The sequence below is a fragment of the Ictidomys tridecemlineatus genome, chromosome 2 (assembly GCF_052094955.1).
Source record: "Ictidomys tridecemlineatus isolate mIctTri1 chromosome 2, mIctTri1.hap1, whole genome shotgun sequence".
NCBI lineage: Eukaryota > Metazoa > Chordata > Mammalia > Rodentia > Sciuridae > Ictidomys > Ictidomys tridecemlineatus.
In genome coordinates this window covers 68,278,806-68,350,894 of record NC_135478.1, presented here as the reverse complement: position 1 = coordinate 68,350,894, position 72,089 = coordinate 68,278,806, and the positions used below count along the sequence as shown (strand labels likewise).

The following is a 72,089-nucleotide window of genomic DNA, read 5'->3' as shown; positions in this document are numbered from 1 at the left end:
AATCAAGCTAATATACACAAGTTAAACAAATCAATTTCAAGCAAGTAAATAGAAGACACCATCAAAAGCCTACATACAAAGAAGAGCTCAACCAGTCAGGGTGGGTGGGGGGTCATCTGAGGAATGAAGGAACTTTGGATAGGGCAAGGGAAATGGAGGGGAGATGGGTGTAGGATTGATGGTGAAATAAGATTGACATCATTACCCTAGGAACATGTATGATGACACAAATGGTGTGAATCTACTTCATCTACAAGTACAGAAGTGAAAAGTTGTGCTCCCTTTGTGTTTTATGTAGTGGAATGCATTCTGCTGTCATCTATAATTCATTAGAACAAATAAATAAATATTTTTTTAAATAAAGTACTCACACATGCTTCAGGATGGAAGAATTTGAAAGTACAATGATAAATGAAAGAAGTCAGACATACAAAGCCACATATTGTAGGATTCATTAATACAAAATTCACAGGGGCTGGGGATGTGGCTCAAGCGGTAATGTGCTCACCTGGCATGCACAGGGTGCTGGATTTGATCCTCAGTACCACATAAAATAAAGATGTTGTCCACTGAAAATTAAAACATAAATATTTAAAAATTCTCTCTCTCTCTCCTCTCTCTCTCTCTCTCTCTCTCTCTCTCTCTCTCTCTCTCTCTATCTATCTATCTATCTCTATCTCTTGAAAAAAAAGAAAATTAAATTAACAGTATCAGCAAATCTTTAGTCAGAAAATAGATCCATGGTTGCTTAGGCTTAGGGAATAGAGATTTGATAATGAAATGGTAGCCTGCTTCTGAGTTGACAAATGGTCACTAGTGATGAATGAGTATATCTTTGTACTAAAAACAATTTAATTGTATAATTAAGTGGGGTAATTAAAAGATTATTAATTATGTATCAATTATGATCTTATTTAAGTAAAGAAAGGGAACAAATAACATGGTATTCCACATACTTATTGAGAAGCAAAGGGTCAAAGAAATTAAATTTTAAGAGCTTCTTGACTTTCTTTACAAAGGGATCTTGTGGGTTGTTGAGGGAATCGATGTTCACTCCAAATGATGTAGCAGTGCTCACATTCAAGCTGTAGGCCCCAAAAATGCTGAATAGAGAAAGATATAATATGAAAAGATAAAACCAGTGCCTCTTCCCAATCTTTCCACTACACATGCAGCAAGAATTAGGAGTAAGTTCACATACCCAGGCAAGACAAGCAGAGAGCCACACACTCACAGTTATCTGCTAAACTATCAGATGACTCCATGATCCCTTCACACATACTATGAGGCCTTTATGAATTTCAAATTAGGTATTGCCCTTGTTCCAGGAGTGATGGGTACAGTGAGGTGAGTTAGACTCACCTCTGAACTCAAGAAGCTTACCCACACTGGAATAAGATCCATAATCAGACACACTACAGTAGCACAAATAGAATGTGAATAATGATAGTTGTATACAAACTGAGCTTCATCAGGACAAGGGAGGAATAACTAAGTCTTCCTAGAGGACTCACGAAAGGTGATCTTGACCTTGTCTTCTAGTATATCCAAAGTCACAAATATTTGCAGCCAAACAAACCTTGGCAAATACAGGAGAGATCCTTTCTCCCCCAGCTGCCCTGTCTCCTTCTGGGAGCAGCATCTTCTTGGATGAACAGTTGGAGTTGTGACTCCAAACTCTTGCTTTGTCTGCTCATTGCACTAGCTCAACATTTGAAATTCAGTTCTGTGGCAGGCAGTTGGAGGGGCTCCTGCTGGAGCTTGGAATGCCAGAGCTGCCCTTTTACTTCCTCTTTCAAATTGATAAACTTTCCCTTCTCTGATTACAGTCTTATGTTTTTCACCAACACATCTCCATACTGGTTAATGATGGGGAACATCTACACACAAAACACAAGATCACCCATAGTTAAGTAAGGAGACTCAGTCCCCGACGCTATAGCTTTCCCAGGATGAAGAAGTATAAGGCATTTATAATGAATCTCACTATATCTCTTCTAAAACATAATGACAGAAGAATATTTTTAGGAAGTTCAAATTCAGAGGACTATCCGTTTGAAAGGGACTACTATCTCTCTCACTTTCTACCCATACCCAGATTAAGCCTTTAAGTTTCCTATGAAAAGCCTTCCTATTTTATTACCTCCTTGAGTTTTCCACTGGTGAAGATTGGAGACAGCAGTGTTCTTATTCTCTTCTATTCTTCATCCTCAGATACAGTGATGGTTTTTTTTCATTAATCCCACTGGAACAAAATTCTAAGTCCAAAGAAAAAGAGATTTTGTCTACATAAATGTGGAGGTCTCTACAGTTGCAAAAGTTTGTTAAACAAGTTCTATTTATTTAAAAAAAAATGTTTAGTGTGTGATAGTAGAAAGAAAACACCTGGAATTAAGCCAAATGATGTGCAAGATTGACATAAAACCTACTAAAACCAGTGGGGAATGTGATAATAGGAGCAAATGTGACTCCATTTTGATTTACGACTTCATCTTGTAAAACAACCATGCCAAGTAGAAGAGTCATGACTGGGGCAAGATGTTCTTTTCCTTTTGCTATAGAAACTTTTAAGAACATGGAACCACCTAATGGGGTATTGTTTCTGTAACTAGGGTAACAGGGCTCTGTTTCTGTAACTGGGGTGACTGGGCTAACTGTGATTGGTTAGGCTTCCCTCTACGTGACTGCACTATCCTGCTTCTGTAACCTGGCTTGCTTGCATTGGCTATACTCCCTGAACATCCCTTTTGCAGTTTTCAGACTTATAAGGAGTGCCCTTGCAATTGTTTGGGGCTGATTAGGGGAACAGCTTTATGTTCTGGTCAGCCACCACTAGTTTGCCTCAATAAAGGCTTGATTCAATTATATGTGAGTGGTCTGGAAGTCAGTTTATGAAACCCTGGGATGAAGCTTTAAGTATAACATTTGGGGGTTCGCCCTGGATTTATTTCTTCCTGACCGTCACGGTTAATTTGCATCCAACGATGGGCCATTAGACCTCAGCAGCAGAGTAGAGGGGAGCTCCTGAGAGACACTCCACAGCCTCACTCCAATCCATCCTAGGATGCTCTGAAAAGCCTCCTGCTGGCTGTAAGTTCTGGTGAGTCCAATCTTCTCTGAGGGAAAAGGTCATATTGGATGCAGCTGCTTACACCTTCCCTGGGACAGGACGAGATGTTATCACTGTCTCCCTGGAGGTCTTCCTGTGTGACCTAATCTGTCTGTATCTGGGGCCCACTGGAGGTCTCCCTGGGAGGTCTAATCTGTCTGGGGGCAGGAGGAGACATAGTCTCTGTCCCACTGGAGGCCTCCCTGCAGGGCCTCATCTGTCTGGGGGCAGGATGAAACATGGTCTCTGCCCCATTAGAGGTCTCCCTGTGTGACCTCAGAGATTGTTGCTTGTCCTGTGTCTGTTCTGCTGTTTGTCATTTCTCCAGTGTCTTCTGCTGTTGGTCATTTGTCCATTGTCAGTTCACTGGCCATTTGTTCTGTTTGCATGGTCTCTGCCCCATTAGAGGTCTCTCTGGGTGACCTCAGCTATTGTTGCTGTCCTGTGTCTGTTTGGCTGTTCGTCATTTCTCCAGCGTCTTCTTGCTGTTTGTCATTTGTCCCGTGTCTGTTCACTGGCAGTTTGTCCTGTTTGTCTATCTGAGTGTTGTGCATGGGCCCTTTTCTTGTTCTCGTAACCGCTCTTCTTTCAACAGGACTCCTTCGCTCCACCGATATCAGAGACAAGGAAACACTACAGAGATCTCTACCTGGACCACTTTAACTTGTGTTCTTAACATTTTTTAGGACTTTATCTGTTGGTTGGTTTTTGTTTGCTCCCTTTGTGTCCTGTGTTAATTTCTACCTCAGGTGGTTTCTAATGGGAATAAAATGATTAAAATGATTTATCTGTGCTCACTACAGCTTGTATTAAAATGTAAAGTGCTGCCAACAGGACTAAAAGAATTGTCAAAAGTAAAAGCTAAGGTAAAAAAAAAAATTTAGAGATTGTCTTCATTTAGGAACTAGGCCAGGTGGCCAACTGAGTAAATCATGTCAGTTCTTATAGAGGACACATTAAAACTAAAGTGCTTTATAAAACTATTATTCCTAAATTATGTAATAAAAAGCATTATTTTGTCTAGAAATTTGGCTTTTGTCTCTCAGTATTTGCAAGCATGAATAACTTCCAACTCTTAAAAAATTGTCTAAATATTTTTCAATGTCAGGCTAAAAGTTGGTGGCCACTATCCAAGAAACCAAAAAAATCAGTTTAAAATGAGACCCAAACCTGGGGGACTCTCCCAAGGAGATCAATGGAGATGCATCTTTGGGAAGGTCCTCCAAAAAAAAAAAAAATAAGCCCCCTTCATTGGTCTATGTTCCTTCAACTCTTTTCAGTTTTCATGAACAGAACCACCTCAGGAAAAGGTTAGAAAACTTTTAAAATTCTGTATTTGTTAAATTCATAATTTTGATCAAATATGCTTAGGTTAATGTTTTTCTGATTAAACTCTGCTTTATTCTAAGGCCAATTTACAAGAGTTAACTCTCAATCTAATAGGTTTATTAAAAATAAGCTACAAAGTTTTTGTTTTTGTTTTGTGTAGGTGCACTGGTGTACTGTCTGTCTACATGTATTTCCATGTCTACATATACTTGGTACAAAAACTTGACATATGAGCTCATAAATTAAAATTTTTAAAAAATGAATCCAAATACTTTTGGTTTATATAATTTAAAAGGTTCAATTTAAATTGGAAAAAATAAATAAATGTACAAATGTCTTCAAAGTTACTAATGCACATTTTTGTTTTTAGATGGTTAAACAGCTGTTAAAATGTAAATGTCTATAAAGTGTCTGATATCCATTGTCTCTAGGATTTTTATTCGACAGAGAAAAAAATGAAAATTAATTACTAGTACTATTCAATGCACTTGTCAGATACCTTGTTTTTTTAAAAAAAGATATGTAAATTTCATCTAAACGTATATAAAATTAATCATGGATGTGTTTGTTAGAGACATCTAATTGGTACAAAGTTAGAATGCTAACTGTTAAATATAATATCAAGTACTCTTAACTCCTTAAATTCCATAAGGTAAAATATTTAAGCAATGTTGGTGTTTTCATAAATTGGTAAAGTAAAAAAGAAATTTGAAACTATTTTGTGTTATTATAAAAACAAGGTAACTATGAGTTACAATGTCCCAACAGGTATAATTCTGCATTCAAAGAATCAAGATGTTTCAACTGTATTTCAATTATAGTACTGTAAGTAACAAGTATTTCATCTTATTAAAAGTAATTAATTTATCTAAATTCAAAAATTTATAAGGGTTATTTCAAGTTACAAACAAAAAAAATCAATGGGCTAAAAATTATTAAAAAGTTCTAAATATAATAATATATTTAATAAAAAACATTTCCAGGTAAAAAGTCTTTATGTGGTAAAGTATAATTATAATACATTTAAGTAAACAAAAGGGTCTAATTAAGTAATATAAAGGTCTATAAATTAAAGAAAAATATTAAAAAGTTTATATGTAACTAAGTTGGTTACATATGTAACACAAATAGTCAAAACTATTCAAGGTTGTTCCCTAATGACAAATAATAATGTACTGATCTATTTATATGTTAAATTGATAAAAACTTCTAAAAATATTAATTACATTATGTCTATTAAGGTTTAATCCTCTAGAACAAGTAATCTTAGAGAAATTAAGGTTTGTACATTTATGGCTAAACAACAACTGTTATTTTAAAATATTGTCCTATGGAATTCAAGCTTCCGTTCGCCTGCATCTCCCAGGCAAACAACTGTGACTCAGCACTAAACGATCTCGCTGAAATAACTGGTCGGCCCTTTGGAACCTGTGGAGGTTAACACCAACCGAGCCTTCATAGGCAGTGGCCACAGGATTGAGACAGGGCTTGCGAGAGCAAGTCAAGACCCACACTTGCATTGGTCACCTGGCAAAGAAAACAAACTGTAGCCATTTGCATGGGATACCACCATGGCAGAGAACTGACATCACCGGAATGCTGCGGAAGAGATCACTTCATTGAAACTGTCGGCGACAGGTGTGTAACCCCCTAGCCCTTCTTCTCCACACAGCAGGGAAACCTTAAGGGCCCCTCCCAGCTCTCCTGTGAGCACAATCGTCAGACCAAGGGAATCAGGAGTGGCGAGGGACCCGAGGCGCGAAACCCTTGGCTACTGTTCCCACCAGTGCTGACAACTGAGGGCTCTTGCACCAGCTACCAGGGGGGCATGGCTACTGGAGGGCAAGTAAAATTTTCTGAGGGTTCTCAGCCCCAAGCTCCACAAACTTAGGGTCTGAGGGAATGGCAAATAGAAAGAGTGTGCCCAGTCTTTCAAGAAAATAGGACTCCTGGGAACAGCAGACCTGGCGTGCAGCCAGTATTGTGGTAAGCATCACCGGTGAGTGGGGCCTCGCTTGAGGAAAAGTGGGGAAGTGACTAGACACAAGAGAAGGCCCTTGGCACTCAGGATTGGAGACCTGCCCAGTCTGGGAAGAAGAGGTTCTGCACAGTGATTGGTTCCCGCCTATTGAGAGGAAAAACTTGGCGTGGTGGGCACAGCTCCACCTACTAAAAGAGAAGTTAATAAAAATATAAGATTGCATTTATTAAAATTTTTTTATTTGAGTTTATTTTTCATTTTCATTTTTTTAATTTTTTTAAAATTTTAAATTATCTTTTTAAATTTTTTTCTTATTTTCTTTTCTATTTTTTTCTTTTGTCTTTTCATTTCTTTTCAACTTCCTTATTCACCCTTCCTTGAATTCTACCTGCTTACTCTCATTCTCTTTAGTGACTTCTTTCCTTCCCTTCTAATACATTTCCTCCCAAGCATCAAATAAATTTATAGGAGTAAACAGTAACTCAGCAGTCAAACAGAACAAGAAGTAACATGAGCAGCATGAAAAAGAAAAAAGAAAAGGAGTACACACAATGCAGGATAGCCTAAATATTCAGGAGGACCTAGAGGCATCAGAAAAATGGACAAATAAAGAAATCAAATAATACCTTAGACAGATGGAATGGAATCTGAAAGAGGATATGAGACAGCAAATTCAAACAGTGAAAGAACACATTGAAAATGAATTACATAAACAGATAAAAAAGAAATAAGCATCTTTATCAGGAGATAGAGATTATAAAAAAATAAAACAATAATTCTAGAAATGAAGGAAACTATAAACCAAAACAAAAACTCAAATGAGAGTATCACTAACAGAGTGGAGCAAATAGAAAGCAGAACATCAGATAATGAAGAAAAAATGTATCATCTTGAAAAGAGACTAGCCAACTCAGAAAGGCCGGTAAAAAAATCACGAGAAAAACATCCAAGAGATATGGGATAACATAAAATAACAAACTTAAGAGTCATCAGGATAGAGGAAGGTATAGAGGTTCAAACCAAGGGAGTGAGAAACTCGCTGAATGAAATAATTATAGAAAACTTTCCAGAAATAATAAAGAAAACGAATATACAAATTGTTGATGCATACAGGACACCGAACATACAAAATCAGAGTAGACCAACGCCAAGACACATTGTTATGAAGATATCCAATATACAGAACAAAGAGAAAATATTAAAAGCTACAAGAGAAAGGAGGCAGATTACATTCAGGGTTAGACCAATAAGGTTAACAACGCATTTTTCATCACAGACGCTGAAAGCAAGAAGATCCTGGAACAACTTATTTCAAACACTAAAAGCCAATGGATGCCAACCAAGAATTCTGTATCAAGCAATATTAAGCTTCAGGTATGACAATAAAATAAAAATCTTTCATGATAAACAAAAGTTAAAAGAATTTGCAGCCAGAAAACGAGCACTGCAAAGCATCTTGAGCAAAACACTACATGAGAAAGAAATAAAAAACAATAAACAAAACCAACAGTGGGAAGGACCTCAGTAAAGACAGAGGGTGGGGGGAAAGCTAATCATGGAGAAACAAACTAAATTTTTTAAAAAAGATAAATAATCAAACATGGATGGAAGTACAAAGCATATATCAATAGTAACTCTAAATGTTAATGGCTTAAACTCTCCAATAGAGCCTCATAGGCTGGTATCATGGATTAAAAAAACAAATCCAACAATATGCTGCCTCCAGGAGACACATCTGATTGGAAAAGACATACACAGGCTGAAGGTGAAAGGATGGGAAAAAATATACCATGCACACGGTGCTTGTAAGCCAGCAGAGGTGGCCATCCTCATATCGAATAAAATCGACTTCAAGACTAAGTTAATCAAAGGGATAAGGAAGGAGATTATATACTGTTAAAAGGAACCATTCACCTACAAGACATAACAATTATCAATATTTATGCACCAAATAAAGGTGCTGCGATGTTCATAAAACAACTTTCCTCAAGTTCAAGAATCAAATAGATCACAACACGAAAATTATGGGTGACGACAACACACCTCTCTCACCATTGGACAGATCTTCCAAACAAAAGTTGAATAAAGAAACTATAGAACTCAATATCACAATCAAAAACCTAGACTTAACTGACATATATAGAATATATCAATATATATCATATATACTTTTTTCTCAGCAGCACATAGATCCTTCTCAAAAATAGACCATATATTATACCATAGGGCAACCCTCCGTAAATATAAAGGGGTAGAGATAATACCATGCATTTTATCTGATCATAATGGAATAAAACTGGAAATCAATGATAAAAGAAGGAAGGAAAAATTCTACATCACATGGAAAATGAACAATATGTTACTGAATGATCAATGAGTTACAGAAGACATAAAGGAGAACATAAAAAATTCTTAGAAATAAATGAAAATACAGACACAACATATTGGAATCTATGGGACACAATGAAAGCAGTTTTAAGAGGGAAATTCGTCACCTGGAGGTCATTCCTCAAAAAAAGAAAAAACCAACAAATAAATGAGCTCACACTTCATCTCAAAGCCCTAGAAAACGAAGAGCAAAACAACAGCAAATTTAGCAGAAGGCAAGAAATAATTAAAATCAGAGCAGAAAACAAAGAAATTGAAACAAAAGAAACTATTGAAAAAACTGACAAAACTAAAAGTTGGTTCTTCAAAAAAATAAATAAGATCGACAGACCCTTAGCCATGCTAACGAAGAGAAGAAGAGAGAGAACTCAAATTACTAACATACGGCATGAAAAAGGCAATATCACAACAGATGCTACAGAAATATAGAAGACAATTAGAAATCATTTTGAAAACCTATATTTCAATAAAAAAGAAGATAGTGAAGACATCGATAAATTTCTTAAGTCATATGATTTGCCCAGACTGAGTCAGGAGGATACACACAATTTGAACAGACCAATATCAATGGATGAAATTGAAGAAGCTATCAAAAGACTACCAACTAAGAAAAGCCAGGACTGGATGGGTATACAGTGGAGTTTTACAAACCTTTAAAGAAGAATTTATACCAATACTTTTCAAGTTATTTCAGGAAATAAAAAAAGAGAGAGCTCTTCCTAATTCATTCTATGAGGCCAACATCACCCTGATTCCTAAACCAGACAAAGATGCCTCAAAGAAAGAAAACTACAGATCAATATCTCTAATGAACCTAGATGCAAAAATCCTCAATAAAATTCTGGTGAATTGGATACAAAAACACATCAAAAAAATTGTGCACCATGATCAACTAGGATTCATCCCTTGGAGGCAAGGATGGTTCAATATACGGAAATCAGTAAATGTTATTCACCACATCAATAGACTCAAAGATAAGACCATATGATCATCTCGAAAGATGCAGAAAAAACATTCAACAAAGTACAGCATCCCTTTATGTTCAAAACATTAGAAAAACTAGGGATAACAGGAACTTACCTCAACATTGTAAAAGCTATCTATGCTAAGCCTCAGGATAGCATCATTCTGAATGGAGAAAAATTGAAGGCATGCCCTCTAAAATCTGGAACAAGACAGGGATGCCCTCTGTCATCACTTCTATTCAATATAGTTCTCAAAACACTGGCCAGAGCAATTAGACAGATGAAAGAAATGAAAGGCATAAAAATAGGAAAAGAAGAACTTAAATTATCACTATTTTAATATGACATGATTCTATACCTAGAAGACCCAAAAGGGTCTACAAAGAAACTACTAGAACTAATAAATGAATTCAGCAAAGTGGCAGGATATTAAATCAACACGCATAAATCAAAGGCATTTCTATATATCTGCCGCAGTCTGGCTGGGCACAATTCAGGAGCCACTTGTCAAAAGAAACTAACTTTATTTTTAGAACTACAAATGCCAAACAAAACAGCTCCTTTGGAAAAAACCCTCAGAGCCCAACTGCCACCACCGGCTTCCCACAAGCCTCTCACCCCCACACCAGCCTCTCCACCTCCCACAATCCTCCTGCTCTTGAGGCCAATTGGCTGGGTTGCATGGGCGGAGCCAAAGAAGTCCCCCAGTGGGCAGCTCTGCAGAGGAGCCAATCAGCTAGATGTTTCTGGGGCCGCTGTGAGCCAATCATCAGCTGGCAGTCTGAAGGGCAGGGAAACAGCCCTATGAACATCACCGCAGAGGAGCCAATCAGCTAGATGTTGCTGGGGCCGCTGTGAGCCAATCATCAGCTGGCAGCTGGAAGTTTGCTGGCAGCTGGAAGTTTTCTGGGGCCCCTTTGGCTGTGGCTCTCAACATATATCATCGACAAAACTTGTGAAACAGAAATGAAAAAGAAACATCCCATTCACAATATCCTTGAAAACAATAAAATACTTGGAATCAACCTAACAAAAGAAGTGAAAGACTTAAACAATGAAAATTCCAGAACCCTAAAGAGAGAAATAGAAGAAGATCTTAGAAATGGAAAAATATACCCTGTTGATAGATAGGCAGAACTAACATCATCAAAATTGCAATATTACCAAAAGTTCACTATAGGTTTAATGCAATCCCAATCAAAATCCCAATGGCATTTCTTGTAGAAATAGATAAAGCAATCATGAAATTCATATGGAAAAATAAAAGACCCAGAATATCAAAAGCAACTCTAAGCAGGAAGTGTGAATCAGGCTGCACAGCAATACCGGATTTCAAACTATGCTACAGAGCAATAGTAACAAAAACAGCATGGTAGTAGTACCAAAACAGGCGGGTGGACCAATGGTACAGAATAGAGGACACAGAGACTAATCCACAAAGTTACAACTATCTTATATTTAATAAAGGGGCTAAAGGCATGCAATGGAGGAAGAAGAGCATCTTAACAAATGGTGCTTGGAAAACTGGAAATCCATATGCAACAAAATGAAACTGAATCCCCTTCTCTCATGATGCACAAAAGTTAACTCAAAATGTATCAGGAAGTTTGATATCAAATCAGAGACTCTGTGTCTGATAAAAGAAAAAGTTGGCTCCGATCTACATATTGTGGGGTCAGGCTCCAAATTCCTTAATAGGACACCCATAGCAGAAGAGTTAATAACAAGAATCAACAAATGGGACTTACTTAAACTAAAAAGTTTTTTCTCAGCAAAAGAAACAATAAGAGAGGTAAATAGGAAGCCTACATCCTGGGAACAAATTTTTACTCCTCACACTTCAGATAGAGCCCTAATATCCAGAGTATACAAAGAACTCAAAAATTAAACAATAATAAAAAAAATTGAACAATAAGATAACAAATAACCCAATCAACAAATGGGCCAAGGACCTGAACAGACACGTCTCAGAGGAGGCCATACAATCTATCAACAAGTACATGAAAACATGCTCACCATCTCTAGCGTCAGAGAAATGCAAATCAAAACCACCCTAAGATACCATCTCACTCCAGTAAGATTGGCAGCCATTATGAAGTCAAACAACAACAAGTGCTGGTGAGGATGTGGGAAAAAGAGTACATTGTACATTGCTGGTGGGACTACAAATTTGTGCGGCCAATTTGGAAAGCAGTATGGAGATTCCTTGGAAAGCTGAGAATGGAACCACCATTTGACCCAGCTATTCCCTTTCTTGGACTGTTCCCTAAAGACCTTAAAAGAGCATACTATAGGGACACTGCTACTACAATGTTCATAGCAGCACAATTCACAATAGCTAGACTGTGGAACCAACCTAGATGCCCTTCAATAGATTAATGGATAAAAATATGTGGCATTTATACACAACGGAGTATTAATCTGCACTAAAAAAATGACAAAATCATAAAATTTGCAGGGAAATGGATGGTACTAGAGCAGATTATGCTAAGAGAAGCTAGCCAATCCCTTAAAAATAAATGCCAAATGTCTTTTTTGATATAAGAAGAGCAACCAAGAGCAGAATAGAGAGGAAGAGCATGAGAAGAAGATCACCACTAAACAGACATGAGTGTCGGGAGGGAAAGAGAGATAGAAGGGAAATTGCATGGTAAAGGAAAGAGACCCTCATTGTTATACAAAATTAGATATCAGAGGAAGTGAGGGGGGAAAGTGGAAAAAACAAGAGAGAGAAATGAATTACAGTAGATGGGGTAGGGAGAGAAGAAGGAAAGGGAGGGGAGGGGAGGGGAGGGAAGGAGAGGGGAGGAGGAATAGTAGAGGATAGTAAAGTCAGCAGAATACAACATACACTAGTATGGCAGTAGGTAGAAAAGTGGATGTGTAACTGATGTGAATCTGCAATATGTATCTAGGGTAAAAATGGGAGTTCATAATCTGCTTGAATAAAATGTATGAAATATGATATGTCAAGAACTTTGTAATATTTTGAACAACTAATAAAAAAATGAAAAAAAAAACAAAGAAAAGAAAAAAATATCACACATACCCTTTTTAGACTGAAAATACTACATTAAGGAAAGGGTCAACATACCAAAGAGACATGCAAATGAAATGCTCTGGAAGAATGCCAGGCTGGACCTTGCAGGAGCACTCAAGTCTGGGAATGTGTATCGAGTATGAACCCAAGAATTGGGGCATGAAGTCTCAACTTATCTTAGCTCATCATTGTGCCTTTGGTGTGACTGGGGTCTCTCTAAATGGAGTTGGGAAGGAGCGAATGTGCTGTTGGAATTTTTGTTGTTATATATCACCTACATGTTACCTCCCTCATTGTTTGGTCCAGTTTCTGAGTCATAGACTTGTCAGGCCCTTATTTATAGAATGACAATCATGGTGTCCTGGCTTTCTCTCTCATTTTATAGATATAGAACCTATCCACATGTGCTATGTGAGAAGCTGGGAATTCCTGTGCCAACACCTCTGCATTTTGTTGGAATGCTTTTGTAAGGTGAGTATGGTTGAGTTTCTTCCTATTCTTTGGCAAAGAAAATGCCAGTTTAATGTCATTGATAAAAATGCACTTCTTTGGTAGAAAGTTCCCGACTCTCATCCTTTTTGAAACAGTATGCAAGCTCCACCCTGAGCATGGCCAGGTTTTCCTTGGGGCTCTGTTGTCAACTCTTCAAGAGCCTCAGTGGAAATACTCAGATCCCTAATTCACCTGAATTTGATGCTCATGATGTTGTTCAGACTTGTACATATCATAAAGAGATGTTTAATTTGCCTTTGCACATTTGAGCAAAAATCTGTGAAAGAGAAGATGTCAAGCACATTCAAACATTCCTATTCATAACTCAATCTCATGAGTAGCTTTATTTAAAAAAGTGATCATGGATACATTTTAAACTACAATTTCTTGAACAATGCAAGTATTCATAGTTTGATAATTTGCACATAGATAATTTCTTAATGTCTAAATCTATGGTCATTTCCATGGCACTGCCCAAGTTTTACTACTAAAGGTACATATAGAGGATTTGAGAGACAAAACAAAAGCATTCTGCATTTTTAAATTATCCTTCAAAGATAACACCCTGTCTGTAAGTCTTAGAAGGGAGAAAATACAAAAGAGATAAGACAGCTCTTATCTATGGACTTCACATAATTAACCACAAGGTGAGTATTGTTTTTCCACAAGGTCAAATTTAGTGATGTAAAATGAACAGTAATTGGATGATTTAAAAAATTATTAAAATTTAAGTCAATTGAATGGAGTGTTCCAAAAGAAATGTGAATTTGTGGCTTGCATTTGTGATTAACCTGGTTAGGTATTTGCCTCAGGGACTGAATACTAAATAGAAATCCATGAGCTCTAATCCAGATGGTAAGAGGATATGCTGCTTTCTGCTTAGATTATCTTTCCCAAAGTCTGAGGCTTCTTTTTTTTAAAGAGAGAGAGAGAGAGAGAGAGAGAGAGAGAGAGAGAGAGAGAGAGAGAGAGAGAGAGAGAGAGAGAATTTTTTAATATTTATTTTTATATTTTTTATTTTTTGGTGGACACAACATCTTTTTATTTTATTTTTATGTGGTGCTGAGGATCAAACCCAGTGCCCCATGCATGCCAGGTGAGCACATTACTGCTAGAGCCACATACCCAGCCCCTGAGGCTACTTAATTAGATTCTATTTCTACAATTCTGAGACCTAATGACTACCTGAGAATTCCATATAGATGTTAAAGATTGGCATTCTGCCAGAGCATTTGTTCCTCAATTAGAAGCAGGGATCAATATTTTCAAAATAACAATATAAATTCTCTTGTTTCTCCTCCCAGGGTTTTTGGCAAAATGACCCCCAATGTAATGAAAATATGGGAAAATGTGGGGGTGATTATTTTTGAAACTTCCCTTTGGTCGACTTGTTGGATTAGGCACTCCAGGGCAAGAGGACAATGCCAGCCCAGAGCTATTACTGGGAATTAATTATCATGAAGCTTTTAGAGGCTCCTCCTCCTGCCAAGAGTCCCATATTTCACAAGGTGTCAAGGTTCATGGCCAAGAATGTCATACTTCTGACTTTTCTCAGTCTCCGATGACACAAACACTCTTGGACTCACCTTCTCTCCAGTGCCCAGCCTCTACCCCCTTTTCATTTTTTTTCTTTATTAGGAGCCTTTAACACTGCACAGGAGGCATTAAGTCAGACATTCCTAAAATGTGCACAATGCATGGCTTAATCTCGTTTCAAGATTGTCACTTTAGTAAAAGTGACCTTTATATACATTTGGGGGTTATTATGTACATTTGAAAGAAAAGAGGAGACAGAGATGAACAGATTGGGAAATGATTTGACCTCTGCTTTCTTTTATTTTAACTTTCTCTGCAAGTGTAAAGTCTTGGGGATTTCATTTGTTTTTTCCTGTCAATTAGGAGTTTTCAATAGTAGTGTACACAGGGATTTCTCTGCCTACCTGATTCTACTGACTTTGAAAAATGGACTTCCAGTATATTTTAAACCACTGTGTTCCCATGACCTTGTGTACCTCATAATCTTCTAGGGTGAAGTCAGCTAATTTCAGCAGCCATTTTCTTAATAATGGTTGGTGAAAGCAGCTCCAGAGGTATTATTGTAGTTCTTGTGTGCTATAAACAAGTGAGAGAAGGCTTTGCCTCTTCCTCCCTCTTCATCTTCTCTCATTAAGTCCTCAAAACTGCAGAGCTGACCAAATTATTCTGCCTAACTGGTGTGGCCCATAAAGGCCATGTTGTTGATTGGAAAGAGCACACAGGGCTGAGTCCCCACTGATACTGTCTCTTGCATCTTAAGCACTCGTAAGAACTTAATAATTTAATTTAATAGACAACAATAATTTAATTGTTGTCTATTTTTCTCTAATCTAATATTCTTTCACATCAGAAGAAACAATTGAGAGCATGAAGAGAGAACTTTCAGAAGTGGATAAAATCTTTGCCCCCTGGGCTTCATTTATGGTATTAATATTCACAATATACAAAGAACTCAATGGGCTTAACACCAAAGAAATCAAATAACCAAATCAATAAATGGGCAAAAGAACTGAGCAGACCCTTCTCAAAAAAAGAAATACAAATGATCAATGAATATATGAAAAAATGTTCAACATGTAAAGCAACTAGAGAAGTGCAAAATTATTTTCCATGATTTTATAATTATGTCAAAATAAAACTTATTGTTATAGATAAATAAAAAGAACTAATAAAAAATTTCAAATGACATTTGTCTTTATATCTTAGAAGAGATATTATTTGATTCATTATAAATGTTTCTTACTTTATAATCCCGGGAAAACCAGAGCCTCGGGGACCCAATTCTCCTCTAACTGTGGGTGGAGTTGTGTTTGTGCTTAGATGATCGCCATCATTAACCAATATGAAGACGCATTGGTGAAGTACCTGAGCCAAGAAGTGAAGAAAGGTGACCCTGTCACTGTGAAAGAGTAAGTAGCAAACAGCTCTGGGGTTCTGAGCTGTTTTAAGACCTTCCAGCAGCCTGCCAGGGAGCTGAAATTACCACTGTTGAGCTACTCCCTGACCAGACAAAAGCAAGTGTGTGGTGTCACAACCACAATGGGCCAACCAAGAAAGAGAGGCTCCCAGGAGAAGGCAGGATAGCTGGGACATCTGTGTACAGAAAACAGAATTAGTTTATCTGCTTCATCATCAATGTGGATATTCTGTAAGTCAAAACACATGTCTTACAATAAAGAATGTGATCACTCAGAAGTTGAGGGTAGAGCCTAGGGAATGTTGGTTGGGGGGAAGTTTCTGATACCTATTGAGGAGGAATAGAAAGATACAATGCAGGTTATGCAACAACAAATCTCTTCATGGTTGCACTGATATTATCAGCAAAATGCAAAAATGTGGATATGTAACAGATGTGATTCTGCAATCTGTATTTGGGGTAAAAATGGGAGTTCATAACCAACTTGAATCTAATGTATGAAACATGATATGTCAATAGCTTTGTAATGTTTTGAACAACCAATAAAAAAAAACTTTAAAAAACAAACAAACAAAAAAAAGCAAAATGCAAAATATGAAATATTCCTACAACTTCTTCTTCCAATCTCAACAGAGATAAGGTCCCGAAAGGATACGGATTACAACTACCATGTCATTTGTTGTATAAAATGGGTAATTTTGACCCATGCACAACCTCTGATACTGTCTTGGAAAATCTGAGAGAATATGTTCACCAAGTTGTAAGCTCATCCAAGTACATTTTGAGGAGATTTTCAATGTTTTAAGTAAGGATATTCTTACTCATTCCCTTTTGCGAGATTCTGCCATTGGGGCCACCTTGGGTCCTGGAGTGCAGGACCTCTCAGGAGCTGTAGAGAAGGGGGGACAATGTTTCTGCCTCTCAGAACAGTGTGTTGCTTTTATGTGATGTGCTAGAGAGGAATCAGCTCTGGGCACAGACTGTGCTTAGGCAGGACCTAGGTCAAGGTCACCTATCTTGGATCCCCTAGCAGGAGTCAATTATAACACCCTGGTCCTGCTGAAGCTCCATACTTAATCATTTTTTATCATCTACACTCCACTCACTGATGTAATTTGTCTGATTATGGGTGTCTGTCTCTCTGTTACTGAACTCTTTGAGCTCACTGAGTGCACCCTAGTGTCCCTAACTCCTTTGGCACAGGGGCAGATGCCTCATGGCATTTGATAGGAGCATGAACTAGTCATTGAATCAACAGTTATATCTGACAGTGTGTGAATGTGCTCATATCACTTCTTCCAGCATGTGTAGAAGGAGAGTAAAGCAATACAGATTAAAAGTTTACATTTCTTTCTCTACTCAGAATATTCGGGAGCTACAGCATGGATGTGATCATTAGCACATCCTTTTGAGTTAATGTCAATTCTCTCAACAATCCATTTGTAAAAAAAAGCCAAGAGCATCTTTGATTCAGATGTCTTCCATCCATTTTTTATTATAATTAGTATGTGGACTACCATTTCTTTTTACTTTTAAAATAACAACTTCATTAAGATATTTTTTACATACTATATGATTCCTTAAAATTTAAAATTTCATATTTTTAGCATGTTAAATGATACATGCAGCCCTCACCATTGTCAAAACTCAGAAAACTCATTATCTTTTAACTGTCAGCTTCCAAAATTACTTACCTGAAACAAAATCACTCTATTTTCTGTTTCTGTAGCTTTGCATATAATGTATACATTATAAAAAATGGAGACATGTAATATGTGGTATTTTGTGATTCAAAATGTATCACTTAGTATTTTGTTTTCAAGTGAAATATATATCAATACTTCATGTTTATGGCCAAATAATATTACATTGTATAGACATAGCACAATTTAGTTATCCTTTCATCAGTTGATGGACATATGTATTATTTACACCTTTTGGCGATTGTGAATGATGATGTTATGAACATTAGTATGAAACTTGTTTGTGAACTCTAATTTTCAATTTCATCTGAGTGTATACTCAGGAGTGAAATTGCTGCCTTACAAAGTACTTCTGTCAGTGTTTTTTATAATAGCTGTACCATTTAATAATGTTACCAAAAATGTATGAGTGTTTCAATTACTTCACTTATTTTCTAAAACTTCCTGTTTCCATCTCTAATTTTAGACATTATAGTGGATTTGAGATGGCATCTTTTGTGGTTTTGATTTGCATTTTCCTTTTGTTTTCTGATAACAAGCAATGTTAATCACTTTTTTATTTGTTCTTATTAGATATGAATGACGTATTTATAAAAGCATAAAGTATACCTTATTCTAATTAGGATGCCAGGCTTGTGGAGGTATATGATGTGGAGATTTACTATGATGTATTCATCTATACATATAAAAGATAAGTCAGATTCACTATTTTAAAGAATGTCTATCAATATCTTTTGCCCACAATTACCTGAAGCATTTGTTTTTTGTTTTGAGGCTTAAGAATTTTACTGGTGTGAGTCAGTACCATGTACCAGAGGAAAAAAAAATCGTGTGCTTCATTTGTGTACAATGTGTCAAAATGCATTCTACTGTCATGTATAAATAATTGTAACAAATTAAAAATAAAATAAAAAATAATTTTTAAATAATTCAATTGAAAAAAATACTTCTTCATATATTCTTTACACAGTCTCTTACCAGATTATGATTTGTAACATGTTTGTCCTGTTCTATAGATATCTTTTTACTTTTTTTATAGTGTCCTTTGAAGCACAAAGTTTTTAGTTTTTTTGCAGTTTATTCCTGTCATGAATGAATGAGCAGAATTTTTAAATCTTAAATGTATTAATCTCAAAGCTGTAGTGATCTCAAAAGAGAGCAATTTACAGTAGATGCATGAAATTTGATGCCATTTATATAAACGTTAAAAACTCAACAGGTTTTGGAAACTTACATTCAAATGATGTGTGATTTATGTCATTTCCTTTTATTATTTGTCTAAGTATCAAATCTAAGAATCGATTGAGACCATATGGACTTAGACACTTTTTATGGTCTACTACTAAAAATTGTAGTTTAGCTCTGATATTAAGGTTGCCCAACCATTTTAATTTAAGTTTACATTCAGGGACAGGTGAGGACAACATGTTATTCTTTTGCATATGTCTATGTAGTTGTCCCAGCACCATTTTTTGAAGAGTGTCTGCCACATTCAATGGCCATGGCATCTTTCTCAAACTTCCATGAGCCATAGACATGTGGGTTAATTTCTGGACTCTAAATCCTATTCCATTTATATATATGTTTACCCATCTTCCAGGACCACATTTTATTTTTGCTTTGGAGTAGGTTTTGAAATCAAGAAATGTGAGTCCTACAACTTTAATCTCATCTTTCAACATCATTTTAGCTATTCTGTGTCCCTTTGAATTCTATGTGAATTTTAAATAAACTTGCCAATTCCTCAAAGAAGCCAGCTAAGATTCTGTTTCAAATTCATTAGGATCTGCAAATCAATTTCAATACTATTGCCATTTGGACAATATTAAGTTTTCTGATCCAAAAACCTGAGATGTTTTTTTCTAGTCATGTAGATCCTCTTTCTTGTATTTCAAGAGTATTTTGTAGTTATTAGTGTGCTTGTTTTGCACTTTTGTTAAATTGATTCCTAAGTATTTTATTCTTTTTAATGACATTATAAAAATTATTTTTTCAATTCTTAGTTTTTCTTTTGGGTTGTTTGTTACAATGTATAGAAATACAGTTTATTTTAGTTTACTGATTGTACATCATGAAATGCTGGTGAACTTGTTATTACTTACAGTACTCCCAGAGAAGTGATGAGAGAGGGATTCTTGTCACGTTCTTGATTTGGGGTGAAAATATTAAATTATTAAGCTATAAGTTTTCATAAATATCTTTTATCAGGTTTACAAAATTTTATCTTAGTCCAATGTGCTGAGTGTTTTATCAAGAAAGAATGGTTTTGAGGATTATTTTTCCAGGGGAAGGGTTGGATTTGGTTTTTATCAAATGTTTTTTTTCTGCATCAATTGAAATAATCCTCTTATGTTGACTTTTTATTTTATGGATTTGGTGTATTACACAACCTCTTCCTGTGTTGTCTTTGCTTGGTTTTAGTATTAGGGTAATACTGGCCTTTTAGAATATATTTTATTCTAAAATATATTTATTTCATTTTAGAAATGCTCTTTTAATTTTGGAAGTGTTTGTGAATAATTGATATTAGTTCTTTATTTCATAGAATCTACTATGAATAATTTCTACTACTAACACAATCATGTTACATTTTTCAAGTTTATTCAGGTTGCATATTTAATTCTCAATCAATTTCTATAGCTTATGTCTTTAAGGATTTTGTGCATTAAAATATGTGAACAATCAAATTGTAAGAATTCTCTCATAATCCTTCTCCACTGTTAGTAATAATTTCTCCTTTTATTTCTCATGCTATTAATTTTATTCATTTCTTTCTTAATATTTATTTTATTTTTTAATTAACATGTATGTGTTATGGAAATAAATGGGGTTTCATATGATGTCTCAACACATATACACAGCATACACAAATGAAATACAGACTTTCTTTATATACCTTCTGCCATAAACCTTCCCAACCTATAATAATCACTATTATATATTCAGGTCAAATATTTTACCTTTCACATATGAGAAAGAACATGTGGTACTTGTATTGATGTATCTAGTTTAGTTCATAAGCTGAATGTTCTCTAATTCTATCTACTTTTTGCAACAAAATACAAGATTTTATTCTTCTTTATGAATGAATGATCTATTGGGCACATATGTATATGTGTGTATATATATTTTATTATATTATAAATACATAAATTTATATTATAATATATAATAAATATATATGTATATATATATATATTTATATACATATTATATATCACTTTCTTTATCCATTCATTAATGGAGTCCTAGATTTAATTCACATCTCAGATTTTCAGAATAATATAGGAATAAATATGGATGTACAGATGTTCCAATCATATAGATAAAAATAGATTAATATAAAATAGGTTTTATATATCTATTGAGTATTTCATTTATAAATAATACATAATATAACTAATTTTTAAAAACCTAACAATCAAAATCTCCAAGTAATTCAGTTTAAAAATAGGCAAACACTCTAAATAGTTATTTCTCAAAAGAAAAAACACAAATGACATAAAAATACATGAAAAACTATTCAAAATAATTTGGTGTCATAGAAATGCAAATCAAAACTACAATAAGACATCATCTCACCCTGGTTAGAATGACCATTATCAAAAAAAGAAAGAATGAATGAAAAAATAACAAATGCTGGCCAGATTAGGAGAAACAGTTCTCTTATATATTGTAGGTGGAAATGTACACTATTCTGGAAAAAAATGTGAAGATAACCAAAATAAACAAAAATACATATATGCCGGGGACCAGCCCCGGCGGGGTCCAGGGAGTCCTGAAGGAGGAGTGGTGTCGGCGAAATGATGAGACAGGAGTCGTTCCGTTTGAGCAATCTTCAGAGAGAGAGAGAGAGAGAGCTAAAGCTGCTTTTTTTGGGTCCCCTTTTTATTACAATTTTTCTCATCATTATAGATTCACAATACGTCATTGATTATATAATTTAAAACTTTTCCAAGACATGACATTTTCTTAACCATGATTGAGAGCACACTGATCTACATTCTTCCAGGATATGACCCCCAGCCATATAATCATCAAAGTACAGAATCATAAATAAAACATGTCACCAATTTACTTCCTTCAGATTTTCCCAAGATTTACTATTTTTACCAAGATATTTTTTTTTTTATTAACTAATGCCAAACTACCTAACCAGACTCTAATTCTCCTAACTAATCATTACCCTAAAGTACACTTGTACTTTATTTTTAATCTAAAATTCCCATCTAAAAAAGTCCCTTTAAATCTTATATTTAAAATATCTTAAAGTTTATGAGTCATCCTTAAAGCATATCAGAAACCTATACAACTAAAGACTTAAGAATTTCTAAACTTAAAAATCTAAATAAAATAATATTTATAACATTATTCTAAAACTGTGTCTTATAAAGCTATTTTAATTGATTCCTAAATTTATTCTCATAAAACTGGTTGAGCTGCTTTCTCAAAGAGTTTCTTTGTTTCTCAGTCAAGGTACACTAGTTCTCAAAGAATTTGTAACTCAGTCAAGGTACACTAGTTCTCAAAGTGTTTGTTTTTCAGTTAATGTGCACTAGTTCTCAAAGAGTTTGTTTTTCAGAGGATGATTGTTGTCTGATATTAGGTTTGTCCACAATGTACTAAGATAGAAGAATAGCCTTCTACTTTGTCCTTGATATGCTGAGGGGTGGGTAGCAGAACAGCTTCCAAGGCATGAACTACCTGTTCTGTTCTAGCCATCTGAAATTTAATTTGTTTGGCATTTAACATACTCATACCTCCTGTGAGAAACATAAGCATGATAATGCAAAGTCCCAATTACATAAAAAAGGTCTCATGGTTTTGGTTACCCACCAACCAGCATGGCTTTGCCAGCATTCATCCTCATTGTGACCCTGTCAAGGAAGTGGGAGAGTGGCTTTGCCAAAACTTTTTCTCACTGTGGCCCTGTCAAGACAGTGAGTGGGGGATCACCTTCACCAGATATACATTCTGATCCAGATGCCCACTTCTAGTACATACTGAGAGGAAATATCATCATATGAAACTGTTATCTCTTTGTATTTCTTGGTCAATCTGGCTAATGGTTTGGCGATTTTTATGATATTTTCAAAGCAGTAAGGTGACTTATAGACACGTTTTGTTTTCATCAATTTTATTTCTTTTCTATTTCATTTGTTTCAACTTGGGTTTTTATGATTTTCTTCCTTATGCTTGCTTTTTGTTTAATTTCCCCCTTTCACCATTTTATGATTTAATTTTATTTTTTAATAAAATTTATACATCTGTAGCTATATGTTTATGAGCACTGCTTTTGCAACTTCTCCTAAGTGTGATATAACATGTCTTCACCTTAATTAACCAAAAAACAACTTCTAGTTGCCTCAAGATACCATCATTGATGCTTGACAGCTGTATCTGGAAGTTTTATGGTTAATTCCCACTTTGGTATGAGTTTCCTGATTTTCCATCTGTTATTGATTTCTGGTTTCATTTCTTGACAGCTGAGGAACATAGGCCAAATTGTACCTATCATGCCAACTTTTCCTAGAATGCATAATTAAATATAGCACAGATTATGAACTGGTTTACCCAGAGACCCTATTCCAATATACAAAAGGGTAAGGGGCCAGGGAATGTAATCCTCTTCCTTTGCTCAGTCCTGTGGCATTGAAGGGGCCACTGATCCCCTGCTATGGTGGCTGCAACCCCATGTATGAAGTGCCCTTGCTCAGCCATGAACCAGACACCAGGTACTGGCCACAGAGGAAATAGCTTCTGGTGGAGAAAACTGATGATTTTTCTCTTCTGTATTTTTTAGAAAATGATCAATGCTCCTGGGATGTTGCCTTTTTATCAAGGTTTCTCTTTATTTTTTCTTTCACTTTCTTTCTAGTGATATTTCCATTCTTTAGACCAGTGTTTCAAGCATAAAGTGTCTACAGGTTTTCAAAAATTGTTCTGGATTTTTAAAAAAAATGCTGTAATAAGGATGAAACAAAAACGCCTAGAAAATAAAGAAAAGGTAAAACCTGGTGGTGGTGACATGACAATGTTCACTTTCTGATCATTTATTTGCTGTGTACATCTGAATTGTGCATATACAAATGTACATGTAATTTTGTAAGTGGTGCTGGGGATTGAATTCAAGGCCCCATATATGCTAGGCAAATACTGAATCACTGAGCTTCATTCCTTAGTCCCTCTCTGTGCATTTTTTAAAGTTGATGGAATACTTTAAGATTTGCACTGGAGAATTTTTACATTTTGGTTAGAATGAAGAGCAAATTTTAAAAAGGCAAACTGATAATGAGTAAGATTGACAATGTTTAATACAATAATAGACATGATGTTATATCTTGAAAAAATATCATTCAAATAAAAACCTTATCATTTCCCTCCCATTCAGTAAACTGTCAAAATAAAAATCCTATTTCAAAATGATTTTACTGTTAAAAAGTATTCCCCAAATCTTAAACTGGTGAACAATCATTACAATTCCAAGCCCTTTACATCTTAGTTGGCACATTCTTCAAAGGAAGGTCCTATTGGATACCTGGTGAAGTATGTGTATGTTAAATCTGACTCTTTTCCTGTCCACAATCAGGCTGTGCTCTTCATGACCATCAACGTGATATGCTAACCAGCTTTGCTTTCTGCTTTGCCTGGAGGTCAGCACAAGAATGTCTCCAGGTCAGGGAGGCAGGACAGCCATACCCAAGTGTGACTGAAGATCGAATCATGTGCCTAATGGGTGGAGAATTTGATGATACACAAACAAAAGCTACTAATCATCTTTGAAACTACCAAGTGTATTCAGTGTGGCCATTGAATAAGAATGAAGGCAAACTAAAAGAATTTAAGTCCAGGACCACTTTCTGGGCAAGCAGGTGTAACAGGAAAAGGAGACAAACCCAGCATTAGGGAGAGCAAAGACCACAGATATTGGACACCATAGCTGGATTTCTCTCAGAAAAATATCTTGTTTTCCATGGTTTATACATGCATGTTTTGTTCACTGGTGGTTTGTGCAACCCTAGCCAGACTTCTGGACTTAAAGGACCCACATTCTAAGAAGGGAGGTGAAATGCTACATTCCAGATGTACTTCTGACTTTATGACTGATTTTGTCATTTCCATTTTCATTTCTGCTTCCAGAACTGCATTGATTTTCTCCAGTTAATGATTAATTCCCAGAATTCCCAAGACAAGGAGCCCTACCAAGGTAACCAAGAATGTTTCATGGTCCATTGACAGGGAAATTCAAATAAGCAAGTTATCCTGAAAATATACATGTTTTCTAGAGAAAATAAATTTTCACCAAATTGCAGGAAGATACACATTTTGATTTTGCAAATGGTGCCCACATGTACTGTCTAGAATCATACAGGTATAACAAGGCTCAAAAATTGAAGGGAAACTAGGAGAAAGCATTTCAGTCATGAAGTTAGTCTGTTGTCTTTTTTCCATTGACATCAGAACAAATGCTGATTCGAAGCTTCATTTAGATGCACTGAATCAGAACCTCTGCCTGGATATTTGCATTTGTACATACAATCAGGAGGTTCACTGTCCCAGTAGTGGTGAGGGTCAATGGCAGTACTGGGTGAAAATGTGTTCACTAGCTTCACCTGATATTAAGATTAACTTTTTCCCATGTAATTCATAAGAATGTTGTAAGGGAAACCTCTTATACTGTGTAAACTTCCTATTCCTCAGCATACTTTCACCAACTAGTTTTATCATACATGAATGATTTTTGATATAAAGCATTTGAATTATGATGTTTACAAACTGCTATTTTTATCATTCTATCATCTACCTACATTTATGAGTTGGTATTAGATTGTAAGAGAGTTCCATTCTTATTTATGTCAGTATGATGTTATATACTATGAATTTATTCTCTTGCTATCATTTTTTATTTTTATGGTCAAATTCTCTTGGACTTAAGTCTTTTAACAACTTCTCCCTTCTCCTTCTGTTCCTTCTCCCTTCCCTCTTCCTCATCTTATATTTTGATTGTTAAAATTGACTATATTTTATAGCAGTTTTAGTTTCATAACAAAACTGAGAAGAAGGTGTAGAGATTGCCCTTATCCATTTTTTTCTCTAAATTCATATGTTTTCCTAATTACAAATATCCTTCACCAAAATGAATTATTTTCCATAATCAATGAACCATCACAGATAAGTCACCTTACCCCTAAGTTCATAGGTTAACATAAGGGTTTTGGACACATTAACATAAGGGTTCTTGCACTGGACACGTGGCTATGGAGCTTTTGGCATGTAGGTAATGTTACTGAAGAAGTGTACTTTCTATTGTTATTTAGATTTAATTCATTAAAATTTAAATTTAGATAGACACATATGGTTAGTGGCTACCAGATTGTACTGAACAGTTGTAACTTAAGTTTATAATCCAATTTCATTTCAGTATCATTGGGTTTATACCAGTAGTGGGGAAAACTCGATTTGAGATTTCCCACAATAGCATCATAGAAAGCTTCTGTAAGCTAGAATTCCATGTAGATGTTTCTCACACTTATTTTGCATTATTTTTTGTTATGAATTACATGGTTGGAATGTATTCCATGTTTATTTCAGGTATTCGAGTATCAACAAATTCTAATCATTTCTCTAATCAATGAGATGAATACTTGAATGTGACTTTTCAGGAGAAAAGTCAAGAGAAACAACACCTTCTATCACAAAGGCCATTTGATGATTATGAAGTTCAGCAAATAGAGAGGATGTGTACTAGGAAAGATGACATTCAGCTCAAGATTGATAAGCAATGTTAATTCCACTCACTTAACCTCATCGTCCTATGGCTTCTGCCTAATACCCTGTATCAACATATTCTTTCTTGTGTGATTTTAATACCACTCATTAGACTCTGGTTAATCACTACTCTTCTGAGTTTTTTTTTCTCTGTATAGTTTCTACACACCCTGAGGTCATCAAATTTTAAGACTGGTGCCCCAGGACTTCTATTACCTGATGATTCTTAGGCTAATTTGTGCACAGGGTTGACCACATCTCATGAAAGTTCAGATTTAAATTTTGTAGCTCTAGAGCGAAGCTTGAGACTCTGTGTTTCTAATAAGCTCCTTGAAGATGTCCATGCTGCTGGTCCATGGACCACAGTTTGTGCAGAAAAATTTCTCTGTGGCTTAGTATAGTTCTGTCAATCATGGCCTTTATTTTTCCTGCAAAGATGCCAGTATTGCAAATGCTTTTAAAGTTCTTCAACCTACATTCTAGATAGAGTAAGTTTATTTTTTTTCCCCAGGGGAATAGTGCTACCCACTATTTATAGCTAAACAACTTTCATGATATGCAAGGCACAGTTGAAAAATACTGTTTGTTTGACATCCATACTGTCCCTTGAAATCACCCAGTTGTGTTCATGGTGGGGTGGTGGCAGAATGAGGAACATTATGAATTGCTCTTTCAGTTTTTCCTCATGGGATTTTGGATCATTATTCTGATTTATCTTCATGTAAACTGTAAAGTGTGCATGAACCTGCTTAGACCAAATTGTCTTTCCTCTCCTTTTAGGTCTATCTGATCTGGAGATTGCAGCCCAGTCTATTATCTTTATCTTGGCTGGCTATGAAACCACTAGCACCACTCTTTCATTTATTATGTATCTACTGGCCACCCACCCTGATGTCCAGAAGAAGCTTCAGCAGGAGATTGATGAGACTTTTCCCAATAAGGTGAGTGAATGGCACCTGGAGGGGAGAAGAGAGTTAAAATCTCTGGGCATATCAGTTTGCCATTGGGCAGTTCTAAAATCATGATGGTTATTAAATGCTTTGTAAATGCTATGGTATTTTACCAATATGAGTTATTTGAGGAGCTCTGAAAACATCAGTGTACTGTGTCAACAGAGTTTTAAGTCATTTCCAAATCTTAATTTACAAAAATTTCTTTCTTCCAGGCACCTGTTACATAAGATGTACTATTTGAGATGAAGTATCTGGACATGGTGGTGAATGAAACTCTCAGATTATATCCAATTATTGAGATAATTTTGAGAGTCTGTAAAAAAGATGTTGAACTCAATGGGGTGCACATTCCCAAAGGAACTAACGTGGCTATACCAATATATAGTCTTCATCAAAACTCCACGTACTGGCCAGAACCTGAAAAGTTCTACCCTGAAAGGTACAGGGCTCCTGAGAAAGGAAATCAACCCATAATACGCTGTTTCACACATATTCTGAGGTCTTTTAGTGCAGATGGCATACATGTGATTTTAAAGTTTTCTTGTTGTAAGAAAATTTTAAGAAGTTTTTTACAAAGTGGTAATTGTTTTAGAAAACAAACATTAGAAAAAATAAATGACTATAGCCATTTAAGGCCCCAGAACATCAAGATAAGCCATATCTATCATTAATGTGATAAATGTCAGTATGGACTTTTTTATTTAAATGTGTAGTTTTTCAGGACTGAAATGCTATCACATTTCATTTGATTTTGAACTGTTTTTTATTTTATTTATCAGTAATCTATAAACCTTTCTGCCACTTGACCACTCTCTTATTTTAAGTGCTTATCTTTTTTAATCGTTTTAGGGTTTTTTCCTGTTTATGTTAGCTCCTTGAATTTTCTACCAGCTTTAGGAAGCCCTTCTATCTTCCACTTGATTAAACATTGCTTCCTGGTTCCTCCAGCACAATTGTTAAATACAAGTTAAGGCCTGAGAACCCTCCCCTATCCAGATGGTTTAAGCAGCCTCACTGAGGATGGAGAGAGCTCAGATCCACTGAGTCTTGTCTCTGGAGTGTTCTGGGCCAGCTTCTCATACTCTCCACAGTTGATGACTCTTTCAAAGCCAAGTAACCTGCCCCCAAGACACCTGAGATATTCATCCTTAAATATGTCTTGACCTTGGTCTTCTGAAAATTTGGATCCAAACTCACAGATTGCACTCTGGAAAGAGTTACTGTTTTCCTGTTGTTGTACTGAGGAGCAAAATAGAGAAAGTTTTCATGGTAGTTTCTGGGTCGTCAGGTGGCATGGGATCAAGACTTCTCTTGGCCCCTAACTTTACACTTCTTGATTAGAGTGACCTTGTCTTGTTGGTTATGAGTTCCTCAATGCCAGTTTCCTCCAATTTCAGCACTTCCAACTTTTGAACTTTACAGATACAAAATCAGAGATTACACATCTCTTTGATTCACTGAGGCATGATAAGATACTACGTGCTTAAGGTGCATCAGGGACTAGACCAGGATGAGGAAAATTACAAAGATGTGTGGTATGGAGGGCTCTTGACATACACACAAGCATAATCTACAGACAGCAGTTTGGAAAACGCTTTCAATGCTTCCGCATCTGCTCATCATCTGCTCAAACAATTATCAACCAACCTCATCAGACCCTCCACACACCACACACCCTCCAAGAGATTCCATGTTACTTTGAATCACAATCACCTCTAAATTTGCCAAAATGTTCTCAAATATATAAAAATACACTTAAAAACAATCACAATGTCATTATCACTTTCTCCAAATCAACATTTCTCCTTAAAGTAATAAAATAACCAGGGCTCAATTTGAATAAAACCTGGGTTCAACATTCCAGGAATTATTTGTAACCTGATGAGACAGACTCAGAAGACAATGATAATATTCTATGGGGAGAGAGGCAGAGACAGAAGGAGAAGGAGAAAAAAGACGAATGAGGAGGAGGTAGAGGGAGAGAGGAATTGGGAAAAAGAAGGGAGAGAGGAAGGAAAGGAGACAAGAAGATCCAGAAAAAAAGGAGTATAGAGAAGAGAGGTAATTATAGTGGGAGCATTTTCTCCTCCTTCATCAATAAAAATATGAAATGCAGGAGTGGGGGTTAAGGCAGGAACACACTTTTCTTCATTTATATGCTCATTTTCTAATTTTTTTCAGAGTGTGTGTGGATCACAATCCTGAATATAATCTCATTACTTAAAGTCATATTTTCTTTTAAATAGCATTCATCACATCTTAACAAGAGAAAGAGCTCCTCTAGTGTAAGTAGAATGAAAAAGTTCTGTAGGTTTCAATTCTTATAAGCAAAGTCACAGCAGGATTTCAGTGATCATTCCACAAAAGAATCCTGTGTTTTGCTGCTTCTACCTACTCTGATATGACTATTCTATGTATAACCTAAGAGATCATCATCTTTTCTCAAGTAGATTATATGAAATAAGCAACCCTTTCCTCATTAAGGGAGAAAAATCCTTTTTTTGGCATTTTGTGTGAAATATATTGTTTCTACTGATTCATACTTTTTCATTTATATCCAGTTATTTAAATACTGAGATATGATTATAGGTATTATCCACACCTCATGTTTGATAGGAGAATGACAATGAAATAAACACTTAATTTGTGTAATATAAATATACAGATTCTTATCAGCATTAAGAAGAAATGCAAAAGAATGGCAGTGTGTGTTCCTGAGAGTTGTCAACATGGTCATTATTGGTCTTTATCCTTTTTCACTCCACAGTCCATACTGCCTTGGTTCAGAGCTTATCATTGTTCCTGGTCAGGTGGGTGACCCAAACCTTCTTCTCTGAAGTATCTGAGCCCTTATCAGTGTGACCTGACTTGGGCTTTAGTTTCCTATTGTCCTCCATCACAGGACCTGGGAGTTTAAATAGTTACTGAGAAAATGTCCTATGTCACACTTGCTCTTTCTCTCTGTGTTGTGTTGTAGCAACTCAGTTTCCCTTCCTAGTCAGAATTAATCACTCCATGCCACAGAGTGACCTTCTTCTTCACCTGTTGATTCAGCTATAATGAGAATCCTAAAGTAGCTACCTCAACTCTCAGGGATAAACTTTACCCTTGATGCCATGTCCTGTTTGTTCACGGATCTATTGGGCAGATGCCAGGACTGAGTGAGGAAACAGGGGCTGATATCCAAAGTTTAGGTTAACCCTTTTTTGCATAAGAATCTCTATCCAGTGGGTGGTAGTAATGAGTATTTCTTTCTTGTTTCCATAAGAAAATAAAATCACTTTGTGTCTGGGTGGAAGAATCTCTCCCTTTGTGGCTAAGAGTTTTCTAAAGCAGCACAACAGAAATGTTAGTGTTTCATAGACATCAATCTTATAGGGAGAGAACACACTCTCATTTCTATCCACTGAATTCTTGGGGGTCTGATCCTATGAATTCTTGCTGTGGTAGAAGAAGTACCATAAATTAGATGCAGACGTCGAGCATGTATCACATCCTGGAGGACATTGCTCCAGCAATGAGAGGTGTTGTCATCTAGGTGTTACTTGAGGCAGAGTCTTTCAAGGGTATTTTACCATTCTATCAGGTTCTGTGTTTCAGGAAGATGGAGGACCTATGTTAATTATAACAAATCCCATGAACACAGGCCACATTACACACTTGTTTGCTGTGAATGGAGCTCCTTGTTCAGAAGCAATGCTGCATGGATTACCCTTATGGTGAATAAAGCATTCTGTGAGTCCAGAGATGGTAGTTCTGGCAGCAGCATTTCAGGAGAGGAAGCAAAATCCATACCAAGAGTGAGTGTCCAGTCCAGAAAAAAAAAAGGAGGAGTGTCCCTTTCATGCTGAATGTGGTCCAATGTCATCAATGTGCTATGCAGTGGCTGGCTGATCACCCCAGGGAATGGTGCGATGTTGGGAACTCACGATTGTCTTTGCTGTTAGCCATGGGTATTCAGCAGTGGCTTCAGACAGATTTGCCTTGGTGAGTGTAAGTTTATCATGATGAATCCAGGGATAAACTTTACCCCAGATGCCATGTCCAGTTTGTTCATGGATATATTGGGCAGATGCCAGGACTGAGTGAGGAAACAGGGGCTGATATCCAAACTACTGGTTAACCCTTTTTGGAATAAGAATCTCTATCCCATGGGTGGTTTTCATAAGAATATTTTTTTCATATATATTATCCAGAAAATCGTGAACTTCCAGGATATTAAAGGGAACACATGTATCAGAGGAATGAATGTCTCCCGTAGGCAACGTAAAGAACTTTGGGTTTTCTTCTGGAGAAAGGGTTAAGGTGTTTGCCTTCATGCTGCATGTATTGTATTTAGTTACACAGGTATCATTTTTGTATTTGAAGGTTAACCTGACTTATGGAGGTGTGCATGTGTACCAAAAAGACAGAAGATGGACTGCAGTGACTTTGTGATGTGTGATGTTTTCTAGGATGAACTACATCTCACCAAATTCCCTCTAATCCATCGTTTCTGTTTAAGGTGGGTCTCAAGAGGAGCTACCTGGGAGATTAGAGGGCAGAAGGGAAGCAGCCATCCTGTAGTACTAATACATTTTTGCTGGTCTGCTGGCTCACACCTCACTGGTAGGGAGCAGTGGCTGGGCCTGCAGTTACTCTATCTTCCCCAGGATTCTCCCTTAAGCTCTTGGAATTCTGGGCTAGGGGTGTGCATTCAGCTTCATTAGAAATCTGACCTAAATTTCCAATGTGCCTGTATGATCATACCATATGGATCTCATCTTTATGTATAGCCACAAGTAACTAATAAAAAAACCATAAATAAATAGCATATCAGAAGAGCAGAGGGAAGGAATCAGAGGAAGGGAGGAGGAGAGGGAAACTGGAAGTATGGAGACTGAATTGAGGACTATTTTATGCTTTTTAATTATGTCAAAAGAATCCCTAATATTTTGTAGAATTCAAAAGAGCCAATACAAAAAGAAGAACCTTAGTGCCTAATTCTATAGACAAACAGACTGACTCTTTTTGTTTTTTCTTGTGGGGTCACAGCTCACGCTTTAGGATTTTGTCTGTCTTTGTCTGCCCTGCTTTGTACTGTCTTCCCTTTCTACTGCTTGTCCTGTAGAGTTTAAATTTCCACATCAGACTTAAACATGACAGCAGTATACCAACTCCTTAACCAGCTTCCACAAAGAAATAAGGCCAAAGTTCTGTAACACAACCATTAACAATTACATGCATAACTAACAACATCTTAGTGGTTCAGCTGCTCTTATTAGAACCTGCCTGGTAAAACAGGAAACATAATCCAACAACCATAAAAACACAGACACACACTCACACAAATCATACACATGATTACACACACATAGGCCTATATTTAGTAAAAAGAGTCATAAATTCTGGCCCTTAATAGAGTCTTGGAATTTCAAATGACCATGATCATGATGACAAATTTTAGGTTTGTCTTGCTTTTAAGAAAAATGAATTTAAATAATTTCAGTTTCTGGATACTTACAAATAGAGAAAAAACTCTTCACAAATATTTTTTTTGGATCAAGAGAGCTTATCACCCTGTACACAGGATCCCATATTTCTGGCATCACACTTTGTCTCCACTCCCTGTTTCCCCAAGGACTTTGAAGGGACCATGTGGCTGTGGAATCAGACGTCTCTGGCAGACTTTATCCTTGAAGGGCTCTTCCATGACTCCCCAACGCACCTTTTCCTTTTCTGCCTGGACCATGGTGGTCTACTTTGTTGCACTGAGTGGCAACACTCTCACCATCCTCCTCATCTGTGTGGATCGTGGGCTTCACACCCCCATGTACTTCCTGCTCAGCCAGCTCTCCTTCATAGACCTGATGCACATCTGCACAACCATCCCCAAGATGGCTACCAACTACCTGTCTGGCAGCAAGTCCATCTTCTTCCTGGGATGTGCCACCCAGCACTTCCTCTATTTGTCTCTGGGTGGTGCTGAGTGTCTTCTGCTAGCTCTCATGTTCTATGACAGGTATGTTGCCATCTGTCATCCTCTGCGTTACACTGTGCTCATGAGCAGAAAGGTGGCACTGATGATGGCCCTCACCTCATGGTTGGGGGGCATCTCTGAACTCCCTAATTCACACAGTCATCTGGATGCACTTTCCCTTCTGTGGATCTCGGAAAATGTACCACTTCTCCTGTGAGTATCCAGCTGTTGTGAAGTTGGTATGTGGTGATGTCACCGTCTATGAGACCACAGTGTATATCTGTAACATCGTGCCTCTCCTCCTCCCCATCATTCTGGTTTCTACATCCTATGGCGTCATCCTGCACAGTGTCACTGAGATGCATTCAGCTGGGAGTAAAAGAAATGCTTTTGCCACTTGTAGCTCCCACTTCATTGTGGTCTTTCTCTGGTTTGGTGCCTGCATCTTCTCGTACATGAGGCCCAGGTCCCAGCGCACTCCACTGCAAGACAAAGTTGGTTCTGTGTTCTATAGCATCATTACTCCCACACTGAATCCTCTGATTTATACTCTCTGGAGTAAGGATGTAGCTAAGGCTCTGAGGAGAGTGTTGAGGAGAGGTATTATCACCCAATGACTACACCTGTATTCGGCCCAAGTATAGAGTGTTATTATGGGTAAACCTCTAAGAATTTTCAAGAATCCAGATCCATGATGTAATTTGACTATCCAAAGAATAAAGTGGCTTATGTATACCTTCACTATTTTAACTGAGTTGCAGGAATTCAAGTAGCATTGTGTATGTGTCTAAATCCTTCAGAGTATTATGAAAAAACCTTTACCAATCCCATTTAAAGTAGACATATGAAGTTAAGTGATACTCTAAAAATATTAAGATAAATATATAAAGACCTTTTCTATCATTATTTTTATTGAAAATACATATGTAAATCATGACAACAAAGACTATTTAGGGAGTATAAAATTAGAATGTGTTGATTAATATTAGAAACCTGTGAAATAAAGCGTGTTTTGAAAGAAAAAGTTGGCGATAAAATATTTCTACTCAGATATTTTGAGTTACTGAATCAGTGTTTAAGAATTTATAAGGGCAGATATGAAAAGGTGAGGGTGCAGAGGTGGGTGGATAGAATTCCTCCAAAACCAGAGAGGCTGAGTTTTCATATCTGTCACACAGATGGTCACCTCCTTTCCATCAAACAACACATAATTCTTTGCACAGACAATGAACAAGCCCAGCAAAGGGCCAGCCTCCTAGTAACTCAAGAGCATCATCCACCCATAAATCTATTTTCAAGACCAATTTTTATTTATAGAGAAAATCAATATGTCTTTTCTTCTGAGAATCATCTTCTTTGAAGAACAGAGCAGAGATTTTCAGGGAGATTTAGACTCTACTTTCCAGGCTCATCTCTTGACACAACCTTTAGAACAATGGGTTTTTCTGGTTGAAGAAATGATTTCTTGCTTAATTTCAGAGGAATCTGCAAACATTAAGCAAGTATATTTAGATGTAGTAAATGAAACTCGAACAACAGAAAGAATCGGAAAAAGTACATTTCAGACAATAAAGCTATACAAACAAGTAAAAAAATACTTTAGCCTCTTGTGTCTGGGATTCCTTAGCTACCTGATCTTTAATCTCTTGTTTTTTATAAAGCCACAGATATAGAGCTCTAAAACTGAAGAAGCCTAACATTGCACAAGTGTCTCAAAAGAGAGTCTTTGAGTGAGCAGATACTTTTCTTTAAATAGGTTCCTCAACTAAATGTAACTACCCACAAGACCTTACTTTTTCATAAAGTGTCCTGACCTGTGTTTCCTTGCAAGGATGGAAGAAGAAGTTCTGCAGTAATCTGATGAGAGCAAGTTTCATGCTCATGAGAGCAAACCTCATGCCAATGCAGTTTCTGGGTCCATTTCCAAAGGGCATGTATATGTAAGGATTGATGTTCTCCTTGTTCTTCTTACTGAACCTAATTTCACAATAGTAGATGAAACCAAGTTATTGAGACATAAATCTATGAAACCTACATAATTGGGGTTGTCTCCTAAACATTCATAAGAAGCAAAACACAGGATTCTTTTGTGGAATGGTCACTGAAATCCTTCTGTGACTTTGCTTATAAGAATTGAAACCTACAGAACTTTTTCATTCTCCTTACACTAGAGGAGCTCTCTGTCTTGTTAAGATGTGATGAATGCTATTTAAAAGAAAATATGTCTTTAAGTACTAAAATTAGATTCAGGATTGTGATCCATACACACTCTGAAAAAAATTAGAAAATGAGCATATAAATGAAGAAAAGTGTGTTCCTACCATAACTTCCACTCCTGCATTTCATATTTTTATTGATGAAGGAAGAGAAAATTCTCCCACCATGATTACCTCTTTTCTCTATACTCCTTTTTTTCTGGATCTTATTGTCTCCCTTCCTTCCTCTCTCCCTTCTTTTTCCCAATTCCTCTCTTCCTCTACCTCCTCCTCATTCATCTATTTTCTCCTTCTCCTTCTGTTTCTGCCTCTCTCCCCCTAGAATATTATCATTGTCTTCTGAGTCTGTCTCATATGTTTAGAAATAATATCTGGAATGTTGAACCCAGTTTGTATTCAAATTGAGCCATAGTTTTTTTATTACTTTAAGGATAAAGTGTTGATTTGGAGAAAGTGATAATGACATTGTGATTGTTTTTAAATGTATTCTTATATATTTGAGAACATTTTGGCAAATTTAGAGGTGATTGTGATTCAAAGTAACATGGAATCTCTTGGAGGGTGTGTGGTGTGTGGAGGGTCTGATGAGGTTGGTTGATAATTGTTTGAACAGATGATGAGCAGATGCGGAAGCATTGAAAGTGTTTTCCAAACTGCTGTCTGTAGATTATGCTTGTGTGTATGTCAAGAGTCCTCCATACCACACATCTTTGTAATTTTCCTCATCCTGGTCTAGTCCCTGATTCACCTTAAGCATGTAGTATCTTATCATGCCTCAGTGAATCAAAGAGATGTGTAATCTCTGATTTTGTATCTGTGAAGTTCAAAAGTTGGAAGTGCTGAAATTGGACGAAACTGGCATTGAGGAACTCATAACCAACAAGACAAGGTCACTCTAAACAAGAAATGTAACATTAGGGGCCAAGAGAAGTCTTGATCCCATGCCACTGGACCCCCCAGACACTACCCTGAAAACTTTCTTTATTTTGCTCCTCAGTACAACAACAGGAAAACAGTAACTCTTTCCAGAGTGCAAACTGTGAGGTTGGATCAAAATTTTCAGAAGACCAAGGTCAAGGATCAAAATTTTCAGAAGACCAAGGTCAAGACATATTTAAGGATGAATATCTCAGGTGTCTTGGGGGCAGGTTACTTGGCTTTGAAAAAGTCATCAAATGTGGAGAGTATGAGAAGCTGGCCCAGAACACTCCAGAGACAAAACTCTGAGGATCTGAGCTCTCTTTATCTTCAGTGAGGCTGCTTAAACTATCTGGGTGGGGGGTGGTTCTCAGGCCTTAACTTGTATTTAACAATTGTGCTGGAGGAACCAGAAAGCAATGTTTAATCAAGTGGAAGATAGAAGGGCTTCCTAAAGCTGGTAGAAAATTCAAGGAGCTATAGTGAACAGGACAAAAATCCTAAAACAATTAAAAAAGATAAGCACCTAAAATAAGAGACTGGTCAAGTGGCAGAAAGGTTTATAGATTACTGTTAAATAAAATAAAAAACAGTTTAACATCAAATGAAATGTGATAGCATTTCAGTCCTTTAAAACTACACATTTATATAAAAATATCCATACTGAATTAATCACATTAATAATAGATAGGGCTTATCTTGATGTTCTAGGGCCTTAAATGGCTATAGTCATTTATTTTTTCTAATGTTTGTTTTCTAAAACAATTACCACTTTGTAAAAGACTTCTTAAAATGTTCTTAAAACAAGAAAATTTTAAAATCACATGTATGCCATCTGCACTAAAAGTCCTCAGAACATGTGTGAAACAGCCTCTTAAGGGTGGATTTTTTTTCAGGAGCCCTGTACCTTTCAGGGTAGAACTTTTCAGGTTCTGGCCAGTACATGGGGTTTTGATGAAGACTATATATTGGTATAGCCACGTTAGTTCCTTTGGGAATGTGCACCCCATTGAGTTCAACATCTTTTTTACAGACTCTCAAAGTTCTCTCAATAATTGGATATAATCTGAGAGTTTCATTCACCACCATGTCCAGATACTTCATCTCAAATAGTACATCGTATGTAACAGGTGCCTGGAAGAAAGAAATTTTTGTAAATTAAGATTTGGAAATGACTTAAAACTCTGTTGACACAGTACACTGATGTTTTCAGAGCTCCTCAAATAACTCATATTGGTAAAATACCATAGCATTTACAAAGCATTTAATAACCATCATGATTTTAGAACTGCCCAATGGCAAACTGAGATGCCCAGAGATTTTAACTTTCTTCTCCCCTCCAGGTGCCATTCACTCACCTTATTGGGAAAAGTCTCATCAATCTCCTGCTGAAGCTTCTTCTGGACATCAGGGTGGGTGGCCAGTAGATACATAATAAATGAAAGAGTGGTGCTAGTGGTATCATAGCCAGCCAAGATAAAGATAATAGATTGGGCTGCAATCTCCAGATCAGATAGACCTAAAAGGAGAGAAAAGACAATTTGGTCTAAGCAGGTTCATGCACACTTTACAGTTTACATGAAGATAAATCAGAATGATGATCCAAAATCCAATGAGGAAAAACTGGAAGAGCAATTCATAATATTTCTCATTCTGCCACCACCCCACCACGAACACAACTGGGTGATTTCAAGGGACAGTATGGATGTCAAACAAACAGTATTTTTCAACTGTGCCTTGCATATCATGAAAGTTGTTTAGCTATAAATAGTGGGTAGCACTCTTCCCCTGGGAAAAAAATAAACTTACTCTAACTAGAATGTAGGTTGAAGAACCTTGAAAGCATTTCCAATACTGGTATCTTTGCAGGAAAAATAAAGGCCATGATTGACAGAAATATACTAAGCCACAGAGAAATTTTTCTACACAAACTGTGGTCCATGGACCAGCAGCATGGACAGCTTTAAGGAGCTTATTAGAAACACAGAGTTTCAAGCTTTGCTCTAGAGCTACCAAATTTAAATCTGAAATTTCATGAGATGTGGTCAACTCTGTTCACAAATTAGCCTAAGAATCATCAGGTAATAGAAGACCTAGGGCACCAGTCTTAAAATTGGATGATCTCAGGGTGTGCAGAATCTATACAGAGAAAAAAAATCTCTGAAGAGTAGTGATTAACCAGAGTCTAATGAGTGGTATTAAAATCACACAAGAAAGAATGTGTTGATACAGGGTATTAGGCAGAAGCCATAGGACGATGAGGTTAAGTGAGTGGAATTAACATTGCTTATCAATCTTGGGCTGAATGTCATCTTTCCTAGTACACATCCCCTCTATTTGCTGAACTTCATAATCATCAAATGGCCTTTGTGATAAAAGGTGTTGTTTCTCTTGACTTTTCTCCTGAAAAGTCACATTCAAGTATTCATCTCATTGATTAGAGAAATGATTATAATTTGTTGATACTCGAATACCTGAAAGAAACATGGTATACTTTCCAACCATGTAATTCATAACAAAAAAAAATGCAAAATAAGTGTGAGAAACATCTACATGGAATTCAAGCTTACAGAAGGTTTCTATGATGCTATTGTGGAAAAACTCAAATTGAGTTTTCCCCACTACTGGTATAAACCCAATGATTCTGAGATGAAATTGGATTGTAAACTTAAGTTACAACTGTTCAGTACAATCTGGTAGCCACTAACCATATGTGTCCATCTAAATTTAAATTTTAATGAATTAAATCTAAATAACAATAGAAAGTACACTTCTTCAGTAACATTACCTACATGCCAAAAGCTCCATATCCACGTGTCCAGTGCCAGAACCCTTATGTTAATGTGTCCAGAACTCTTATGTTAACCTATGAACTTAGGGGTAAGGTGACTTATCTGTGATGGTTCATTGATTATGGCAAATATATCATTTTGGTGAGGGATGTTTGTAATGGGGGAAACATATGAATTTAGAGAAAAAAAAATGGATAAGGGCAATCTCTACGCCTTCTTCTCAGTTTTGTTATGAAACTAAAACTGCTATAAAATATAGTCAATTTTAACAATCAAAATATAAGATGAGGAAAAGGGGAGGGTTGAGGAACAGAAGGAGAAGGGAGAAGTCGTTAAAAGACTTAAGCCCAAGAGAATTTGACCATCAAAATAAAAAATGATAGCAAGAGAATAAATTCAAAGTATATAACATCATACTGACATAAATAAAAATGGAACTCTCTTACAATCTAATACCAACTCATAAATGTACGGTAGGTGATAGAATGATAAAGACAGCAGTTTGTAAACATCATAATTCAAATGCTTTATATCAAAAATCATCAATGTATGATAAAACTAGTTGGTGAAAGTATGCTGAGGAATAGGATGTTTACGCAGTTTAAGAGGTTTCCCTTACAACATTCTTATGAATTACATGGGAAAAAGTTAATCTCAATATCAGATTAAGCTAGTGAACACATTTTCACCCAGTATTGCCATTGACCCTCACCACTACTGGGACAGTGAACCTCCTGATCGGATGTGCAAATGCAAATATCCAGGCAGAGTTTCTGATTCAGTGCATATGAATGAGACTGCGAATCAGCATTTGTTCTGATGTTGATGGTAATAAGAAAACAGACTACTTCATGACTGAAATGCTTTCTCCTAGTTTCCCTTCAATTTTTGAGCCTTGTTACACCTGTATGATTCTAGACAGTACTTGTGGGCACCATTTGCAATGTCCAAATGTGTATCTTCCTGCAGTTTGGTGGAAATCTATTTTCTCTAGAAAACATGTATATTTTCAGGATAACTTGCTTATTTGAATTTCCCTGCAATTCACCATGAAACATTCTTGGTTACCTTGGTAGGGCTCCTTGTCTTGGGAATTCTGGGAATCAATCATTAACTGGAGAAAATCAATGCGGTGCTGGAAGCAGAAATGGAAATGGAAATGACAAAATCAGTCATAAAGTAGGAAGTAAATCTGGAATGTAGCATTTCACCTCCCTTCTTAGAATATGGCTCTTTTAAGTCCAGAAGTCTGGCTAGGGTTGCACAAACCACAAGTGAACAAAACATGCATGTATAAATCATGGAAAACAGGATATTTTCCTGAGAGAAATCCAGCTATGGTGTCCAATATCTGTGGTCTTTGCTCTCCCTAATTCTGGGTTTGTTTTCTTTTCCTGTCACACCGGCTTGCCCAGAATGTGGTCCTGGACTTAAATTCTTTTAGTTTGCCTTCATTCTTATTCAATGGCCACACTGAATACACTTGGTAGTTTCAAAGATGATTAGTAGCATTTGTTTGTGTATCATCAAATTCTCCATCCATTAGGTACATGATTCAATCTTCAGTCACACTTGGGGATGGCTGTCCTGCCTCCCTGACCTGGAGACATTTTTGTGCTGATCTCCAGGCAAAGCAGAAAGCAAAGCTGGTTAGCATATCACGTTGATGGTCATGAAGAGCACAGCCTGATTGTGGACGGGAAAAGACTCAGATTCTACACACACATACTTCACCAGGTGCCCAATAGGACCTTCCTTTGAAGAATGTGCCAACTAAGATGTAAAGAGCTTGGAATTGTAATGATTGTTCACTAGTCTAAGATTTGGGGAATACTTTTTAACAGTAAAATCATTTTGAAATAGGATTTTTATTTTGACAGTTTACTGAATGAAAGGGAAATGATAAGGTTTTTATTTGAATGATATTTCTTTCAAGACATAACATCATGTCTATTATTGTATCAAACATTGTCAATCTTTCTCATTATCAATCATTTTAAATTTGATTTTTATTCTAACCAAAATGTAAAAATTCTCCAGTGCCAATCTTAAAGTATTCCATCAACTTTAAAAAATGCACAGAGAGGGACTGGGGAATGAAGCCCAGTGATTCAGTATTTGCCTAGCATATATGAGGCCTTGGATTCAATCCCCAGCACAATTTACAAAATTACATGTACATTTGTATATGCACAATTCAGATGTACATAGCAAATAAATGATCAGAAAGCGAACATTGTCATGTCACCACCACCAGGTTTTACCTTTTCTTTATTTTCTAGGCGTTTTTGTTTCATCCTCATTACAGCATTTTTAAAAAAATCCATAACACTATTTGAAAACCTGTAGACACTTAATGCTTGAAACACTGGTCTAAGGAATGGAAATATCACTAGAAAGAAAAAAATAAAGAGAAACCTTGATGAAAAGGCAACATCCCAGGAGCATTGATCATTTTCTAAAAAATACAGAAGAGAAAAATCATCAGTTTTCTCTCCAGAAGCCATTGCCTCTGTGGCCTGTACCTGGTGTCTGGTTCATGGCTGAGCAAGGGCACTTCATACATAAGGTTGCAGCCACCATAGCAGGGGATCAGTGGCCCCATCAATGCCACAGGACTGAGAAAAGGAAGAAGATTACATTTCCTTGCCCCTTACCCTTTTGTGTATTGGAATAGGGTTTCTGGGTAAACCAGTTCATAGTCTATGCTATGTTTAATTATGCATTCAAGGAAAAGTAGGCAGGATAGGTACAATTTGGCCTATGTTCCTCAGCTGTCAAGAAATGAAACCAGAAATAAATAACAGATGGAAAATCAGGAAACTCAGACAAAAATTGCAAATTAACAATAAAACTTCCAGATACAACTGACAAGCATGAAAGATGGTATCCAAAGGCAACTAAAAGTTGTTTCTAGGTGAATTAAGGTGAAGACATGTTATGTCACACTTAGGAGAAGTAGCAAAAGTAGCGCTCATAAACATATAGCTACAGATGTATAGTTTTTATAAAAGATAGTTCTCAAGTCAATAGTCTAAGTTAAATCATAAAATGGTGAAAAGGGAAAATTTAACAAAAGGCAAGCATAAGAAAAAAAATCATAAAAACCCAAGTTGAAACAAATGAAATAGAAAAGAATTATAATTGAGAAAAACAAAAGGTGTCTATAAATCACCTTACCCCTTTGAAAATATCATAAAAATCACCTAACCATTAGCCAGATTGACCAAGAAATACAAAGGGATAATAGTTTCATATGATGATATTTCCTCTCAATATGTACTAGAAGTGTGCATCTAGATCAGAAGGTATATTTACTTTTATTTATTTTGAGGTCCTTCACACTCTTTTTCAGAAGGTGTACATTTCTACCTACAATATGTAAGAGAACTTTTTCTCTACATCTAACCAGCATTTGTTATTTTTTCATTCATTCTTTCTTTTGTTGATAATGGTCATTCTAACCAGGGTGAGATGATGTCTTATTGTAATTTTGATTTGCATTTCCTTGACACCAAGTGATATTGAATAGTTTTTTCATGTATTTTTAAGTCATTTGTATTTTTTTTTTTGAGAAATAACTATTTGGAGCATTTTTCTATTTTTAAACTGCATTACTTGGGGGTTTAGTCATTAAGTTTTTAAAATTTGTTATATTATAAAAATATATATCATTTATAAATGTAATACTCTATAGATATATAAAACATATTTTATATTAATCTATTTTTAATCTAAATGATTGGAATATCTGTAAATCCAGATTTATTTCTATATTATTTTGAATACCTGAGATATGCATTAAATCTAGGTATTTATGTATTTATAATATATATTATAATAAAAAAACACATACATACATATATACCCACACATACATATATGCCCAATGGAACATTTATCCATAAAGAAGAATAAAATCCTGTATTTTGTAGCTAAAGGTGGATGGAATTAGAGGACGTTCAGCTTACAAACTAAACTAGACACATCAGTACAAGTACAACATGTTCTTTTTCATATGTGGAATGTAAATATTTGACCTGAATGTATAATAGTGATTATTAAAGGTTGGAAAGAACTATGGCAGAATGTGGATAAAGAAAGGCTCCATTTCATTTGTGTATGCTGTGTATATGTATTGAGACATCACATGGAACCCCATTTATTTGCATAACTCATACATGTTAATGAAAAAATAAAATAAATATTAAAAAAGAAAAGAATAGCAAGAGAAATGAAAGGAGAATTTATTACGAACATTGGAGAAAAATTATGAAAGAATTGTAACAATTTGATTGTTCACATATATTTGTGCAGAAAATCCTAAAAGACTCAAATTACAGAAATTGATTGAGAAGTAAATATACAGCCTGAATAAACTTGTAAAATGTAATATTATTGCATTAGTAATAGAAATTTATTTACAAATACATGCCCAGATCTGGATTGTTTTAATAGTAGATTCTACAAAATAAAGAACTAATACCAATTATTCACAAACACTTCCAAAATTAAAACAGCATTTCTGAATATAATCTAAAAGGCCAATATTACCCTAATACTCACACCAAGCAAAGACAACACAGGATATAGTTGTGTAATACACCAAATCCATGAAATAAAAAATCAACACAGAGGATTGTTTCAATTGATGCAGAAAAAACATTTGATAAAAATCAAAACCAACCTTACCCCCAGAAAAATAATCCTCAAAATCATTCTTTTGTAATGAACCCTCAGCAAATTAGGACTAGAATGAAATTTTGTAAACCTGATAAAGGATATCTATGAAAACTTGTAGCTTAACAATTTAATAGTTTCACCCTAAATCAAGAACATGACAAGCATTTCTCTTTCACCACTTCTCTTGGAGAACTGTAAGTAATAACAAGTTCACCAGCATTTCACGATACAAGATCAGTACACAAAAATAAACTGCATTTCTCAACACTGTGATAAGCAATCCAAAAGAAAAACTAAAAAATTAAAAATAATTCTATATCCAATGACATTAAAAAGAATAAAATACATAGGAATCAATTTAACAAAGGTGCAAGACAAGCACAATAATAACTACAAAATATTGTTGAAATAAAAGAAAGAGGATCTACATGACTAGGAAAAACATCTCAGGTTTGTGGATGAGAAAACTTAATATTGTCCAAATGGCAATAGTATTGAAATTGATTTGCAGATCCTAATAAACTTTGTAACAGAATCTTAGCTGGCTTCTTTGAGGAATTGGCAAGTTGATTTAAAATTCACATAGAATTCAAAGGGACACAGAATAGCTAAAATGATGTTGAAAAATGAGATTAAAGTTGTAGGACTCACATTTCTTGATTTCAAAACCTACTCCAAAGCAAAAATAAAATGTGGTCCTAGAAGACGGGTAAACATATAGATGAAAGGAACAGGATTTAGAGTCCAGAAATTAACCCACATGTCTATGGCCCATGGAATTTTGAGAAAGGTGCCCTGGCCATTGAATGTGGCAGACACTCTTCAAAAAATGGTGCTGGAACAACTACATAGCCACATTCAAAAGAATAACATGTTGTCCTCACCTGGCCCTGAATGTAAAACTTAAATTAAAATGGTTGGGCAACCTTAATATCAGAGTTAAACTACAATTTTTAGTAGTAAACAATAAAAAGTATGTAAGTCCATATGGTTTCAATCAATTATTATATTTGATACTTGAAGCACAAAAAATAAAAGCAAATAACATAAATCATATATCATTTAAATGTTAAGTTTCCAAGACCTGTTGAGTTTCTAACATTTATATAAATGGCATCAAATTGCATGCATCTACTGTCAATTGCTTTTCTTTTGTGAACACTACAGCTTTGAGATTAATACATTTGAAGATTTTGAAATCCAGCTCATTCATTTTAATGGTTGGAATATGAAATACCTCCCATGATAGGAATAAACTTCAAAAAACTAAAAACTTTGTGCTTCAATGGACACTATCAAGAAAGTAAAAAGATATCTATAGAATAGGAAAAACTTGTTACAAATCATAATCTGATAAGAAACTGTGTAAGCAATACATGAAGAAGTATTTTTTCAATTAAATTATTTAGAATTATTTTTCCTTTTATTTTTAATTTGTGCCAATTAGTTATACATGACAGTAGAATGCATTTTGACACATTCTACACAAATGGAGCACAAGATTTCCTTTCTCTGCTTGTACATGGTACAGACTCACACCAGTAAAATTCTTAAGCCTCAAAACAAAAAGACAAATACTTCAGGTAATTGTGGGCAAAAGATATGGGTAGACATTCTTCAAAATAATGAATCTGAATTATCTTTTCTATGTACATAGATGAACACCTCATAGTGAATCTCCACATCATGTACCTCCACAAGCCTGGCATCCTAATTAGAATAAGGTATACTTTAAGTTTTTATAAATATATCATGCATATCTAAAAAGAACAAATAAAAAAGTGATTAACATTGCTTGTTATCAGTAACCAAAAGGAAAATGCAAATCAAAACCACATAAGTTGCCATCTCACATCCACTACAATGTCTAAAATAAGAGATAGAAATAGGAAGAGTTAGAAAATAAGTGAAGTAATTGGAACCCTCATACACTTTTGGTAAGAATATTAAATGGTACAGCTATCATGGAAAACACTGACAGAAGTACTTTGTAAGGCAGCAATTTCACTCCTGAGTATACACTCAGATGAAATTGAAAAGTAGAGTTCACAAACAAGTTTCACACTAATGTTCATAATGGCACCATTCATAATAGCCAAAAAGTCGAAATAACATAAATGTCTACCAACTGATGAAAGGATAACTAATTTGTAGTATATCTATACAATGAAATATTATTTGGCCATAAACATGAAGTACTGATATATATTTCACTTGGAAACAAAATGCTAAATGATATCACTTTGCATCACAAAAGACCACATATTTCATGTCACCATTTTTATAATGTCTACATCATATGCGAAGCTAAAGAAATAGAAAATATAGTAGTGTTTGTTTAGGGTAAATAATTTTGAAAGCTGACAGTTAAAAGATAATGAGTTTTCTGAGTTTTGACAATGGTGAGGGCTGCACATATCATTTATCATGCTAAAAATTATTGAACTTTACATTTTAAGGAATCATATAGTATGTAAATAATATCTTAATGAAGTTTTTGTTTTAAAAGAAAAAAAGCAACGGTGATATACATACTAATTATAAGAAAAACTGGATGGAAGACATCTAAACGAAGGGCCTTCTTGGCTTTTTTCACAAATGGATCTTGTGGATTGTTGAGGGAATTGACATTAACTCCAAAACATGTGCTAACGATCACGTCCATGTTGTAGCTCGCCAAAATTCTGAGTAGAGAAAGAAATGTAAAATTTTAATCTGCACTGCTTTACTCTCCTACTACACATGCTGGAAGAAGTGATATGAGCACATTCACACACTGTCAGAAATATCTGTTGATCAAATTACTAGTCCATGCTCCTATCAAATGCCATGAGGCAGCTGCCCCTGTGCCAGGGGAGTTAGGGACACTAATGTAGTGAGCTCAAGGAGTTCAGAGGCAGAGAGACAGACACCCATAATCAGATAAATTACCTCAGTGAGTGGAGCGCAGATGATAAAAGATGATTAAGTATGGAGCTTCAGCAAGACCAAGGTGTTATAATTGACTCCTGGTAGGGGATCCAAGATAGGTGACCTTGACCTAGGTCCTGCCTCAGCACAGTCTGTGCCCAGAGCTGATTCCTCTCTAGCACATCACATAAAAGCAACACCCTGTTCTGAGAGGCAGAAACATTGTCCCCCCTTCTCTGCACCCACTACTACAGCTCCTGAGAGGTCCTGCACTCCAGGACCCAAAGTGGCCCCGAGGGCAGAATCTTGAAAAAGGAAATGAGAAAGAATATCCTCAGTTAAACCATTGAAATTTTTCTCGAAATGTACTGGGATGAGCTCACAACTTGGGGAACATATTCTCTCAGATTTCCCAAGACAGTATCAGTGGTTGTTCATGGGTCAAAATAACCCATTTTATACAACAAATGCTATGGTAGTTGTAATCCATATCCTTTCAGGACCTTACCTCTGTTGAGACTGGAGGAAGAAGTGGTGAGAATATTTCATATTTTGTACTTTGCTGATATTCTCAGTGCAACCATAAAGAGATTTTTTGTTCCATATCTTTGCATTGTATCTTTTTTTTTAAAATTTTTTAAATAACTTTTTTAGTTGTAGAGGATAGCATGCCTTTATTGTATCAGTTTATTTTTATGTGGTGCTGAGGATCAAACTCAGTGCCTTACACACGCTAGGCAAGTGTTCTGCCACTGAGCTACAACCCTAGCCCTGTGTTATATATTATATCCCTGCTTAATAGGTACCAGAGACTTCCCCCAATCCAACATTCCCTAGACTCTACCCTCAACTTCTTAGTGATCATGTTCTTCATTGTAAAACATGTATTTTGACTTACATAATATCCACATTGACGATAAAGCAAATAAACTAATTCTGTTTTTGTACACAGATGTCCCAGCACCCTGCCTCATCCTAGGAGCCTCTCCTCCTTGGGTGTCCCATTGTGGTTGTGACACCACACACTTACTTTTGTCTGGTCAAGGGAGTAGCTCAACAGTGGTAATTTCAGTTCCCTGGCAGGCTGCTGGAAGGTCTTAAAAGAGCTCAGAACCGCAGAGCTGCCTGCTACTTACTCTTTCACAGTGACAGGCTCCCCTTTCTTCACTTCCTGGCTCAGGTACTTCACCAATGCATCTCCATATTTGTTAATGATGGGGAGCATCTAAGCACAAAACACAACTCCACCCACAGTTAGAGGAGAATCGAGTCCCCGAGGCTCTGATTTTCCCAGGATTATAAAGTATGAGATATTAATAATGAATCAAACAATATCTCTTCTAGGACATAAAGACAAAAGATGATTTAAAATTTTTAATTAGTTCTTTTTATTTATACATAACAATGTTTCCTTTTGAAATAATTATAAAAGCATGGAAAAATAATTTGACCTAACTCAGTCCCAATAATTCCTCTTTCTGTCCTCTCTTCCTTGCCTCGGTTCCCTTCCTTCTATTCTATTAATCTTTCTGATATTTACTTTTAGTTTTTTTTTAATTAGGAATTTCAAACTTAGTGGAATATTCTTTGGAAAACTATGATGTTCTCACGTATGTCCCATCCCCAAATCCTTATTTAAGTTTCTAACTAAAGTCCTCTTAGTTTATTACCTCCTTGAGTTTCCCACTGGAGAACACTGGCGACAGCAAGACTCGAAGTCTCTTCCACTCTTCATCCCTTGCTGCAAAGAGCGCTTTTTGCAAAAATCCCAACGGCAAAACTACCTGAAGTTCACAAAGAAAAAGACATTTTGTATGAGGTATGTTTTGGAAGTCTCCACATTGTAGAGAACTTGTTAAACAGGCATCAGTTTTTTTAATCAGTTTTTTACTGAGTGTCTACTAGGGGGCAGGCACTGTGCTAGATGCTCCATAAACTTTTATCCCAAATTCCTCTTCTCTTGTGAGGGTAGAGGGGGTACCCAGCCACCAGATTCATGTTCAGTATTTATATTACAGCTGCTGTGTAAATACAAAGGCCCCTCATGGTAGGTAAACTGTTCTCCCAGGGGACAGAGAGCATTATGACCTAGGGTATCCTATACAGGCAGCACAGGAAAAAACTGATTGATGACAGTCATTGAGATAACCTTGGAAAACTAGGTTGCCCAGACCAGTTATACTTTTCCATATATGTACAGCATGAATATCTTGCAAGGGATGCCAGGATATAGCCACTTAAATATAGTAGCTAATAATTTAAAAGATTAGGAACTTCTTCTCAATTCTTCAAAAATAATGCAATTATATGGAAGCACTTTTTTTTGAATCATCCCCCACTACACACACATGGAGGGACAGAAAGAAAAGGAAAGATAACTATGTTTCCCAGCTTTAGACTGGCCTGTCAATCCAACCTGCTCGAAACTGTCATTCAGCTTCCAATACTGTGTTTTGTTTATAAAGGTATACATCCAGTGCTCATTCATGATGAAAGCTCAAAACACTAGGAAGAAAAAAAAAACTTCTTCAATCTGAAAGAGACTCTATATACTAAAAAACCCAACACCAACAACAAAGACCTTCAGCTAACATAACATTTACTGGTGAAATGGTGAATATACTCTCCTAAGATCAGTAACAATTTAAAGTTTTCTACTTTTATCATTCTTATCCAATATTACCATACTGTAAATCCTTACTGGAGCAATGGGCAATGTTTTTAAAAAGGCATGTAAATTGGAAATGAAAGAACCTGAAGTGACCATGTCTTCAGGGGACAAAATTATCAATGTGGAAAATCTCAAAGAATATTTTAAAACTTCTAGAACTAATAAATAGGTTCACCAAGGTTGTAAGATACAGTATTAACATGCAAAAACAAGTTACATTTCTATATAAAAACAAGGGAAATGTGAAAAAGAAACATTAAAAACACAATACTATTCACTGTCACTCCAAAGAAAATGAAAAACATTAGGAACAGAAATAAATGCAAGTACAGGAATGCTATGCTGGAAACTATAAAATGTTGATCAAAGATATTAAAGAAAATCTCAAGAAATGGAGAAGCATAACATGAATTAAAAGATTCAACCCAGAAAAGATACAGATTTTATCCAAATCAATCAATAGATTTGATTGAATTCTTATCAAAATCTCACCAAGTGGGTTTTTGCAGACAAGCTTATTCTGAATTTTTATGAAAAATTAAAGGACCAACATAAATAAAGTGGGAGAGCTGGAGATGTGGCTCAAGCGGTAGCGCACTCGCCTGGAATGCGTGCGGCCAAGGTTCAATCCTCAGCACCACATACAAACAAAGATGTTGTGTCTGCCGAAAACTAAAAAAAAATTAAATATTTAAAAAATCTCAATTTCTCTCTCTCAAAGAATAACTAACTAACTAACTAACTAAATAAATAAATAAATAAAGTGGGAGTGAAATAGACAAACTGAGTCAGTCTTAGCAGGTTAACAAACATAAAAGAAAATTAGGAGTTAAACAGTATGATAGTCTCTAATGCTAACTTAACAAACCAGGAGACAGGAGTTTTAGAAGTCAGCTCAGCATTCTGAGGTTATGAAGTCATCAGAAAAACAAATAATCCAGAGGCAAAGACCATTTAATTACAATAAAACCCACTGAGAGAGGCCACTAGTCTGCCCTGTTCTGATAATAATACTAGGGACTCCCCCAGATGAGGTGTCACATGTTTTTGAACTAAGGGGCAAATGCATGCATAGAAAAGTTAAGATGGTAACTTTTTGGTTTATATATGTATATATTTGTAGATGAACACAATATCTTTATTTTATTTATTTATTTATTTTTATTTGGTGGAGGGGACTGAACCCAGCACTTTACTCTTGTTAGGCAAGCACTCTACCACTGAGCCACACAACCCTGGCCCCAAAATGATAATATATTTTTTCCTTTGCTTTATTAACATAGTCACCATCCCCCAAGGTAGGTACTTAAAATGTTAATGAGACTCATTGCAAGAAAAAACACAATGGAGAGAAGAACACAGGCACAACTAAAATAAAACAGAGTGAGAAATAGACATACCCTCTCAGCTCAAATGGATGCTTGACAATGGTGAAAACAGAATGATCAGAGGGAGGACAGTCTTTCTAAAGATGGTACTGAAACAACTGGAGAGCCACAGGCCAACAACAAGACAACAACAACAAATGAACCCTCACCGTGTTTTACCATGAGCATGACATAGATCATAGGTTTTTATGTAAATTGTAAAGTCTATAACTTTTAGGAGAGAAACAAGAACAACACAGAAGTTAGAGGCAAAGCTTTTCATGTATTAGCGTCCCCCATAAAAGACAATACTTGCTCTTATGGAGACCCTGTTAAGAGGAAAAGACAAGTGACCCATCAGGACTTGAAAAGACTAGCAAGAGGGAGCCTTGGGGATCACTATATCCCAAGAAAGCTGATGATTATATGGATTTATCCACAGCAGAAATTTTGCCCAAATGTACATAGGCACACATGTACACGGGCACATAAAACTGGTAAAATCTAAATAAGTTCTGTGGATTGTATCAGTGTCAATTTCTGGTTACTCTAGTAAGAGGAATAGACTACATTCAGAGATAAGTAATATGCTATTCAAAGCATTTCAATTGGGAAAAACATAAGAAAAGTTATATGAAACTTCCCTGAACAGTTTTGGAGCTAATTTCTGTGAAGGTGTGATTACTCCAAGACACAAATTTAATCAATAAATATTTGTATTTTTTAAAATGACCTAAACATACACTTCACAGAAAATAATATACACTCAATGAACAAGTATATGAAAAACTATTCATCAGCTCTAGCAATCATAGAAATGCAAATCAAAACCACTATCATGTCACTCCAGTCAGAATGGCAATTATTATGAAAATAAACAACAATAAATTTTGGTGAGCATGGGGAGAATACGGCATACTCATACATTGTTGGTGGGATTGCAAATTGATGCAGCCAATATGGAGATTCCTTGGAAATCTTGAAATGGAACCATTATTTGACCCATCTATCCCTCCCCTTGGTCTATAGCCAAAGGACTTAAAATCAGCATACTACAGGGACACAGCCACATCAGTGTTTTATAGCAGCACAACTCACAATAGCAAAACTATGGAACCAATCTAGATGCTCTTCAGTGGATGAATGGATAAAAAGGGAGTGGGGAATATATACCCAATGAAATTTTACTCCACATTAAAATAGAATGCAATCATGCCGTTTGTAGGTAAATGGAGGGCATTGGAGAATATAATACTAAGTGAAGTTAGCCAATCCCAGAAAAAAAAAATGCCGAATGTTTTCTCTGATATAAGAAAGCTGATTCATAGTGGGTTAGGGAGGGGTTGAATGCAAGGAATGGATGAACTCTAGATAGATGAGAGGGGTTGGAGGGAAAGGGAAGGGGCGGGGGTTAGCAAAAATGATGGAGTATGATACACATCATTATCCAAAGTACATGTGTGAAGACATGAATTGGTGTCAACATACTTTATATACAACCATAGATATGAAAAATTGTGTTATATATGTGTGATAAGAATTGTAATGCATTCTGCTGTCATTTATTTTTAAAAAATCAATTAAAAAAAGAAAAAAGAAATTTAAAAAAATGAATACTTACCGGCCGATTTGTAAAAACAGAATAACATTCTTTCACCAGCACTGTTTTGATCATCTCTGGATCCGTAATAACCAACACAGGCTGTTGACCATCATACAATCTGTGTTGGGAAAGAAGAGCTCATTAAACCTACTAAGCCATATTCTTCAGTTAGAGTAACACCCAGGAATCCAAACTGATATTCCATAATCCATATGCCTGACTGTAGAATGCACAGTGACACTAGATACAAGTTCAAGTTAGGTGATGACACACAACAAGATTCTGACCATATAAAATGAAGCAGGGAAGAGATATTTAAAGATGAAAAAAATTCTTTATAAGAAGAGCCTGGTTGGAGATGTCTAAATGGTGTGTACATATTTTCTACCTCATTCTCCAATAATTTTTGTATTTAAAAATATTTCACAATCAGTGCAGTTTTATTCAGCACTTCTCTAATTGCTAGATATGTGAAACGTTTTTCATATATTCATTAATCACTTGTATTTATTCTTTTGAGAAGGGTCTGCTCAGTTATTTTGCCCATTTATTGATTGGGTTATTTGATTTTTTGGTGTTTAGCTTATTGGGTTGTTTGTATAGTGTGAATATTAACACCATAAATGAAATGCAGGAGGCAAAGATTTTATCCACTTCTGAAGGTTCTCTTTTTATGCTTTAATTGTTTCTTCTGATTTGAAAGTATATTAAATTAGAGAAAAATAGACAAGTAAATTATTAAGTTCTTACAAGTGCTTAAGATACAAGAGATGGCTGGAGTTGTATCAGTGGGGACTCAGTTCTGTGTGCTCTTTCCAATCAACAACATGGCCTTTATGAGCCATGCCAGTTAGGTAGGATGATGTGGCCAGCTCTGCTGTTTTGAGGACTTGATGAGAGAAGATAAAGAGGGAGGAAGAGGCAAAGCCTTCTTCCACTTGCTTATAGAACACAAGAAGTACAATAATACCTCTGGAGCTGCTTTCATCAAGCATTATTAAGAAAATGGCTACTGAAATTAGCTGATTTCACCCTAGCAGATTATGAAGTACATAAGCCCATGGAAACACAATGGTTTAAAATGTACTGGCCATCCATTCTTCAAAGTCAGTAGAATGAGGTAGGCAGAGAAATCCCTGTGTATACTTCTAGTGAAAACTCCTAATTGTCAGGGAAAAACAAATGAAATCCCCAAGACTTCACACTTGCAGAGAAAGTTAAAATAAAAGAAAGCAGAGGTCAAATCATTTTCCAATCTGTTAACCTCTCTCTCAGCCTTTTTTTGAAAAGTACATAATAACCCCAAAATTTATATAAAGGTCACTTTTGTTCAATGTAGCAATCTTGAAAGGAGATTAAGCCATGCATGATGAACATTTTAGGAAGGTCTGACTTAATGCCTCCTATGTGGTATTAAAGGCTTCTAATGAAAAATTGGAAAAGAGGGTAGAGGCTGGGCACTGGAGAGAAGGTGAGGCCAAGAATTTTTGGGTCATCAGAGACTGAGAAAAGTCAAAAATATGACATTCTTGGCCATGAACCTTGACATCTGGTGAAATATGGGACTCTTGGCAGGAGGAGGAGCCTCTAAAAGCTTTATGTAATTAGTTCCCAGTAATAGCTCTGGGCTGGCATTGTTCTCTTGCCCTGGAGTGCCTCATCCAACAAGTCTACCCAAAAGAAGTTTCCAAAATACTCACCCCCACATTTTCCCATACTTTTCATGACATTGGACATCATACTGCCAAAAACCCTGGGTGGAGAAACAAGAGAATTTATATTGTTATTTTGAAAATATTGAACCCTGCTTCTAATTCAGGAACCAATAATTAGAATCCCTTGAAATCAGACTGGAATATGGTCCATCACTGGCAAAGAAGAGAAAATAAATGGGATATTAGTGTTGAGAGCCACAGTTTAGTAGGAATGATGCCTGGCATTTTGCTAGAGGGAATGGTTAAAAGATGACCCTGCTCTGTGATTAGGGTGGCTCTGGAATTAGGGTGGATCCCGCTGCCTCTGGCACTCGCTACTTTGGAGTTCCCGTTGAGTTCTCTTGGGGTTCAGAGAGAGTTGGCTGCGTGGAGCCCTGTGGAGGGAGTGTGTTCCTGGGAAGTGTGTGTAGAGTGCCGGTGAGAGTTCGGGAATAAATAGTTGCTGTTTGAACCTACAAGGCTTTGTGGAAGCTTGGTTAATTTGTGCCCAGCCAGACTGCGGCATATTAGAAAAGGGAATTTAGAGTCCATCTTGAATTTTCTTGAAGTATTGTACATATTGAATAAATTATTCTCTCTCTTTTTTTTTTTTAGACAAGGTATTGCCATGTTTCCTATAATGACCTTGAATTTGTGATTTTCCTGCCTCAGCCTCCAGAGTGGTTGGGACTACAGGTGTGTGCCACAGTTTCACTAGTTGTCCTTGAGTATGAATATGAAGCAAGTCTAGTTTTCTGTATTATTTTCTCATGTGCATGGACTGTTTTGAAATCCTGCCAACTTTGAATCATTCCCTCCACCTGGATGTGAAAAAATCAAAGCTGAGAGAAAGTGAGTGAGTTTCCCAGGGACATTCTCAAGGCCACTTCACTCATTTTTCCTCAGATCTTTTTTCATTTCTCTCATGAATCTCCCTAGAATACTGGGGAAATGAGGAAGTTCAAGCATCAGTCACCTCTCAGTTGACCATGTTGATGTGAGTAGTTTAGCTGGCTATTTCACTACTGTGACCCTGACAAGAATTATGTGGAAAACTAAGATTTACTGGGCTCACATTTTCAGAGGTCTCAGTTCATACATCACTTCCTCTGTTGCTGTGGTCTGTGGTGAGGCAGGATAACATGGCAGAAGAGTGTGAAGGAATAAAGCAGCTCAGGACGTGGCATCAGGAAGCAGACAGAAACTCTACTAACCAGGGACAAAATATATGCCCTGAAGCCAGGCCCCCAGTTACCCACCTCTTCCAGCAACCCACTACCTGCTTATAGTTGCTCCCAGTTAATTCTTTCTGAGGAAATAGTGCAGAGTAGATTAAGGCTTTCAAAATTTAATCACTTTATTTTTGAACTTTCTTACATTGCCTCACACAGGAGCTTCTGAGGGATACCACAATCATAACAGTGATTCTCATGCATGTTGTGGAGTGAGAAAGAATAAGTAAGGATTGTCAAAATGGAGTCACCTTCCACTTTTCCAGCTCAAAGTGGAAAAGATGGAGAGATTCCACTCCTACCCATGGGAGTCAACAAATTAAGTACTGAAGCAAGATTTAAAGTTAGGTAGTTAGTGTAGTTAGGTAAATTGGCTCTAATATCCAGTGAAATCTAAGATGGAGGCCATGCTGGGAATTACTCAGGGAAAAACAAGGACAACTCATGGAATGTTAATGAAGTCCCCAAAAAGGCCCTAGGCCGAAGTCCACCTGGAAGAAGTATTAATGAATAGCCCCCAACAGATTTAGAAATAGCCCATCCCTTAGAAGTTATAATCCCATCCCAAAAGGTGATAATTAGGCTTACCTGTGTCCCATCCCTCGGGCCTTCCAACCTACATTCCATCACCAAAACTATAAAAAGGGGAAACAACCGCACTTCCACAGATTCCACCTCTTGGGTTCCCTTCTTCCTCCGAGAGAAGTCTTTTCTGCTGTCCTTTAATAAACTTCTAATTTCTACTCTGACCTTGCCTCGGTGTGCTTCTTTGGTGTTATTCTTCAACATTGGGGAAGCAAGGACTCGTCACCGGTCAACAGCGGTAACAGTACTTGCTCTAAGTTTTTTCTTCTAACACTTAAAAAGAAATCTTCCTATTGCTATGTTTCAGGGATGATGTTTTTATGATGCACAGGGAGACCCCCAATTATGTGGATCTTACAGCCTGTCTAGTATACTGTTGATCTGGAAAGCATGAATAGGAAATAATGCCTTTTCAGCAGGAATAGCAGAATGGAATTCTCAGGGGGTCAGGGGGTCTATAATTCTCAGGGGGATCTATAATTCTGCTCAGAATTATAGAATTAGAGTATGATAAATAAGCCTCAGTGTCAGGAAGAGATAATCTGAGCAGAGTGTAGCCTATTTTTTCTGGCCTCTGGTTTTGACCTCATGAACTTCTGTCAGTAGTCAGGCCCTGAGTCAGATATCTAAATGGGTTAATGACAAAGGCTTGATGAAAATTCACATTTCTTGTGGAACATGTTACATTCCATTCAGTTAACTTAAATTTTAATTTTTTTAAATCATGTGATTACTGCTCATTTTATATGTGATACTGCCTTTGTTAAAAACCAATACACATCTTGTGTTTAATTATGTGAAATCCATAGACAAGGGCTACCTTATCCCATTCATACTTATTCGTTGCTAAGACTCACTGCTAGGGTGCTATCTTTGAATGATAAGAAGAAATGCAGAATGCTGTTGTTTCATCTGGTAAATCCTCCAAATATGTCACAGGAAGTAAAACTTGGGTGAAGCCATGGAAATAACCACAGGGTATTTGCACATTCAAAAATTAAGTATGTGCAAAATATTGACTTATGAATGCTTGGGGTACTTCAGAAACTGTAGTTTCAAAGACACTCATGACGATTTTTTATTTACAAAGGGACTCATGAGATCTTGCGAAGAATAGGAGTGTTTGAAGGTGTTTACCATGCTCGCTTTCACAGACTTTTTGCTCAAATACTAAGCACAATATAATCGTCCTGGAAATGTGCACCCAGCAAGTTAAACATCTTTTTTATGACGAATTCAAAGTCTGAACAACATCATGAAGATCAAATGCAGATGTATCAGAGATCCGAGCTGTTCCACTGAGGCTCTTGAAGAGTTGACATCAGAGCTCCAGGGAAAACCTGGCCATGCTCCAGGAAGAACCTGAACATGGTTTCTCAAAGGATAAAAACTACTAAATTTCTCCTGAAGATGGACATTTTTACTGATGACACTAAACTGGCATTTGTACTCAGGTGAAAAAATAGAGGGAGCTCAAGCACACTCACCTTGCGGTAGTACAGAAGAGTTCCAAATAAAGGCAGAGGTGTTGGCCCAGGTATTCCCAGCTTCCTAAATAGCCCATGAGAATAGGTTCCATATCTATAAAGTGAAATAGAAAGCCAGGTCATCCTCATTGTCATTCTATAGATAAGGGCCTGACCAGTCTTTGACTCAGAAACTGGACCAGGCAGTGAGATAGGTAACATGTAGGTGATACATAACAACAAAAACTCCAACTGACACATTCTGTTTTCCAACACCACTTAGAGATAACTTCCTGCCACAAGAGACACAATGATTAGGTAAAAGAACTTGAGTCTTCATGGCCCCAATAATTGGGTTTGTTCTTAATAAACATTCCCAGGCTTGAATGTGCCTGAGAAGTTCAGGCTGGCATTCTGCAAGGGCATCGCAGTTGCTATGTGTATTTGGTATGGTAACTTTTCCTTAATGTAGAGATTCCTAGCAAAAAAAGGGCCAATGCTTTGACATGACTTTCATTATGAGATTTTGGGTAACCAAATCCATTCAAGCACAGAGTGTCCATTGAGAACCTATGGTAACATTGTTTCTTGCAATTTGGAAATAAACCTTTCATACTTTTCCTTCTTTCTATGCCATGTCTCTGGTTCAGCATTCAGCCCTTCTTTAAATTTGACTTCACATGGATATTTGGAAGCAGTCATAGTATTCTTATTTCTGTTGAATGACAAATGTGACATTAAGAAAACTGGGACTTCCATTTGTGTCATACCAATGTGAGCCATGTTGAGTGTCACCCAAGTCCATTTTCAGACAATCTAAGTGACTTGAGCAAGAAGGAAGGCTGAGTTTCCTTAGACTCTTATGGTTCTGTGAGAAATAAATGACTGAGGAATCATCTTTAGGCCATTCCTCCTCTCATTGAGTGCGATCTTCCAACTGCTGATGCTCAGATGGCAGCACAGAGGCAGGCATGTTTTCATGTTACCAAGGCAATCAATAACAAAATAGTTTTGTTTATTGCCTCTATGCATCAACTTTCCTTGTATTAAAACCCACAAAGGCTGGTGCTTCCTTGGGCTGGCCAACCTGCAACACAGATGTGTCATGTTCACAGCCCCGTGCCTGAGGGTTCTGGATCCTAAAATCTTCACCCCATCAGAATTGATAATAGATGAAAGGAAAAATGGTGAACGAGAGATTCCTGGCAGCTACTTCAATCATGAAACAACCAGTTTTGCAAAGATTGTCCCGTAGTAGCACAGAAGAGAAAAGTCTGGCATGTTTAAATAGCTCAACATGCCCAGCAATTCCTTTTAGCTACATGGAAGGTGACCTTCCAAATTTCAGTTACAGTCATGGTGACAGAGAAGACAATATGCAATATAAAATAAGAACCCATAATGTGTTCCAGACAGTTAAATAAGAACTTGCTTCTTCTTTGTAGGAGAATGTTTAAGACAGTATAGTTTTCACATACTCTGTACAAATCCTGTCATTACATACAGTAAAATTAAACTACATTGATTCACTAGAAAAGTTCTACAGAGAGAGGATTATGTTGCCACAATACCCCTGACTTAGTACCTTTTCTTTCAGAGAATAAAAGCCAGGTCTATATTTTTATTTTTCATGCTATTTTTGATTCCTTATTTTTAAGAGTGAAATTGAGACAAATGTCAGATGTGACCTGTGTGGAGTCTCTCCTACCTACAATCAAAATAACCTCTTTCCCTCTGTTTCATGATGTCAGGATCCCATTAGTAAAAGCAATTTCCCTACTAAATGATATTCATTCATGCGTTTATGTTGGAGTGTAAAGGAAAAAAGTAAAGCCAAATTGGCTTTTTGATGTTGTTCAGGCTGCTAGAAGATTTCATATTGAGGGGAAATAAGTCTCTTTATGAGGCTAATATCTCAGAGAGAGGAAAAATAATACAAAAGGAAAGAATAAAACTTCTTAAAATTTCTGTCAGGTATTCTCTGCTCTAGACACTTATCATTTAGAAGGAAACAGTTCTGTGAATTTCAGGGTGAAATAATTGAGTTTTACAATGGAAGGAAGTGTCAGGAGAAAAAGAGGGAATTGTGCAGTCAACCTTCCAGGGAGTCTGTGGGGAAATTGATGTGTTGTATAGATGGTGCTGGGGGCAAGAGGGGGCAGGAGTCACCACATGCACAGGGGATAGTCCTCTTGCATGTCTTCTGCAATAGGCAGAAATCCAAGAAGATAAAGAGACCAAATCCAAGTAAACTGGGTATCCCCAGAATTCCCTAAGCTTCAAAGGGACTGAGGTTCCCACTGCATGTGATAATATTTATTAATTATCTGTATATGCTGAATTCTGGTTTATTCCTCTAGGTGCAAACACAGAGCCAATTAGATAACCCCCCAAAACAAATCTCAACACCAATTGCTCTATCCAAAGAAACTCACCATTTTTCTTCAGCAGTTCTGTCTTCTGAATTTTTTTTCTACTATGTGGGCTTTCTTTGCCAAAATGTGTCAAGTTGTAATTCAGTGAGGCCAATTTATGTGCTAGGAAAGGAGATGGGGCCAGGCATGCTCAATAGGAAATTTTTAAGGATTTATAGAAATTTCAATTCCATCATCTCTTATGATTTTTCAAATAGACAAAGAAAAGAGGAACATGATTAGGTCCCCACCTCCAGGGTTACAGAGGAGGGGAGGCTGGACAGCTACTTACAGATATAGGAGCACCAGACAGATAGCCAGGAGGACCCAGGTCTCTATGGAAGAATTGGGAATTAGGTCCATCACTACTTTTATTCAGCAGTTCTGTCTTCTGAATTGTTTTTTTCTGCTATGTGGGCTTTTTTTGCCAAAATGTGTCAAGCTGTAATTCAGTGAGGCCAATTTATGTGCTAGGAAAGGAGGTGGGGCCAGGCATGCAGCCAGTAGAAAGGCCACCTATGCATCTTCTGGAATTAGAGGGGTCAGGTGTCCTCTTTGCAGTTGGCAAAGAATCATGCACTCTCCTTCTTTGATCTTTTAAACAACTGACTTAAACCAACTTCCTTTGGTAATTTCATTAACTTTGAGGCCAGCACCTGTCCAATGGGTAACTAAAAGAAGAATAAATCTTGGTATTCTGCCTTCATTAGGTATCCTTTACTAACCTAATATTTGTGACTACACAGCTTTGCACAAAACATGTTAATCATTTAAGGAGTGTTTATCTAAAAATTAGCAAAATAAGAATGTTTAGTCCCAAATATACCTAATCTGATACCACCTTGGAGATTGAGGCAAGATTGAAGGAACATTTTATTGTCAGCTTTGGGGGTTTTGTTTTGTGTCATTTGTATATTTGGTGCTGAGGATGGAACCCAGGGCCTTGTACATGCAAGACAAGCACTCTACCAACTGAGCTTTAGCCCCAGTCCTGATCCTCAACTTTTACAGTAGCTTTTCTTCAGAGCCCCAGAGTGGTGCCTAGAATTTCTCATTCATTTTTCAATTCCTTCCAGAAATGGCAGAGCCTTGTAGACAGATCACTATGAGGAGAGTGTTCCCTGAACAAAAGAAATCATATCATGACATCTACATTTCCTTTCTAGTATCCAAGGTCTGGTAGATGAACATCCTGAGCAGTAAGTAAAAATTTACCCCTTTCAAGTGATTAGGACTTCTCAGGAGCTACCTCACAGTGCTAGAACTGAGATAGTGATCCATGAGACTAAAGTTTGGGCAAGATTGCTTAACAATGCATACTTCTTCCCCACTGCTCTAATTCTTGTATCAAAGCCTTCAGGTCAAGTCCACACCATAAAGACATTCCTAAAATTATATCTTCCTGGGGTGGATACACAGATTAAAGTTCTTTACTTGCTTTTTACAATTACCCTTTGTGTTTGATTTTGGGGGTGAGTGGCCAGACCTAGATTTTGTATCTGGCCTGGGACTTCTGTCATATGCTTAGTTCATTTTTGGTGGAAAAATTAATATATCACTGTGTAATCAATAATGTCAATGTTATGTAATATTTGATATTTGAACTCAAGCAAAGCCATTAGCATTTAATTTTCTTAATTGTTCATGGCACCATAGCTGCTGACATGAGAATACACGAGACCTTCATCAAAACAAGCTACATCCATAAATCTTTGGCTATACAGGTTACTGCACCTAGAATGTTTTTGTGCCTCACAAAAGACTTCAACTTACCCTTCAAAAACCAGCTCCCACAGCACCTATTTTGGTATAGTCTTTCCTAATTTATCTTGAGCAGTAGGACAACTTATTCCTTGCTGTGATCTCCACGACTCTGGAAGCTGACGAAGGAGGATTGCAAGTTTAAAACCAGTCTCATAAATTGATTGAGGCCCTATGACACTTAGATAGATTCTCTCTCAAAATAAAATATAAAAAGGGAAGGATAATAGAATGAATCAGACAGTATTACTTTATGTGCATATATGATTACACAATCCAAGTAAATCTACATCATGTAAAACCAAGAGATTCATTCTACTATACTTCCTACTCATAAACCCCCTTCATTCCCTTCACATACTTCTACTTAATCTTGTCTACACTCCACTTTATTGTGAATTAGCATCAAGATATCAGAGAAAACATTTGAAATTTGGTTTGGGGGGATTGTCTTATTTTGCTTAACATAATATTCTCCAGCTCCATCCATTTACCAGTAAATGCCATTTTATTCTTCTTTAAGGCTGAGTCATGTTTCATTGTGTGTGTGTGTGTGTGTGTGTGTGTGTGTGTGTGTGTGTGTGTGTGTGTATATATATATATACATATATACATATCAAATTTTCTTTATATATTCATCTTTTGAAGGACACCTACATTTGTTTTATAGGTTAAGTATAAAGATCTGCTCACGTATTTGGTTATAGAGACTCAGCCCCAGATACCATGCTGACTTGAGTAGGGTACACATGAACAGGCAATTGTAGGATGCCAAATAAAGTAATCATAGAGGTATGAGAAAAAACATTCTTATCAATTTTAAAGGTGGAGCTTCTTTCTTGGGATGGAACAGTCCATTCTCTTGTGCATCGTCAGCCCACATAATATCTCTTTTGAGAAGCCTGTTATTACTTTCACTGGCAAATAAATTGCACATGGTTTTGGCTTTTGTTTTACATTCAAAATTCACAGGTCATAATCTTAAGTATGCAAAAAGAAAAAATAAAGAATAGGATGAAAGAAAAAAAAGAAATATGATTTTTTAAACTCAGCTCTCAAATGCTCTTTCTTTTAAGTGACGACTATTTTCATCTTGCCAACTTTGGAAGGCCGACAGTATCTAAGCTTTGTGGCACAGAGAGGGAATGGCCAAGTATTTTGGGCTTTGTGTTTGGAGTGGTGTGAAGACTATCAGGTTCAGGAACACATCCTCTTGGACTGAAAGAGGAATGTTCTTCACCCCATAGTCACTGCAGGTTGAATGAGATGTATGCCCACTCTATGTTCAGGACCTGTGTCAAGCATTACACATGAACTATCCAGAAACTTGGCTTTCATGAATTTTAACCGTTGTTGGTGGAATGAAACACTAAACAACAAAGAACAAAAAAAAAAAACCCACAAATTCAGATTTTGAATTATAAATTTGAATGAGTTCTGTGAAGTAAAAGAATACTTTACTGAAACTTGTAGCAGGATTTAACTCACTCATTCTTTCCTTTTTAAACTCACTCCTTTTTCAAATAAATATAAAAACAACAGAATCAAAGGAACTAAAGAGAAGGGAAGTGTGAGACGTTGGGTGTGCCTAGACTTCTTTCCTCATGTAGGTGATGGATATTGCCTAGAATTGACTTAAGATTTCCGTGGGTCTTGTTATCTGAATCACAGGACTTGCTCAGGACTGCCTGCCTCTTTCAGGATTTATATAAAACACACCACTTCCTCATTATTCTACTTATTTTGTATATTAAAGTCCACAAGTTCCTGCAGTCCAGTCAGGAACCAAGAGATCCTATGATCATGATTCACAAAGGTGGAATAGGCAGGATCTCAAAGAAGATACACCTGCCATGGAAGGTCTGAGCTCTAAAGTCCAGAGAGGTTTCTCAACTGGGAGTGCAGAGAGAGAGGTACACCACACCCCTACACACCCCTTACCTCAAAAAAAACTAGCTAGTGTTTATTTTTTTACTCTTTAAAGTTTTCTTTGGGATTTTTTCGATATATATGACAGAAGATTGTATTTTGACATTATACATATGTGAAATATATCTTATTCAAATTAGAATACCATTTTTGTGGTTTACATGATGTGGAATTTTACTGGTCATGTATTCATATATGAGCATAGGAAAGTGACGTCCAATTTTTCTACTTTCTATTCTAATATTTTGTTGTTGTTGTTTTTATTGTTGTTGTTGTTGTTGTTGTAAGGACTTTTCCTTCTTTAACTGGCACAACCCATCCAACAATTCTATGAGTTATGTATGGCTATAATTATCATTTTATGAAAGAGCAACTTAGCCCCAGAAATTTTTACTCACCATATACAGTTACATAGCTAATTGCTATCATCAAAAAGTAGGGCTCTGGAGCAAAATCTTGTGATTCCATTTTCCGTTGAAAGTTCAAGAGACGTTCTAGAAACCCTGGTTGATGTTTCAACCTCACATAGGTAACATATTTGTTTCCACATCCCCCAGAACACTCCCAACACAGTTACAAAATGCTGCAGAACTGCTTGTAAACACAAATCCACAGACGACCTTTTGTTTACTTATTACTAAATGTGAATTCACTGAATTCTATGAGTCAGCAGACAGTCAGAGGTAAAAGGAGTTTAGCCATTTTGCCATCAGAATCATTCCAATAGTCAGGAAAACAAGAAGGAAAAGAGGTCAAAACCAATAAATCAAAGAGAACTGAGAGAATTAATCAGTGAGGACAAAAATGTGCATCATGGGGTTATGTTGAAAAAGCCTGAAAAGCCTGCACACTGTCCCCTCTATGTGGGCCAGTGACCTTCTAACTTGCCTGGTGGGACTGCAGGCTGGCCTTATCCAGGGAATGACCTGCTCACTACCATGCAGATACCTGTAAAATGGATCTTTTAACATTTCTTACTGATTTTGTTACCGAGTCCTTTTTATTTTTTATTTTGAAAGAGAGTTTTGCTAAGTTGCTTAGGACTGCACTATGATACAGATTAAAACTGATAATCCACTGGCTTATGTAAGCTCTTCTTTTCAACAATTTTGCCAAGAGTTTTGGATTGATCATAAAGCAGTTATTCCATAAGGAATATTCCATATTCCCTCAAGGTCCATCCATTGTAGAATGAGCTCATTTATCTATTAAAACACAATTACAAAAACTGAAAGGGGGATATAGGACTATGACTCCCCAACATAACCTCAATAATGCTCTATTTGTTTTAAATTTTCTAAATTATGACTCAGAAGGTCACACTGCACTGAGTGACACATGTCTTCCATAGCAACAGGCCCTTTAGGACTTACAGACTGATCAATGTAAAGGACAAGACACAGTAATTATGTGGGGCAGAGGTCATGCTTGTATTTTTCCAGAAGGTGCTTTTTGTCCTTTTGGATAGCTGAACACACCATCAGGCATGGAGGACTTTGAACCTAGATTCAAATGACTGAAGATCGACCCAGAGAAGCCTTCACTCAAAAGTTAGAAAATATCATATTTTGTCCCTGTACAACTAAAAACAATTTTTTAAAAACTCAAAAGAAGAGAATAGGGACCCTGAGAAACCGAACAAGGAAGCTAATTTCATGGAAGGACCTGAAGAAATTGACAATATGGGCTACAGGAATGATTTGACAGCAAGGGAAAACTAAAACTCCAATGGTGATGCTTGCTGCAGTAACACCTCTATTGAGCTGTTGAGTAAAAGGGAATCAGAGAGAAACTTATTGTACATATTTTCCAGATCCACCTCTAGTACACCCAGGTGTGTGGACTGGAGAATCCATCCCAGTATCTACTAATCACTCACATATGATGGGAGGACTTACAAACACTCATATTACTCTCAAAGATGTGACTGGATTTAATTATTCTGGCTATGTTGTGTTGGTTCCATGATAAACATGCTGGCTGTCTAAAGTGTTATTTGAGGGAAAGACAGCAATTAGGAGACTTAGACCAACTAATTGTACTGTTAAAGGAGATTTAAAACCTTATATTAGATGAGTTATGGGACTTTCCCATAACAAACCAGTCATCTCAGCAGAACGTCCATGAATAATACTTCATTGTCCTAACCATTCTGCAAAAGAAATAGGCACTTTTCCTAAGTAGATAGATTGTATAAATACTTTTACACTACAACATAAAGTGCCTAAAAATAGTAGGTATATTTTGTACTGGTCTCCTAAAATTGACAAAAGGCAGTTATGCAAGAGGACTGCCAAATTCCTGGAGGATTTGTTAGCAACATCTTGACTTTCAGCAAAGGTGGCATTCAGAAAGATGTTTGGTACTTAATTGCTGCCTCAGAATTCTTACATTTTACTGACAAGTCTTTACCAGACTTTGTAGGCAAGAATTGTAAGGAAAGTTTTTGCTATGGCTTATGAGCCTGTGTTCAATTACCTTATGTCTTAATTACTGGAATGTATAAATTAAATGAAAGATTATAGATATCTTGTAACATGTAGTAAATGTAATTTAACTAACTGTATCACCAGATATAATAGAGGAAAAGGAATACTCCATCAGCCCTCTTTTGTCTTATTACCAGCTAATATTTCAGAGCCATGGTACATTGAAGCTGATTTTCAAATCTTACAACAAATATATGCCTATCTAGTGAGATCTAAATGTGCTCATAATAGTGGGTGTTGTTGCCTTGGTTTTTTTTTTTATTGCTTCAATGGTCACAGCTTCAGTGGCCATATCTCAAAATATTCAACATGCAAATTTTCTTAATAATTTGGCTCAGAATACTTCCAAGGCTCTTCATAATCAAATAAATATTGATGAAAGAATTGAGACTAAGCTAAATGCTTAAGAGGCTACTGTCATTAATATTAGTAATGAACTTTCAGCTTTGAAATTCTAGGAAAGACTTAAATGTCTTGCTAGCCAAATACAATGCTTCCCAATGGATTGGAAGAAGGTTAAAAACCATTTGTTTTGGTATTTGGCAAAATAATAATAACAGCTTGATTTTTTTGGAGCTACATCATTGTATTCAAGATGTAAAAAAAAAGTAAAATTGATTTTTTGGATTCTACTTTTTAGCTGATCAAATAACCCTGGAAACATTCTTAAACATTCTGCATGTTATATTCTTGTGTTGTTCTCTTTGCTACTAATTCTCTATTGTAATAGTAGAATGGTAAGCCTTCAAAATAAAGATTCATGGATTCAAAAAAGTGACCCATCGCCTTCTTTTTGAAAGAAAAATGTGGGAATATTAGGGGGGCTGTTGGGCTCAATGACTGGCATTTTCCTTCTTGTGATTGGAAGAGGTTCTGTCGGTTACTTTTGTAGGGACCTAGATATTGCCTGAATCTTTGACGTAGCCGAATGTGTCTTCATGCATGGGTGTTTCTTCCCACAGCCCCAGGGGTTGAATTTCTCACCTGTAACCCTGGCCCTCTTGACCTTTTTTGGATGAAACTTTTTAAAGAATGAGGGTCTCCCTCCCAATAAAAGCTCACTTCTGAACAGGTTAGCTCTCTCTCTTGCCAGCCTCTGGTGACTTTCCTCACTCTCCCATTTGGGGAGCTTGAGGCCGAGAGCAGAGGAGCCATCCTGAAGCTTGATTTAAAGGTAAAGTGTGTGTGTCTGTGTTTTATTTGGTATCCCAAGAAATTCCCACGAGTGACCTTAAGTTTAGCTGCCTGCACTGGTTGTGGGCGGCAGTATAAGACCAAGATTCTGTAACATAATCCAGAACACACACATGCATACTCATTTACACACACACACACACACGCACGCACACACACACACACACACACACACACACACACACATACATATTAGATGCTCAGCTCCTGTTCTTAAACTCTGACTCATAAAATGAGCAGCAAACCATATAAATCACACACATGCTCACACACATAACAACCCCATATATACAGACTCGCACGCACGCACACACACACACACACACACAAACACACATAATATGTATACATATACACACATACATACACATTTTTTCATGAGAGGAGACATAAATTTTGGTCCTTAATTTTAAAGTATAGAAATTTTGGAATTTCAGAGTGATAATGATCATGAAGAAAGATTTTAGATTTCTCTTGTTTTGAAAAAAGTATATTTCAATAATTTTAGCTGCTAGATCATTAGAGAAAGAAAAATTTTCTACAATTTGTTTTCTTGGATCAAAAGTTCCTTATCACTATGAACGCATTATCCCGTATTTCTGGCATCACATTTGGTTTCCACTCCTTATTTCCCCAGGGACTTAGAATAAATAAAATATCATCCTGGTTTCTACATCCTATGGCTTCATTCTACACAGTGTAAGACAAATTCCTTTGTCACTTGCAGCTCCCACCTCACTGCAGTCTCTCTCTGGTTTGGTGCATGCATCTTCTCATACATGAAGTCCAGGTCCCAGTGCACTCTACTTCAAGACAAAGTTGGTTTATTACTCCCACTCTGAATCCTCTGTTTTATTTATTTTTATTTTAACTTGTTATATATGACAGAAGAATGAGTTACAATTCATAGTACACATATAAAGCACATTTTTTCATATCTCTGTTTTTATAGAAAGTATATTTACATCTTTAAGGTCTTCATGTATGTATTTAAGGTAATGATATCCATCCTCATTCCACCATCTTTTTATTCCTCCATGCCCCCTCCTTAGTACTTGCACCCCTTTATTCTATCTAGAGTTTGTAAAAATCCTCCCATGCTCCTCCCAAACCCCATTATGAATGATCCTCTTTATATCAGAGAAAATATTTGACATTTGTTTTTCTGGGATTGTCTAACTTTACTGAGCATTATCTTCTCAAACTCTATACATTTACCTGAAAATATCATGATTGTATTCTCTTTTATTGCTGACTAATATTCCATTGTGTATATATATCATTTTTTGTTAATTCATTCATCTACTAAAAGGCGTCTGTGTTGGTTCCGAAGATTGGCTATTGTGAGTTGTGCTGCTATACACTTTGATGTGGCTGTTTCCCTGAAGTATCCTGTTTTTAAGTACTTTGGGTATAGACCAAGGAGTGGGATAGCTGGGTCAAATGGTGATTCTATACCCAGATTTCCAAGGAATCTCCATACTATTGTTTATATTGGCTGCACCAATTTACAGTCCTATAAGCAATGTATGAGTGTACCTTTTTCCCCACATCCTAACCAACACTTATTGTTGTTTGTATTTTAAATAGCTGAATTCTAAATGGAGTGAGATGAAATCTTAGAGTAGTTTTAATTTGTATTTCTCTAATTGCTATGCATATTGAACATTTTTATATATTTGTTAGTTGATTATAAATCATCTTCTGAAAGGTGTCTCCTCAGTTCCTTGGCCCACTTATTTGTTGAGATATTAGTATTTTTGGTGTTTAGCTTTTTGCCTTCTTTATATACCCTAAAAATTAGTGCTCTATCTGATGTGTGAGATGTAAAATGTTGCTACCCAGATGTAGGTTCTCTATTCATCTCACTGATTGTTTCTCTAACTGAGAAGAAACTTTAGTTTGAATCCACCCAATTATTGATTCTTCATTTTAATTCTTGTGCTATAAAAGTGTTATTAAGGAAGTTGGGGCCTAATCTGACATGATGGAGATTTTGGCCTACTTTTTCTTATAATAGGAATGGTGACTCTGATTTAATTCCTCGGTTCTTGATTTACTTTGAGTTGAGTTTTGTGCATGATGAGAAATAGCGTTTTAATTTCATTTTGTTGCATACGGATTGCCAGTTTCTCCAGCACCATGTGTTGAAAAGGTCTCTTTTTTTCTCCAATATTTGTTTTTGGTGCCTTTGTCTATTGTAAGATGACTGCAATTATGTGGGTTAGTCTCTGTGTCCTCCATTCTGTATTATTGGTCTACCAGTCTATCTTGGTGCCAATACCATGCTGTTTTTGTTACTATTGCCCTATAGTACAGTTTAAGTTCTGGTACAGTGATGCCACCTTCTATATTTTCTTGCTAAAAAGGGAAGATCAGAGGGAAGATCTTATTCTAAGATATCTAAAAGCAAAAAAGAAAAAAAAATAAAAGAGAGATTAGAAAAGGGAATTTAGAGTCAATCTTGTATTTTCTTGAAGTATTGTACATATTGCAGTCATTATCCTCTTTTTCTTTGAGATAAGATTTTGCCATGTTCTCTATGTTGGGTATAGACCCAGGAGTGGGATATCTGGGACAAATGGCAGATATATCTTTTTAAATGTCCTCAGAATTACTCCTGGATTTGTAATACTCCTGCCTCAGCCTCCAGAGTGGTTGGGACTACAGGTGTGTGCCACAGTTTCACTAGTTGTTCTTGAGTAGAAATATGAAGCAAGTCTAGTTTTCTGTATCATTTTCTCATGTGCATGAACTGTTTTTTAAATCCTGCAAACTTTGAATCATTCCCTCCACCTGGATGTGAAAAAATCAAAGTTGAAAAAAAGTGAGTGAGTTTCCCAGGGACATTCTCAAGAACACTTCAATCATTTTTTCCCCAGATCTTTTTCATTTCTTTCATTAATCCTTCTAGAATCATGGGGAAATTAGGAAATTAAAGGCACAAATCACCTCTTTAGTTAACCATGTTGATGTGATTAGTTTAGTTGGCTTTTTCACTACTGTGACCCTGACAAGAACCACTGGACTCACAGTTTCAGAGGTCTCAATTCATACATGGCTTACTCTGTTTCTGTGGTCTGCAGTGAGGCAGAATAACATGGCAGAAGAGTGTAAAGGAATAAAGAAGTTTAGGGGATGGCAGTAGGAAGCAGACAGAAACTCCACTAACCAGGGACAAAATGTATGCCCTGAAGCCAGGCTCTCAGAGACCCACCTCTTCCACCAATATCCTACCTGCCTACAGTTGCACCCAGTTAATCCTTACTGAAGAAATAATGTACTGAGTAGATTAAGGCTTTCACAGTCAATCACTTTATTTCTGAACTTTCTTTCATTGCCTCACATATGAGTTTCCGAGGGACTCCAAAATCATAACAGTGATTCTCATGTATGTTGTGGGTGAGAAATAATAAGTGAGGATTGACAAAATGGCGTCACCTTCCAGTTTTCCAGCTCAATGTGGAAAAGATGGGGAGATGCCACTCTACCCATGCGAGTCAGCAAATTAAGTACTGTAAGTTTTTGCTTCTAACACTTAAAAATAAATCTTCCTGTTGCTTTGTTTCATGGGTGATATTTTTATGTTTCACAGGGAGACCCCCAATTATGTGGATCTTACAGCCTGCCTAGTATAGTGTTGAACTGAAAAATGTGAATAGAAAAATAATTCCTTTTCAGCAGGAATAGTAGTATGGAATTCTCAGATGGTCAGAATTTTAGAATTAGAATATGATAAACAAGCCTCAGTGTTTGGGAGAGATAATCTGAGAAGAGTTTAGCCTTTTTTTCTGGATGCTGGTTTTGAGCTCATGAATTTGTGTCTAGTAATCAGGACCTGAGTCAAATACCTAACCATGTTAGTCCAAAATGCAAGCCACAAATTCACATTTCTTTTGGAAAATTCCATTCAGTTGACTTAAATTTCAATAGTTTTTAAATCACCCAATTTCTGCTCATTTGACATCACTAAATGTGCTTTTGACGAAAAAACAATACTCATATTGTGTTTAATTATGTGAAACACATAGATAAGAATGTTTGATCTCATTCATAATTTTTTCCTTCTAAGATTTACAGACAGGGTATTATCTTTGGAGGATAATAAAAATGCAGAATGCTTTTGTTTCATCTCTCAAATCCTCTAAATGTACCTTCTGTAGTAAAACTTGAGTAGTGCCATAGAAATAACCACAAATTTAGACATTAAGAAATTATGTATGGGCAAATTATCAAACTATGAATAGTTGCATTGCTCAAGAAATTGTAGTTTTAAATCTATACATGAACATTTTTAAAATAGCTACTCATGAGATCTAGTTATGAATAGGAGTGTTTGAATGTGCTTGATTTTTTCTCTTTCACAGATTTTTGATCAAATATTAAATACAATATAAATATCCTGGAATTGTGCAAAGGCAAATTAAACATCTCCTTTATGATATGTACAAGTCTGAACAACATCATGAGCATCCAATGCAGATGAACTAGATATTTGAGCTGTTCCACTGAGGCTCTTGAAAA

The 72,089-nt window shown here is 36.4% G+C and overlaps 1 protein-coding gene, 1 long non-coding RNA gene and 2 pseudogenes across 3 annotated transcripts; 2 read left to right on the top strand and 2 right to left on the bottom strand.

Annotated features, from left to right (window-relative positions):
• The window catches only part of LOC101975571 (cytochrome P450 3A9-like), a 16,312-nt pseudogene extending 14,082 nt beyond the window's left edge, over positions 1–2,230 (bottom strand).
• A 22,802-nt stretch (positions 2,231–25,032) lies between these two features.
• On the top strand, positions 25,033–28,038 carry LOC144369821 (uncharacterized). The gene is made up of 3 exons (XR_013429607.1): positions 25,033–25,167; positions 27,510–27,670; positions 27,895–28,038. It is a non-coding gene; the product is annotated as an uncharacterized LOC144369821 (long non-coding RNA).
• Positions 28,039–33,178: 5,140 nt separating this feature from the next.
• On the top strand, positions 33,179–34,665 carry LOC144375130 (olfactory receptor 2AE1-like; annotated as a pseudogene).
• A 263-nt stretch (positions 34,666–34,928) lies between these two features.
• LOC144375129 (cytochrome P450 3A9-like) lies at positions 34,929–60,648 on the bottom strand. 2 transcript variants are annotated; one of them, XM_078038691.1, is made up of 14 exons: positions 60,485–60,638; positions 60,214–60,315; positions 57,800–57,893; positions 54,502–54,554; positions 52,820–52,919; positions 48,831–48,944; positions 48,297–48,385; positions 46,786–46,934; positions 41,832–41,959; positions 40,636–40,702; positions 38,134–38,294; positions 37,683–37,909; positions 35,456–35,618; positions 34,929–35,126 (listed from the first exon to the last, which is right to left on the bottom strand). In XM_078038691.1, the coding sequence occupies exons 4-14, from the start codon at positions 54,507–54,509 to the stop codon at positions 35,037–35,039; spliced, it is 1,296 nt and encodes a 431-aa protein (XP_077894817.1). In that variant the 5' UTR covers positions 54,510–54,554; positions 57,800–57,893; positions 60,214–60,315; positions 60,485–60,638; the 3' UTR covers positions 34,929–35,036. The 2 variants fall into 2 exon arrangements, with proteins under 2 accessions (XP_077894817.1, XP_077894816.1); XM_078038690.1 differs by lacking the exon at positions 60,214–60,315 and having other exon boundaries at positions 60,485–60,648.
• Positions 60,649–72,089: the final 11,441 nt, after the last annotated feature.

What these genes read in the sequence shown, in the direction of transcription:
- LOC144375129 (XM_078038690.1), bottom strand. Translation starts at nt 60,555, where the DNA reads ATGGACCTAATTCCCAATTCTTCCATAGAGACCTGGGTCCTCCTGGCT. An exon ending in TCCAGTTTTTCTTATAATTA is followed by an intron (nt 41,960 to 46,785) that starts GTATGTATATCA and finishes TTTTCTTTCTAG; the next exon opens with TGATATTTCCATTCCTTAGA. An exon ending in ATCCTTGCAAGGAAACACAG is followed by an intron (nt 35,127 to 35,455) that starts GTCAGGACACTT and finishes TAATGTTTGCAG; the next exon opens with ATTCCTCTGAAATTAAGCAA.